Consider the following 72,089-nt stretch of genomic DNA (forward strand, 5'->3'; position numbering starts at 1 on the left):
TAGAAAGGAAAAGTTTACTCATTCACTTCACATGCAAAGAAAATGTCCTGCTTATATTGGCATTTGGTTGTGCTTGTTAGGAATGATTCCTATCGATTTATTAAAGCAGGATCTTGGAATGGGCACCTCAGTTATCACAACGTGGCCTATAGCCGTCTCGAGCTCCTGGGGCTTCTCTGCTCATACTCTGCTCTTGGCTGGCTTTCCCTCCCCCGACCCAGGAACTGTCTTCTCGGCCCTTTCCCCTTCTCATCCTGCATGATGATCCTGCATCCCTCCCTCTGGGAGCTCAAACACCTCACACAACCACCACGGTAGACTGATGATGTTGGTGCTCCTCATTTTCCCGTTTCTCAGTACTAAGCCCATGGAAACAACACTTCACTAGGCTTCTCCCATCTCTCACAAGCATCTCAAAAGTCACACATCCCAAACTCTTATTTTCTCTCCAAACTCTCTCCTCCTTATCCAGAATTACCTCTCCCACAAGATGTGTCATCATTTACGAAGTCTCCAGGGCCAGAAACCTAGGAATGACCCCTACTCCTTCATCGACGCCTTTCTCAACCCAACATCCAATTAGTCTTGTTAATTCTACAACTTAAATGTTACTTTCTCCCCTATACCACTTCTGTAATTCCTGCATACTTCTATCATTACACATATCAAAAGATTTAGCAATTATGTATTTCTATGTCTGTATCCCCTACTCGCCTGTGAGTTCCTTCCAGGAGGATACTGGATCTTATTGTGGAGGTGAATTGACTAATTCCAGATTTCAGCAGAGTGAGACTAATTGACCAGGGTAAAGCTAAAGACATGAGTGACTGCAGCAAGCAGCACTGAGAAGAAAGGGGCTGACATCTGGTAATGATAATAAAGCATTGCAGAGTTGATGTTGGATGGTGCCCCCTAGAGTTGTGCATACACAGCCTGCATAGCCACATGCAGAGGTCCTGATTAAATACACTTGAACCCATGAATGAGAATTTACTGAATGCTTGCTACATAACCAACACCATGATAGGCCCTGGTGGGGAATATAGAAGTATCAGACACAGTCCTCTTTCCTCCAGGAGACTTCCATCCAGCTGGAGAGAAGATGTGGATACACAACACAATGGCGGTACAGAATTAATTGATTTATATGGTGTGGGCTATGTCCTGGAAGAGAAACATCACTGAGACTAGTAATGAAAGGCTTTATGCAGGAGGTGAACTTGAGAAGAGCCTCAGAAACAGGTAAAATCCAGTAGAAAAGGAGACTATGAAAAGGAAATGAACACATAGGGTCTGGAAAGTGTTCACAGGACAGTCAAGAGACAAGCCTGCCTAAAGGAGAGGGGTCCTGCTGTGGGATAGCAGGAGACAAGGTGGGGCAGGGGAAAGACTGAAAGCTAGGCAGAGCACGAATGTGCAAAGCCTGCAAAAGTCATTAATTTGAGCAAATTATCATTAAAATTTGGCCCTATACTCCACTTCAGATCAGTATTTCTTCTGGCTCGATTGAATTTCCTTAGGTTTTCTCACACGAGACACACGATGACAGGGATCCAGCAGTAACGAAGGGGAGAGGGTGTGCCTGATGTCAATCAACGGAAACGCACCAGCTGATTAAGAAGGGGCATTATTTCACTTTAAGGGAGGCTCTTGCTTCCTCCTATGGACTAAAAGGCTGATCACTTCAACAGGAAGGGCAACATCAAAAGGAACAGAGCAGCGGGCAAACCAGAGTTAGAACTCCACAGTAGAACATCAGAGACTCTACAAATATGGGTTTAACTACAGCAAGAGCACTTAGAGCCAGGTCCAAAGACACATCTCTGTGTGTGAGTGTGATGGAAACAGAAGATATCAGTTAAAGAAAGGACAAGAAAGGAAATGAAAGAGAGGTGTGAGGTTTGTCAACCTTTTCCCTAAGCACCCTCTCCAATTCTCAGCGAGTGCAGTATAACTACCCAACATGACAGAAAACTCATCGTGAAACTCGAGCCAGTGGCAAAGCAGAATGAGCAATTTCATAGAACGACAACGGACATGAGGTCTGCAACAGAACTACAAAAGCAAGAAAAGTTAACTGTCAAACCTCCAACAGTTATGTTCTGCCTGGTTTAGGAACAACAAAATTTGGAGGCCATATAGTTTTAACTTTAATCCCCAGATGTAAATGTTTTCCTTTTATAAGCTTGCTTAGAGACTCAACATCCCAGACTCTAGGAGATTTTTTTTCTGTAATTTGTTGGGCATTATCGGCTATTTACATAATTACTCTAATTAAGCTAGTTACAGCAGTTCCTGTAAATATGTGAAAGATCACTGAAACATGTAATTATGTCCTTATATCATTAATTAAACTATATCAGCTGGGAAAATTACCGTAAATATGTCTGGAGGTGTCATTAGTCTGTGTAATGGAGACATAGAATTCTTTATTGAACTACAATAAAGCACTCTGCATTAATAATTCATTTAAAACACCATTTATGATTTTTCAAGTTCAAGATCTCCAGCATAAAAGAAAAATTTCTCTTTTGGGTCCACAATGGTTTGAAAAACTGATACAGGTGTTAGACTTCCTTTATTACCAAGTTGGATAGAATGCAAATTGACAAGTGGGCCCAATTCCCTAGTGGCCATTCCTAGAATTGCAGAGGGAATGGGCGGGGCCAGAGCCCTGAACTCTGCCCCTAGAAGAGGCACAGCCAAGGCCCACCCAGGAGGTCATGTTAGCCTCCCACGCTGGACCTTCCCCTTCCCACACTGTTCCCTCCTGGAGTCTCATACCTATCAACCAACCTCTTTTCTCAGTGTTTATGTGTAAACAGCTGTCCCAATGCCCCTAGCCAAAACATTAGGTCATAATAGTAGGATTCCCAGGTAAGATGGCATTTTAAGGACACAAACGTCAGAAGAGTGAAAATCTCTAAGTACTGTGTTTCTGAAGATAAAATTTCAGACATTGTGAGCATGATCTGGGAGGCTGAGAAGCTAGCCTTTCATCCCTTCAAATCAGACAGCTTCTGCCTCCCCCTGAGGCAGGCCCTGCAGCCAGCATTTGGAGGAACTTCAAGCCATATCCCAGGGAACAGTACCCTAATTCAGTCAAGAAAAACGCAGACGGCTCTGCCAGGGAATGGCAGACCATGGTCACAGAAGCCCTTGTTGGTTCAAAGGGTGCTTGCTACAAACGAAAAGGTAGCTAGGACTAAAAAGATGAGGGGATCCCCAGAGCTTCAGAAAGACACCCAGGAAACCCCCTCCCTCAGAAAATAACAAACAGAGAAAGCTTTCAGTTCTTCAAGTGCAAAAAATAAAAGCTTATGACTAGAATTCTGATTCTCTTCAGTTTAATGTTTATTTCTGGGGAGAGGAAAAGGTTAACTTTGTTCTTATACCAAAATCTTACACAAGTTTTCATCTTTTTTGGAAATCAAGATCTACATTTTAAAAGTTCCAATTCTTTGAAGTAGAAATTTCTAAGTTTAGTAAGAAAGCACATGATTTTATTTTCACTAATTATAAAATTAATACTTCCATTTGTCTTTAATCTTTGCATGTAGCAGATAGTATACTTGACTATGGTCCCATCAAATTCACATTTATGGACTAAATAGATATTTAAAAACTAGATTTAGGTTAAGATTTCTGCCTTCTTTCAACTTCACTGCCTGAGGCGTAATTAAACTCATTCTACAAAATGACACATAATAATACACCTCACTTTTTGGGTCCATCAGTGACTTCATGAGTCTAATGACTACTATGGAAATTCTCCCCTTAAAAAATGAAATGAATATATTCATTAAATTTACATGCAATTTAAAGTGTCCTCTAAAGTCTACTCACGTTCCCGGTTGGGAACCCCTAAGATATACTTTGAATTTTTAGTATTTATTGGATTGTGGGTGTTCTCTGTTACGAGCTCTGGAGTAAAGTGAAAAATCAACCAGAAACCTTTAATGAAAGAAAATCATGGCTAATAAGAATGTGTCATACAGAAGAGTGGTGATATTTAAACACTGGCCAGGAAATTAGATGAGCTTTTAGAACACAAACACTACACATAGTGCTAGTCCGCACCCCTCCTTCCTTCCTTCAATGAATTTTCATATAGGCTCAGAATGTTTTATACGTATAAACTATTTCCAACATATTCCTGAGGTAACATTGTCTCTCTGATCCTGCGGTGTCGTCACTTCTGGTCCCCCAAGGAGGCAGCCTCAGCAGTTCCCTCAGCAGACTCCAGACAGTCAGCTTCTGTCTACCACAGGAGTCCCCCACCTTCAGAGCAGTCTGGTCTTCTCAAGGTGAAGCTTGGCTCTGAAGGCAGATTCCTTTCCAAATCAACCCCAGGAAAGGCTGGGAGGGACTGTGAAGGGAAAACAGAAAATAGGAGAGATCTTACTGGTTTTCTGGATGCCTGGGAGCATCATCCCCAAAGCTGTAACTCGCTAAACAGAGCATCTCAGGAGGAGAGACGCTGCACCAGCTGAGAGAAGGGATCTGGGTCTCCTGGAACCGTCTGCTGCTTCTCTTTCACTTGGTGTCAGCCAAGCCATGATTTCATTGTGAAGCCCTCAGTTAAGCTGTGCAATGCTACCTTCAAAATCAAGGTTCTCTTAGGTCTAGATCAAGATGGAAAAGCAATGTGAAAACTGCATTTTTCATATTGACCTGAAGTTTCATTCCTTCTGGCAAGTAATTGCAGGAGCTAATCTCTTGGTCAGCCAAAGTAAATAAGACTTTAGGATCACATGCCTGGCCACAGAGTTCATCTCAGGATATTGGACTACAAACGGAGTCCCTGATACCATCAATGGATTAACTCACCTCGCCTCGGTAGGCAGTTGCTCTCACACAGTAGTTCAAGTGGTGTCAGTGTGACTGTTTACCTTAAGGAAATCAAGAGTCTACTACATAGTTTTAAAGACTTCAATGATATCCAGAAAAGCATATGTCTTTGAAGAAAGTGTTTTTAAAAACATTTTACAACATGCTGCATATAATGTGCACATTACGGGTACTGCATTATAGGCAGAGTGAGGCCTAGGCAAAACTGAAGAGCCAGGTTAATTCCAGGCTTCTTCCCAAGCCCACTGAATGGGATACACTCACTAGGATCTATCCCCTACTGAATGAGGTTCTTCACTCCAGTGCTAATCTGGGCCTGCTTTCAACTAAACCCCCAACTCAAAAATGAATGCACACTAAGAGGTAATAGTTACAAATGGATCTATGGTCACAATTCAAATCAATAGTCTGAACAGGAGTGTGATGTCCCCATGGGGTTACTAAGTGTCAGGTGGACAGGGAGAGCATCTTGGGACAGGCTGGTCCACTGAACGCACGTGAGATTAGGCAATCCTCACCACCATCTCCTCTGGTTGTTTCACAGTTGTGGGTAATCTAAGCTCTCTCCCGCAAAACTTATGCACCTTGTATGGTAACTACTACATGCTGGTCTCCCCCACTGAGCTCCCTCAGGGCAGGAACTTGTCGCATTCATCTTTGTCGCCAATGCTGAAGGACTTGCTGGTGCCTCTCTGCTGCTCTGCCGCTGACCCTGTTCCTGCTGACCCTGAAGAAGGTACCCAAAGCCTTCCAGCTGTGTTGCCCTGTTGGTTGCCTGGGGAACAAGATGAGGGGGGCCCTGGATGGCCCAGCACCCAGGAGATGGGGCAAGTGGAGAGACTTTTCCGAGGAGATTGAGCGAGTGTCCCCTTCTGTTGTGGCCATCACAGAGTCAGCCCTGATTGACTGCTCGTTGGCCTCCAAAGACATGATAAGATGCTCTATGTATGTGAACATGGCCAACGCGACTCTATGCTCACTGTGAATCTTGAAAATTATTTTCTAAGTCTCAGAAGAGAAAATAAAAGACAAATACAATTCTTTCCTACTATACCAAAGCCACATTGCTGGGGCTGCCTTACACTCTTTTTCTTACAAATGGGCGATCAAGAAGGTATCTAAATATGTAAATATCACGAAAGCCTTGCCTTTTTGATTTTGGAAGTAGCCGACTTTGACCCTGTCACCTCTGATGGTGGAGTATGTGTTGCTGGTCCCCTTTCTTCTCTGAACATCTAGTCATGCATTCCATACAAGAAAAGCTCTTAGATTTACGTGAAACCTGATCGCAATAGGACTGAAGCCCAGTTGTTTTCCTTAATGAATGTATGCCTAACCACTGCCAACTAATTCCTATGGCTCCAGGCATGCCTCAAAGCCAGAAATGCCAATAATCACCAACTCAGAAGGTCACATACTCCTTCTCTGGGAAATTATCTGGAGTAAATCCTTGTTCAAAAATCTCTGTGGAGTTATTCTTCATTCTCTTTGTTGCAATGGGTTACCCCTTATATAGGCCTGGAATTCCACACCCCTTCTTGAAATAAGTTGTATTCTCAGCTCACTTATTATTTCCAAGAATCATAACTGAAAAAGAAATGTAGGAATTTCATCTTTTTTTGGGGGGGGGGGTGATGGGAAGGGTGGTAAAGTTTCAAGAAAGCCCACAGGCTTTGGGATCCAAAAGGCCTGGGTTCAAATTCTGGCTCTGAACTTTAAAGGTCATGTAACATTGCCCACGGACTTAAACTCTCAGCTGTACTGTTTCCTTCTCAGTCAAATGAAGATCGTATCACCTACCTGGCAAGGGTGTTCTGAGAACTAGAGTTAACCCGCAAAGTGCCTGCCATATAGCAAATACTTAATAAATGGTAGCTATCAATCTAGTGTTTCAATTTAATAGTTGTAAACAATATTTGTGTTCTTATAGCAAATCATCCACTGCTTATGAAACACTTGGACATATATTCTCCACTGGATCCTCACTTTGATTCTGTAGGGTCATGCACAGGAGAGGTACTGTCTCTTTCTGTAGATGCAGATACAGGCTTACATATTACGCATTTTACCTGGAGTTCTGCAGGTTGTTTGGGAGTGCTAGGACAGCCTGCAGTCTCTGACCCCGCAGCCCATGTGTATTTCTGCTTTCATGCCGCCCTGTCCCTATCACTGACCCAGCCAGCCTGTTCATTCACTGAAGGTAAAATGTTAACTATTCAAGGAACAACCTAAGGTTGAATAACCTAAATGGAACTTGGGAAAATTTTTCTTATTTTCAGCATTCAGGAATTCTGCAAATATGATCCTGAAGAAAATGATGAGGTGAGGATGAATAGCTTGGAGACGGCTTAATACAGAGTGTCCGACCTTGAACCACTCCATGTTCTATAGCTACACTGTCTAGGATATTAGCATGAGGTACGTAGGGCCATTGAATAATTGAACTGTGGCTCATGTGACTGAGGAGCTGAATTTTAAATTTTATTTATTTTTAATTAATTTAATATTAAATGTAAAACCTGACATTTGCTTCAGTTACAAAAAAATTTTTAAGTATGTTTGAAACAACTTAGGTATGTAAATTTAGTTTTTTAATCGTACATTTTATAAAATCTGATAACAGATCAAGTATTTCTGATGAAAAATTAGCATTTGAGTTGAGATGGGCTGTAAGTGTAACATACACATTAAATTTTGAAGACTTAGCACCAAAAAAAGAAGGCAAAATATCTTCTTAACAATTTTTAATATTGATTGTCCACTAAAATGATAATATTTTGTATATATTACGTTAAATGAAATATATTATTATAATTAGGGTTTTCAGTTTCTTTTTACTATTTTAAAACATGGCCACAAAAAAGTTTTAAAGCAGATATGGGGCTAGCATTAAATTTTATTAGGCAGCACTATTCTACAGGAAACCCAATTATCTGTGTAACTGGAGAAAATCACAGATAACATCACTTTTCATTTTACTGATAAATTTTCATTTTTTGACTGGTCTGAGTCTCAGAGTCTTCCTTTCTAAGATCTTTGAGAGGTGCTACTTTCTCTGAGACAGACAGACAGAAGGCAAGACTGTGTTTTTGCCGAAGCAGGAGTGGAGAGACAGACAAAAGGCCTTAAAAATTCTGACATTGACGTAACTCTTGAATTAAAAGCCATGTTCAGTCTAATTCAGTGCCTCAGACACTTATGGAATGTCCACAGAGTGAAAATGACTTGTCACACGAAGGGTAATAGAACCCAAAATAAAACCCCAAACTCTAAATGCTGGCCTCTGAAAAGCTTCTATTCAAGTGCACTGCTCCTCAAGCTACGGTCCATAAATATCTCATCAGCATCACCTGATTCTGCCTACTAAAAATGCGGATTCCTGGATCCTGGCTGGGTCTATTGGATTAGACTCACTGGACACAGTTACTTAGGAATCTCCAGGTTGAATGGCAATTCTTATGTCACTAAACTGTGAGACCACTGTTCTAGAGGGCGAGAGAGATGTTGGACTCAACATAAGTACTCTGCTAGAGGTCTGGAGGCATCCACAGGCCTTGGAAGACCTCCCTGAGCAGAAGGCCTCTAAACTGAGGCTAGAGTGACAAGCAGCAATCAGTCACCAATGAAGGATGCGAGACGAGCCGCAAGCAGAGGATCGGGATGAACAAGGTTGCTGGGCACAGAGCCTCAGGGCATGTGGAGTGATCTGTGAGCAGTGGACTGTTAGGAGGGCGAAAGCGTGAGATGAGGCTATGAAGAGTCCCAGGTGCAATGCTAAGGATTTTGATCCCTAACCTGTAGGTCAGTTGTTTTTTAGGGTGAAGGGGACATTGGTGGAGACAGCGGGGAGGTATGCATGGTCTGAAAACCGTTTCCAGATGACCCTGATGTTCCTGTCCAGAGCCGCTGCTACAAGCGGGATTTTAAGCAAAGGAGCATTATGGCCAGGTCTGTGTTTACAAATTTTTCTGTCTGACACCTGTGAGGAGAAGGTATTCTAAGGAAGCTAGCTCACCATCAGAGTGATCAGTGTCTAAACTGAGATGGTGGGTAGGGGGATAAAAAGGAGGAAAACTATTGGATAAATGTTAAAGAAGTGAACTTCGCAGGAATCTGTGCTTGGTTGAATGTTGGGGCAGTGAGAGTGTAGGGCAGCACAAATTTCCTGGCTTGACTAACTGGAAGTGTGGCGATGCCATTCACCGAAAGAAGCATCAACAACCCGGCCAATTCTAATTTCAAAACTTTGCTTGGCATGTTCTTTTGAATGAGTCATTCTATGCAAAACCTGTTGACAATCTTCAAAAGGAACCAATAGAGCCATACCATGGCATAGGATTCTACACCACTACACAGGAACTGCCTCAGGTTTTGCATTAATAAAATCTGTTCCCATGTTACATTTTCAAAGAAACTTATTTACTATGAAACACTTTTGAGATTTAAATCAACATTATCATCATGAAAATTCTTGATATTCACATACTGAAAGGTACCTTTAAGTGCATTGCAGCGAGATTTTTTTTCATGGTTTTAAACATTAGTAACACTTACTTCATCTATTCACATATACATCAAATTTTTAATTAAGAAAAAATGTAATAGTCTGAAAATAAAAAGGTATCTTATTTCTAAAAGTATTTTGCATATGTTTAGCTCTTTAAATGTTCCATGAGGAGATCATTAACTCGCAGTTATTTAAAAAAAAGAATAAGGACCAAAAGGGTTTTCAGAAAAGAAACTATACGTAATCTAGACTAAAACATAAATTAGAACTTTTATAGGAGAACTTTGGGGTACCTAACATTTTTCAAACAAAATATTGCCTTTCGGTTGCAAAAGTGCTCTCTGTTGGCTTCTAAACCAAACTAGGATCAGGCGAGCCTCCCCAAGCTCCCAGCAGAGCCAGCACTGTGGAACTTTTTCAAAATTTTAATAAAAAGGATTATAAACACTTTGATATAGTTTCTTAGAGGCTTTTTTCGTTACCAAAAGTAAAATGTTTTGCTTAACACAAATATTTAAACCAAATTAAGATAATTCTGGGAACTGATATTTTTCATAAGCCCATTGGCTATTTTTTTTCTTTATTTTCTTAGAACCATTACTAACACTGAAAAGTAAATCAGAATAAGTAATCTCTACAGATGTCATAACTTTGTAGTAGTGGTTTTACACTTCCACAAACTTTTTACATTTCTAGCAATAAATTTAAATGGAAAGAGTCGAGTTATGATATACTTTATCCTAACAGGGTTGACATTTTAAATCACATCACTCGATGTGAAGGCCCAAGAAACACAATGACTCCATTAAAGCTATTCCCTTCTGCTTGTTCTGCTGGAGTTCAGAATTGTATTGTCCTAGACTTGGGGTTCAGATAAAGAAGAGAAAGAAAGAAAGAGAGAGAGAGAAAGGGAGGGAGGAAGGAAAGGAGGAAGGGAATTAGGGAGGGAAGGAAGAAAGAATTAGGAAAGACATACTAGTGATTAGAAAGGATGGCAGTTCTTACCAAATGGTTTTCACAAAGACTAAGACAGCTTTTCATATTTGCTGGAGTTAAGCACTTGTTCACTCACTGATATTAGGACTAGTTTCAAAATGGATGGCTCCTTGAGGTAAAGGAAGAGAATTCAATATTACATAAAGACATATTAAGGTAAATAAATGGAGATTAATAAGCAATGATAGAGTAGGAGGGGAAGAAATAAGATTCAGAAAAGCAACGTGAAAAAACATGCTTTGAAAGAAAACAGCTCCAGAGTCAAGTTGCTAAAAGGACAGCAATCGAGACAAATACTAGAAGATTAAAATGATGGTGTTGATACAATTTGTGAGGTTATCAGCCTTTATCTTAGGACAGAGTTGAATCTATGAGAGGGATTCACAGTTTGAGAAGAATTACAAGAACACAAACATGTGGGAACTAAAAGTTGGAGGCAACCATAGAGTAGTGGAAAGAACTCAGGATTTGGAATAAGAAACTGGGTTTACACAATCCCAGCTCTTCAGTTTATTATCTGTGTGACTTGGGCAAATCACTTCACCTCTCTCAACCTCAGTTTCTCCCACCCGGAAATGGGGAAAATAATATCTAGGGGGGAAAACCATAGGCCGAAGACAAGAACAGCTTTGAGGATTAAACGAGGTAATATATGATGAAGCCTGCTGTTAACTCTAAACCAAAATGTAAGGCATTGTTGAGTCTATTTAAACACACACACACACACACACACCCCAGCTCCAACTAACTCCTCATCAAGTGCCATCAGCACCAGAAACCTTCATGTGCCTACCTGTGCTCAAGACCCTGCACCAGGAACTGAGTTTGTACAAAGGTAGAAGATATTGTCCCTCTCCTCGAGTTTATAATCAAGACTCAAGATGAGATAAGGTACATTATAAAAAATAAAAAGATAGATAGATAGATAGATAAGTAAATAAATAGCAAAGGAAGGTAATACAGGTCATATGCTCAGTAAAAGCCAGGGAAGCTAGGCATTAACACAACTCAAGACGGGAGTGAGGACTGTGGATCAGGGAAGTCTAAGAGGACTTCAGGAGGAAGGTTGGGCTTCAGGGGGCCCTGAAGGATGGGGACACTTATGTAAGCAGAGAAGAGGAAGGAAGGCATTGCAGGCAGGAGGCATGGTGTAAGCAAAGGCCCTGAGATTGCCAATGGTTTTTTGGGGAGGAAACGGAGTGAACAGAGCGCGGGAGGAGATAAGGTTGGAAGGTAGGTGTGTTGAAAAGCAGATGACTTTTAGCCAGTGCGCCCCGGTCCAGCTGTACAGGTTGTCCACAGCCAGGTCCATTCTGATTGGTGGGTACATGTGCCACCAATCATTAAATACCATCACCCCCGGGGAAAGGTTCTGTGGGCACAGAGACCAGAGCAAGCTCAAGATGCCAAGTTAAGGAGTTCAGATCTTATCTTTTCAACATTAGGGAGCCAGTTATGGATTTTTTTTAACATATTACTAAACTGCCAAAAGTGGTTACAGGGAGACTGATCCAGTGTTGAGGTGGGGTGGATGGGGGAGAAAGAGATCATAGAGTGGAAATTAGTTAGGAGGCTGTTATGGTTGTTCATAGTGAAGTAATGACAATCTAGAAGAAGGTGTGGTGACAATAGAATGAAAAGGGGCCCAGAATGTGCAAGAATTCTCTAGCAGAAGGCCTGGCTCTTCCTTTCTGCAAGCCCAGGCCGAGCACAGCGGCCAGCCCTGAGGAAATACTCTCCATGTATTCATTGATATAATGAACTATGGTAACACCATCAGGGACATAGAGGTAAAATGGGAGACAGAGATATTTTGGAGGAAAACAGAATATGAAAGACTGGAAGCCCCCTTGAAGCTCTCTACTGCACCCTCCACGTTAGAAGGCTTGGAATACAGGCCCAGAGAAGTGATGTTCTGCGTGTACGTTTGATGAACCTGGCTTGGACACCCTGTTGTTACTCCAATAAGCCCTCAGTGATATTGTTGTTGTTGTTTCTGTTAGAATTTCTATTCAGGACCGGCCCAGTGGCGCAAGTGGTTAAGTGCACACACTCTGCTGCGGCGGCCCAGGGTTCGCCAGTTCGGATCCCGGGCGCGCACCGACGCACTGCTTGGCAAGCCATGCTGTGGTGGCGTCCCATATAAAGTGGAGGAAGATGGCCACGGGTGTTAGCACAGAGCCAGTCTTCCTCAGCAAAAAAAAAAGAGGAGCATTGGCAGATGTTAGCACAGGGCTGATCTTCCTCACAAAAAAAAAAAAAAAGAATTTCTATTCATACAGCTTGCTTTTTTTTTTTGACTGACTTTGAAAGCTGCAATTTTACATTTATATCATATGTGGGGGAAGCATAGAGAGGGAGGAGGAATTAGCTAAGAAGAATCGTGAGAAGAGATGGGAGAAAAAAGGAATTCTGTAAAGTGGTTTTCCGGACTTTCTCCCAAACCTTTGAAAAGACAGGACTGTCATTTGAGGAAAAGTTAGCAATTCCAAAAAGCATATTGTCTAAGCAGAACAAGGTAAGGCCTTCAATCCCTCGGCAGTATTTCTCAATCTGTGGTTCACAACCTACAAGTAGGACCCCCAAACAATGTAGGGTTCCTGACCAGGATGTATCTAGAAAAGAATAGAATAGAACAGAAAATATCAGATTGCATGGTTGGTAGTATGGGGTGAGTGCTGTTTTGTGAAACACTGTCTTTAGCTCTGTGTGAATGTGCGTGTGTATGCTGAGATGGGATGTGAAATGGGTTTCTTATTGTGAGTCACAGTCAAAAATGTTTGAAAGCCACTGCCCAATAAATACTTTTTCTCCAAGTAAATGAAAATCGTTCAAACTCAGTTGACAAAATACAGAATTCTATCAAAAGAAGAAAAGACAAAAACATTTATTTATATATATCTCAAAAACTTTCATTACTCCCCAACAGGTCTCTCCACTCTACACTCACTTTCAATCTCATCACTTAACCTCTTAAATAGTCTCCAAAGACTTTTCCTCGGTCGTCTCTCCATACAAATGCACATTAGCAAATCTATGAGAGAGCACAATTATCGACTTCATGCAGATGAGTCTTAAATATAGCATTTATCCAGTGTTGCCCTGGTAAATATTTAACAACTGGTTTTCTGGGATGGGGTGGGGGAGCCCTTATTTGTAGCACTTGTCACATTTTGTGGTGTAAATACTCCAATCACAGCCAATCTCAAGCTACCCACACAACTTCACTGAACACAAAATTGGAAAGGTATGTGTATTAGCCTACATTGCATAGTATTTCCATCAGGCAGATGTAATAGAGATAAATAACCTCAAGAACATATGTAATAGTAAAGTGTAGTAAAATAATTAGAAAATGATGTTTGAATATCTATTACCTTTTAAAATATAATATATTTAATTGTAGGTTTATATAATTTAATTTTTAATGACGTCTGCGTCTAACAATTGGCTTCAGCACAATTGTCCCAGCTCGACCTCTCCAGCAGGCTCAGGTCCCACACTCTCCACCACCTGCTGAACAACTCTACCCGGATCTCTTCCATAAGAAACCACAAACTTAACATACTGAAATCTAAACTCACTTTCCTCTTTGAATCTCCTGAGCTCACACTTCTCTTCCCCTCTTGACTTCCCTATTTCTATTAATGGTGCATCCAACATCCATCCAATCAGTTGCTAAGTCTTGAAGCTTCTGCCTATGCAATGTTCTTCTGATCTGCCCCCTCCTTTTCATCCCAGTTAGGGTTCAGTCCTAGTCTGGACCAATTAGCTGACCTCTTGCCTTCCCCTCCTCCTCACTCCAATCTGACCAAACCGGTAGATTTATCTTCCAAATGCACAGCTCTGATAGCGTAGCTCCTCCATTCAACACACACACACACACGCACACACGCACACACGCACCCACGCCAAGCCGGCCTTGGAAGCCCTCCTTGCTCCAGGCAGCCTGGACAGCTCCTCGTTCCCTGTGCTTGGCACACGCCTTGTGGCTCTGATTGTGTGCTTTTCCTCCCACTTCCTTTCCTCTGAAAGGTCCTTCCACCATAACGGAAAAACTCATTCCTTTTATTCAAGACTCAACATTTTTGTTCATACGGGGATGAAAATATGCAGGTTGGTTGTCACAGGAATATATAGGTTTATGAGAATCTGGAGGGTGGAAACAAACTGGAAATGCCAAACCCAGGAATCATGTAAGATAAAAATGTATTTGGCCACTATTTCACGTGGAGGGGCTCTGAAACATATTGCGATGGGTAGCACTTTCCCCATCGTTTTTACTAAAAGGTTTGCTGTGAGCCAACACGAGGTTTATCTCAAACCTATGGATTTCAATTGTACTTGCACAGCTGTCATTCATTAACCGAAATGATCAAGAATTATCTATAGTTTAACCGTTTGGTGTTTACTATGATTATTTCTCTCTTAATGCTCTGAATCAAACTGGGTTGAGGGGGTGGGGAAAGGTGGGTGGTCAGAGACACAGAGCCCCTGAAGCCTGGTCTGTCACCACCATTGATGATCCCCATTCATCTTTGGGACACTGATCACAGGTGATGAAGATCCACCACATGCCCAGGATTTCTCCGCAATCAGAAGCAAAAAAGCAGAATATGTATCTTTTTTACATCTTTCTTCTGTGAGCCCTTCCCCAGTGTTTAAAGGAAAATAAATGCTTTAAGTACTTGCTTTCTTGAGGAGGAGAATCATAATGATAATCAGCAAGTGATTCAGTGATTCCTTTTCTTTCAAGTTTCGCATATGAGGCTGAAGTTTAGTAGTAAAGGAGGAAGGAATAGGCTGCCACAGCTGTGCAGTCACTGGCACCAACTTTCCCATGGACTTAAATTATTTGGAGTTATTGAGAGCCTGGATCCCCAGCCCGGGAGAGGGGAAAGAGAATGAAGTAGGGGAAAGCAGTGAGAGACAGCTGGCAAATGTGCATGTGTACTCAACCAGCCTGCCCTCTCTCTAATACAGAGATTGTCAATGAGTGGTCTGGAGACCGCTTCCATGAAAACCATTTGGGTCCTCGTTAAAAATGCAGATTCCTGGGACCTACCTAGACCTACTGAAGCAGAGTCTCTAGGGGGGCTGCCTGGGACTGTGCATTTTTTCGTGGTACACCCAGTGATTCTGACACACACTAAAGACTGAGGCACAGGGTTCCAGTGTTGGCCAGCCATGGCCTGCAGGCTGGATATGGCCTTCGAGCTAAAAATGGTTTTTACATTTTTGAAGGGTTGTAAAGAAGAAAAGAAAAAGAAAAAAAGAATACGCAACACAGCCCACAAAGTCTAACACACTGACCACCCTGCCCTTTACAGAAGAGTTTGCTGACCCCTGCCTAGTACACTGCAAATTAAAGGCCATATTTGCATGGAGGCCTATCCCAGCCCTGCCACAGCTAAGGTAACTGAGTGAGGAAATATACAACGCTGTCATCTAAAAATGCATTTGTGATCATTGTAAGTGGAGGGAGGAAATGTATAAATATAGTTACGGTGAACGTTCTGCAACATCCTTGAACATATGTTTTCATCCACACAAGAATCTATGAAAACGCCATGTGATTCCATCCCTCCATGTACTTATCAGATGGCACTATACCCCAAACTAGCCTATTAAGAATCATTGCACGGATACTCTTTACTGGACAATAATTGTCCCCAAACATATTTTTGTCACACACACGAGGAAGAAATGTGAACCTATACCCCAGAATGTCTGGAGAATGAAAATATTATAAATTCTCAAAACAACACATAGGAAATGATGCACAAAGGGAATAAAGGAAATAACATTGAATTTGGTATCTTCCTACTTAAAAGGAGTTTAAGAACATACAGCAGTCCCACCTCCTAAGAATCTTGGGAAGGAGGCTATGAACTCCCTTTGGGAAGGGTTCAGATATTCTTTGTGTGCCAGAGAGGCTCAGGGTGTGGGAACCACACCAGTTAGATTCATAAAGTAATCCAAAAGACAGATGCGATTCCTCTAGGGGTGGTTTCTAGATGTTTGCTCTAGATATTTTTTAAAAATGTGTTTATTTTTGATGTGGAGAAAGAAACTTTATTATAGAATCTAGAAATCAGTATTGGCTTTAAAAATATATTAACTTGCAAGTGACTTGTCTTTCAGAATTGTGAACTGAAATATCTCACAATAATTTTGTTTCCATGTTATTTTTTTCTCACAAAGGAATATTAAACTCTTACTAGTTAACTGACATTTTTTGATAAAGATTTAAACTATATTACAATCTTTAAGAAACAAAGTTTAAAACACCAGATAAAGTCTTGAAACCAAGCATGCTTCACCATTTAATAAAATTATGACTCATTTCAGTAAGAAAATGCTTTTTTAGTAAGAAAAATGCTTTCTGAGCTAAGTTTGAACTGCCGGGGCACATGGGACACCCACAAACCCAGTCAGCAGAAGTCTCAAACTCCTATAAGATTAAAGGAAAAATAAATTAGTGTGTACAGAGAATGAAAAAAAAAAATCCCCAATGGTACAAGGCTACAAACGGAAGTAAAACTAAAACTCCCCTAAAATCCCCCGATCATCGATCCTTATAAATTCAGCACTTATCTTCTCCCTTTATTTCTTCGGGATCCCCTAGTTAAATGAACACGCAAGTCTTCGATGATTTTTATCTCGTAAAGAGAGTCCTCAAAGGACATTAAGCACGGACAGCGACCTCCGTTTCACAAACTGTTTAACTTGTAAAACCGTGCAAGCAAACGCGGGGTTTCCTGAGTCCCGCCGGGGCGGGCTGTTTGGAGCCCAGTGGGTTCTGCGGGCGTGTCCCCCGCGCGCCGCAGAGCCGTGCGGGGCAGGGGCGCGCGGGGGCCCCGCCGGGCCGGGCCGGGAGGGTGGGGCCGGGCGTGTGTCCGGGTGAGAGTGAAGGGCATGTGACAATACGAAGGTGGCGCGTCGGCTCAGGTCTGGGAGGGGAGTGGAAGCTCCGCCGGGTGCCCCATACGTGAGCGCTGATGGCTCCAGCCCCACGCGGGTCTAAGCGTCCTTGGGCGCTAAGTTAAATTAGAGATGGTCTTGATGCTAAGAAGACCTGGCCAGACGTCCTAGGAAGATACACGCTCCCATGCCCTGCGCCCCTCCTAGTTCCCCCAGCCCCGCAGAGCTGAGTTTTGAACCCCGCGCAGCCCCAATCCCGGGTGCGGGAGCTCCCCGCCCCGCGCCGCCCCCGCGACAGTGGGTCGGGTCCCGGGAGCACGCCGAGGAGGGAGGCGGCAGCGGCGGCCGGGAGCGGGCAGCGCGCGGGAGACGGCGCCGCCGGGCCGCGCGCCCCTCCCCGGCCCGCTCCCGCCGCCGCCCGGGGCCGCGGCGCGCCAGGCAGAGCGCGGCGGCGCGAGAGCCCGAGGGAGCGGCGGCCCGGCGGGCGGCGGCCAGGGCGACCGCGGAGGCGGCGGGCAGGGCGCGTGCGCACTGCAGGGGCGCCAGATTTGGCGGGAGGGGGAGTGTCCAAAGCTCTTTGTTTGATGGCATCTCTGTTTACAGAGTTTACACTTTAATATCAACCTGTTTCCTCCTCCTCCTTCTCCTCCTCCTCCGCGACCTCCTCCTCCTCCTCCTCCTCCTCTCTCTCCCGAGAAACTTCGCCCCGGCCGTGCGGAGCGCCGCGGCGCAGCCGGGGAGGGACGCAGGCAGGCGGCGGGCAGCGGGAGGCGGCAGCCCCGTGCGGTTCCCGCGGCCCCCGGCGCAGCCCCGCGCCCGCCGCGCCATGGCCCGGAGACCCCGGCACAGGTAACGCGGGGCCCGGCGGGCGGGGGCGCGCGGGGCGCCGGGCGCCCGGAGAGCAGGTGGGAGTTCGTTCCCGGATCTTCTGCGGGGCTGTCAGATCCTGCGAGGACCTGGAGCCCCCGGCTCGGCGGCAGCAGCCGCTGAGGGACGGATGAATGGAAGTGTGTCTGCGGGAAACGTCTCAGGACGTCGGGAAGCGCGCCCGGCGGCTCGTTTTGCAAGTTGCACGGGGCTGCCTTTCTCCCCAGGGGAGAAGAAGCAGCGCGTTCCCGCCGGGGGCAGAGCGGTGCCCACCAGCCCCGGGGAGCCTGCTGGGTCCCTGGCTCGCTGCCGCGGGTGTCGGCGGGGGAGTCGCCGCGTCGTTGCTGGATGCATTGCGATCTGTTCGGACTTGGAAGTGCAGAGCATATGGCAGATGTGGGGAAAATGCCGGATGGCTTAGTAGCTGCAGGTAGTTCATTTAAATTTCATTCATTCTTGATGGAGGCGAAGAACAGTGTCAGCTGACAGGCGGCTGGAAAGAAGATTTTAGGGGAGGAAAAGGGTCTCTACGTTTGCAAATTGCTTTAAGCCTGGTTTTGAAGGTTCTGATCATTATTCCCTGGGAGGCTTTTATTTCTAACGCAAACATTGCACACGCACCCACGCGCGCCCGCGCCGCACATGTCACCGCGCTGGGGGAGGCTCGCCGGGATGACGGCTGAAGTCCGCTGGCCTGTCGGCCGGACGAGGGGAGGAGGGAGCGGACGAGGAGGGGAATACTCGTCCCAACTGTCAGTTGCCGGCGCTCGGGCTTCCAGCGGTCCCCGGACTTCCCGGGCTGGACCGCTGGAGCTCCCTGCGAGCGCCCGGGCGCGGGCAGCTCGGCGGCCGGCACGGTTGCCACCAACGGAAGGGACGGAGGCGGGCGGCACCCAGGGCCGCTGCCGCGCAACCGGGACGCAGTGCCCGCGGCCCTTCCGCCCGGCGCGAGGTCCCGGGCGGCGCGCACACGTGGACGCGGCCGAGGGCCCCGCGCCCGGCCACAGGAGGGGGACCGGACGGACCGCTCGCAGAGGTTCTGGGAAGAAGTCCCTGGAGGCGAAGCCAGTCCAGCCTCTTTCCTCCGGTTGTTTGATTTTCTGGTACTTATTTGTTTTGGAACCGGCGCTCGCGGGTCCCCGCGCAGCGCTGGGAAGTTGCGGGGCGCGTGGGTGTGGGCCCTGCAGCGGCACCCTCGGGCCCTGGCCGGGCTGGGCGCCCGAGAAAAGGGAGGAGACGGGGGGGGGGCCTGGCTCCCCACGCCTCGCCCAGGGCCCGGCCGCGCGGGCGGGGTGCTGCCCTTAAGTGCTTTCCCCTTCGCCTTTGGGACTTCACAGTAGGGCAGCCGAGGTCCCCTGTTTTTTTTGAGCAGACCCGGGAAGGAGGGAGCCGGGAGGGCTGCGGGGAGGAGGCGCGGCGGAGGCGCGACGCCCGCGATCCCGGCTGTCCGCGCGGGGCGGGGCCGCGCAGGTTCCCGGCGGCTCCAGGTAGCGGAGAGGGAGGCGGCCCGGAGGGGCGGGAGCCTTGAACCTGCCCAGGGGGAAGAGAAACCCGCCTGCGGGCTCGGAGCCGTTTCTTGCAAGGCGAGCGTCAACCAGGCAGGGATTGTTAACCAGGTCAGCGAAATGAGTCTGAGCCCCTTTTCTAGAATCACAGTAGCGGCCACAAGACACTTCCTCCCGTCCCCTCCCTCTTCCCAGCCCCCAACACCCCTCTTCTTTTTCGTTTCTTTGCACGGTTTGTTTCCTTGACAGAAGGTCATATTCATAGTTGTACTCCTGTAACCGCACCAGGTCTGGCAGGTGGGGAGTCGAGTGCATCAGCCTTTGAAAGTCCTCTGACTGTTGGGTCTGAGATCTTGACAGAGCAGATAAAGGAAAAGTTATTTCAGGTCCTTAGTAGAAATTAATCATGCTACTTAGGCGACAGGGACAACTTAGAGCGAGGAAATCGCATGCAAAGCTCAAAGGCGAGTCCCGGTGACTGAGCGAGCCGCCCCAGGCTCGCCCTGCTCCCCCCGGGGCCTCTGCAGGAGCCACACACCACGTTTTCCCCAAGACTGGTTTTGCACATCTCTGCTTCTGTGCTTAATTTTTAAGAGGCGCGGAAGACATGGAATCATCCTTTATTAGCACTGGAAAGTACCTTAGAAATAGAATCCAAGCCCCCATGTATAGGCGAGGAAGCGAGGTCCTGAGAGAGAGGAAGTGATTTGTCCAAGTCACGCAGCTAGGTTCAGGCAGAACAGAACTGGCACCTGGCCTCCAGCCCCGTCCTGCTTGACGCCTGTCCTCTCACCTGCCGGCGGCTGCCCCCTATGGGCGGCTGCGCGTGTTGCTGTTCCTGGGTGCTGAGCTGTTCTGAGGGGTGCCCAGTCACTGGTTTGGAAAATGTAGTCCTCAGTTCTGAAGACGGGACCTCCAGATCCAGCAAGCCTGAAAGTTACATGGAGCTGAATCTCTGACTCCACTTTCAGATTAATCTGGTTTTCTCGGTATCCCTGATATTTCACAGGGAGCCCCTTCAGTGGGGGCTTTCCAAAGAGTTCCCTGTGAACCTGCTGGAAGATGTTGACCTACAGCCCTGGGCTCATAATAACAGTTTTCTTATAATAACAGTTTTTTCGCCTTGTGATGCTTGTGTTTTTTATTAAAGGTACACTATTGTGATGATGATCAGTCAGGAGTTGTCTAGAGCCTCTTGTTTACAGTGTGAAATAGGATTAGGCTCTTGTTTAGGAGGATCGACCCTGAATGAAAGAAATGTTCTAGATTATAAAGACAGTGTAGTGGCCTTTGTCGTTTGTGGGTGGCATTTTAAGTTTGGATCACATCCTACTTGTCAGCATGCAGTCTGGACCTTCAGATTATTGCCCAAAATAATAGTTTTAAATTATAAGAACCTCAAGTTTGGGATTTTTGGTGAGCACTTTTGCCTGACTTCACAGGGTGGGTAATATACACTTGGAAGTTAGTTTGGGAAGACAAAACCTGATATGAGTATAAATTTCCTTTTTTACAATAATAATTTACATCATTATCTTGCTTTATATCATTATTTTTATTCCCAGCTTGATGGATTTCTCAATATTACAATGATAAATTTTAGTGAAATTTCTAAGACAGTGTAATTTTTCCTTACATCTTAAGTTTTATAAGTAAAATTATACCTAAAAGTAATCTGTGGCTGTAAAATTACTCTCATCTACTCAGAATATGATTAATAAACATTAAGGGTAGAGTGCCTTCAAAAGTCATCACAATTCAGGGCCGGCTCCGTGGCTTAGCGGTTAGGTGCGTGCGCTCTGATGCTGGCGGCCCGGGTTCGGATCCCGGGCGCGCCCCGAGGCACCGCTTCTCCGTCCAACGTGAGGCTGGGTCCCACGTACAGCAACTAGAAGGATGTGAACCTATGACATACAACTGTCTACTGGGGCTTTGGGGGGAAAAACTGAATAAATAAAATCTTTAAAAAAAAAAAAAAAGTCATCACAATTCATAGTTTTGGTCAACCAGGTGAAAGGAAAAGCTCTTTTGAAAACACTAATAGCTTCTTTTTAAATCCATCTGGGGGAATCCCTCAGTTTTGAATTAGGTGAATTTTAAGATATTTCAAATACCATTCAGTCAGAGAAAGAAAACACAAAAGAGTCAGTAGGATTCTGACTATCAAGTGGCCTGATTATTCCCTGGGTTACTTAGGAAACTGAGCATTGTGAACATGGTTGCAAGCTGGATCTACCTGGCCTGGAGTTTTGAGCTGTTTGGTGTGAATGTTATTTACAGAGCAGTTTGAACACACTGGTCTATCCTTCCTCAGGTTTTTAAATCCTCTCCTCTTAGATTCTCTTAACCTTCTGATCTTTAAGGAATGACTATAATTATATTGTTGGGTGTATTACTTCTTGAATTTTTTTCTCTTAATAAAACACCAGTCCCATTGGAATAACATAATTGAGTTTTTTATTGTATTTAGAAAATATTATTTGAACGATGTGATGTGTGCCAAAGATTTTGAGTGTGTACTTGTATAAAGGACTATTGCCCTTCACATTAAGTTTTAAACTTAAACCTTCATTGGTTGGGAAGTTGCCAAATGTGTAACTTGTCACTAGTCTAACAGTAATAGCAGGTTTAAACATGCAGAGCCATAAGAAGGTGCCAGGCCCTTTGCCGTCTCTGTGGATACCAATAACAGCAGAACCAGTTGATAATACTGGAGCCACAGAATGCAGAAAACAATCTTGTTGTGCAAGTTTTCAAAGTTCCATCTTAGTAACCTTTGAAAAGGTTGTGGAGGAGTTTTTGTGTAAGTTTTGTAATCCAGTAGTTTAGATCTTCTTGTTTCAGTCCGAGTCTGCCCAACTTCTATTTCTGCAGCATCTACAGTAGTGACGAGGATGATGAAGACATTGACATGTGTGACCACGACTATGACGGGCTGCTCCCCAAGTCTGGAAAGCGTCACTTGGGGAAAACGAGGTGGACCCGGGAAGAGGTAACTAATTACATATCAAAACATGGAGGAAACCTAGAGTGGATCAATTCATGAAAAACGAAATTCCCCCTAAACTGCAGGTGCTCAGACTCATTTGCGGGCTCTTTGAAATCTTATCCCAGTGCAGCACGCTTACCCCTCAGCACTCCCCGTGGACACCCTGCCGTCCGTTTCTGGACTCGCTGTAGTTCTGAATGTCCTCTCCTTCTCGCTTCATGTCTCACCTGTGGTTCCCTCTGCCTATTCTGTTCTGCTCTTTCGCCCCCACAACTTTGTACTACTTCTTTGCCTGTGAAGACATCACCTCTGCTATGAAGCCATCCCTGGCTTCCCCAGACAGGCTGGGTGCATCCTGCAACCACTGGATATGTGTTCTTACTAATTGTTGCTGTAACTTATATGCCTCCTCCAGTAGACTACAAGTCTGCTGAGGGCAGGGCTCCACGGCTGTTCATTTTTGGGTTCCCTGATCCCAGAATTGCTTGACACAAAGTGAGATACTAACAAGTGTTCGCTGAACAAAGGAATGAGTTGCCATTTCCAAAAATAAAACAAACACAAGAATAAAACACTCATAGAACTCGTCTTGTTAGAATAAATTCATTAATATTCTTGATATATAATATATAATATTTCACAGAACTGTATTCATGAATGTCTGTTCTAAAAGCATTCGGTGATGGACGGAGATGTATCTGCTTCTTACCTTTCTTTTTCTGTTAGCTTATTGAAAAGAAAGCTTGATCTTTGTAGGAATGGAAAAATACTTAAAGAGCAAAATTATTAATGTATGGAAAGGTTGCTTTTTCTTTAAAGTTCTCAAAAAATTTTGTAACTGATTTGAGGGGATTTTATGTTAGAATAAATGATATTGACTCTTCTTCAGTTTCATTCCGCCCCCCTTCACTTAAAGCACAGCCCCTGCTGGCGGGCAGGCAGGATTTCCAGTGAGGGCCAGAGAAAATGTGTATTTTACTATGGAAACTGTGCACTTGGATGATCCTTAGAGATACAGAAACTCTGTGGTTAACACTGGTTTCCTAATTCCTGTGGCTGTGTCCTACCTGGGACCCCTGTTGTGTGTGAAATTTACCTTTGCAGAAACATAAGGGTTCCCTTTTGCTTGAGAAAACACCTTTAGAAAGACACTTGTGAACTGAAAGATTTCCCTCTGATGTTTCGTGTCTGCTGTGTTCTAATAAGTTTGGCCTCATTTAAATTGTGAGTATGTTGATACAAAAACTAAATGATTTTCTTACATCATACACACCTTTGAGTTTAATTAAGAAAAGTCATCTTCCGTTTTTTACATGAAAGAGGTTGAACTATTTCTTAGTCGAGATTCTATCTATTGCCATAGTTAATGTCCATTGAATCTAACATTGGAGTTCGTTATTTTTTTCCCCACAAAGTGAAACTTTTAATAGTTTCCATATATAAAACATTCAAGGAGCCAGGCATTATGCTAAATGTTTTGCCTGGTTACTTCACGTAATCCCCAAATAACACCCCTGACATCAGCATCCCCACTGTGTAGATGACAACACTAAGGCCCGGAAAAACCAAACAATACAGCCAAGCTTGTACAACTAATCAATAGCTGAGTCAAGATTCAGACTCTGGTCTGTCTGACTCTAAATAAATCTATGCTTTAAACCAGTCTATTACATTAATATCTGATGTATTTGGATATTTTTGATAGGTTTTTTTCTGGATTGGATTATTGGGGTGGTTCCCTTTTACTCTAACTTGAGTAGAGTTATACAGTACATGACTGATATCCTGGGATTACTTTTAAATGTCTTAGGATGAAAAGCTAAAGAAACTGGTGGAACAGAATGGAACAGATGACTGGAAAGTTATTGCCAATTACCTCCCGGTAAGTTAGTAATTTTTCTTTCTGTAAAAGGAAATCTTCTCCCAAAGATTTGAATAAGATATTCTAGGAGAGGATGTTAAGGCATTATGTATTTGTTCATATATGGGAAGTAGAGGGAGAAATGCCTCATCCATAACTTATAGTTTATATTGTAATGCATATAATTGGGGTTTCTAAATAGATTGTCAAAGGACTTCTACATTTTTTAAACTTTTACTTCTTATTTTGTCTTTTCATTTACTAGGATAATAGAAATTAGCATTCTGATGATTTGTTATGTGGTCGATGACTAAACTCATGATATTTCCCCCAAGTCAGCTTCTTTTAAATTTCCTGTTTTTTTCAATAGCCATACTTCTGTTCCCCTGGTTCAAAATTTTGGAGTCCTTTTAGACTCATGCCCTACACCCAAGCAGTGACTAAGGAATTGGGCATTCTTTTATTTCATTCTCCTTGCTGGTCCACAGATTCGCCCCGTCCCTCTTCTCTGGCTCCTAACTGGCCTCTCCGCCTGTAGCTTCCCACTTTTCCATCCACCCCAAACACCACTGGCAGATGGAGCTTCCTAAAATGCAGCTGTACCTTATCTTTTCAACTGATAGCAGTGACTTAGAGTCTCACACACTAGGGACCTGCTTTGACCTGGTGCCCCAGCACCCTCCCGTAGGGCCCCAGCATCCAGCTCCAGTTCTGTTTCCTACTTCCTCTCTGTAAGCAGGTTTGCTTGAGTTCGTTTCTGGTTTCCCTCCTCTGGGCTTTTGTCCCTGGTGATGCCACCTCCTAGAATGTTCCATCCATCCTTCAAAGTCGGTATCAAGAGCTTTTCCGTACTCCTCCTAAGCAAATACAATTTCTCCTCCCAAGGAGACACTCTTTTTCCCACCCCAATATCATTTTGCTTTGGTTTCCTCTTGCATGTGAATCAAATTCTGCCTTCTATTAGTTAATTATATATTTGTCTTTTCCTGCTTATAAGATTACAAGCCCTTGTAAGGTAGGGCCTATCTTTATTCATCCTTGCTCTGCAAAACTAATACTTGTGGCCCTAAATTGAAGCACATCTCTTACTTTGAGTGGGAAGCAAACTTGAGTCATGTAGAGTGGGTTTCCATAAACGCCCGACCTTAATGTGGGAATCTCAGCAGGTCTTAGCCTTAGTCTACGTAGGTACTTCCACACGCAGCAGACTGAGGTTAAGGTTCAGTTAAATTGACAGCCATATGTGCAACATGATGGTCCTTTAGTTCACGTGGCGGGACTGTTTCCCTCAGGAGGCAGAGCTTCTGCTTGTAGACACGACTTTGATATAGTCTTTGCATGTTCTTTAGCTGTAAGTAATGAGGGATAGATGGGCTCTCCAAACATGCCCTAAAATGTTCTTGAATGTTTCCACAGTATGTCGTCTATATGTGATTAATGTTACAGCAGTCTTCATGTGCCTCGCCCGTCTTGTCTGTATGACAGCGTGTACTTTATCTTACTTGTCTAGAATCGAACAGACGTGCAGTGCCAGCACCGATGGCAGAAAGTGCTAAACCCTGAGCTCATCAAAGGTCCTTGGACCAAAGAAGAAGATCAGAGAGTAAGTTCTTTCTTCACTGGCGTGTGAATCACAATTGAGAATATTCCCCAGACGTCTCTGTTGAATGTTTCCCAACTTGAGGAAACAGGTAACTCGTGCACACAGGAAGCAGAGCGCTCTAGTCCCAGATTTCCAATGAATGAAAGCAGATTTTTAGAAATTTTCTAAGATCTTGTAACACTGAAGAATGCTTACCCTGACTCATTACATAACATTAAAACACAGGTTATTTTTGTGTGTTTATCTGAAGGTGATAGAGCTTGTTCAGAAATACGGTCCGAAACGTTGGTCTGTTATTGCCAAGCACTTAAAGGGGAGAATTGGAAAGCAATGTAGGGAGAGGTGGCATAACCACTTGAATCCAGAAGTTAAGAAAACCTCCTGGACAGAAGAGGAAGACAGAATTATTTACCAGGCACACAAGAGGCTGGGGAACAGATGGGCAGAAATCGCAAAGCTACTGCCTGGACGGTAATAATATGTCAACAAATATATTGATTGGGAAGAAAGAGGGAGCGGGTGTTGAACATTCTGTTTTAAATGTATGGTGAGTGAATTACATTCCGTAGATCGTAAGTGTTTCTTTAGATAAACCAGATCCATAGCTTTTAGAAGTGGAGGAGATCTTAGAGTTTATCTGGTTGAGGACTTCCAGAATCCACCACCAGTGAGTCTTGGCCAAGTCATCAAGCTTTCCTCTGTCTCAGTGGCCCCATTTGCATAGTGAGTAATAACCTGCTTCACAGGGCCAATGTTAGTATCAAGTAGAATTCAAAACTCTAAACACGTAGAAGGAAACTGAGGACAGACAGTTGGTCTCTGGTCTGAGTTCACACAGCTGGTTAAGTGACCAGAAAGAACTCAGCTACCCTTTTCCTAATTCCACATTGGTTTCATTATACCACTTGGCTTATTTTTTTTCTTTTGAATGAAGAAATAGTGTATTCTAGAATTATCCTACTCCTTCCAGGTTTTTAAATAATGTCAGTGTTATCCTTTCTTTTTTAATGAATAAGGCACAAAAACAACCTCATAAGGGATATTTCTGGAAGCTCATTTTTGTCTCACTTTCTCCACTTAAGCAGTTTGTAACATTTTAATTTTGAAAATACTTTTTATTATAAATCTTACATAAAAAATAATGTAAGATATAAACTATTTTTATTCTTGAGCTTCATAGCCCAAGAGTGGAGAAAGGGTGATTTCCAAGAAGGCCATGGCTCTGTTGGCTTATGTGGCGTTTTCTTGTGAAGTTCCAAAGCATTTCCTCCCTCACGATTCGGTGTAAGCTTACAGAATTCAAGACGTTGATAAAAGGAGGCCTTTTCTCCCATATGGTCTGAGAGGATATTCTAAAAATTTAAGGGGCCATTGAACTTCCTCTTTCTTTAGCATACATTCCCCTACCCCCATCGAAATAGTAAAAGAAAGGCTTAAAACGGTTTTTTTGAATTGAGAAACTGTTTTCCTGAGAATTGAAAGGCATTAGTAAAAATGCTTTGCAGTTTGAAAATATATTGGGAGTTAGCATCTCTTCCTTCTGGATCCCATTTTCCATCCTCACCTCTGTCTGGTATAGAACAACTTGAGGTGGTTTTCAAAAGGTGGGAGTTTTTTTGACTCAAAATTTCTGGCTAGTGCTATTCAAGAACAAGAGTGGACAGTAGGGTGGCAGCAACATCGTTATCATTGACCAGACGTCACTGAGTGCCTGTTGTGGTGCACAGGCCAAGCCACACTCAAAGGAGCAGTTTTCTAGGGCGGCTGGAACTTTAAGTTGTCTTAGAGTCTTGTACCACGAACAGTCAGAATAAATATGAAGGGTTGTTGTATTGAAAATACTCTTTTATCAAGGAAACAAAACGTTAAAAGATTTCAAAATTTACAGAAAGCTACATATGTTCTGTATTATGTAATTAAGATCAATCTGTGGATTTTTAATTAGGTAACAGGAGAAGCATGATTTTAGGAGGTAGAGAAGACTGAAACCATTAAAAAGAAAAAACACTGTTAGTGGACCAAATGAAAAGATCTCTGTTAGAAACAGTTTTCTGTCAATTAACCCTAATCTGAATTGAAATTTTTGTTTGTAAAATGTTTATGTGATATATTTCTGTGCAGAACTGATAATGCTATCAAGAACCACTGGAATTCTACAATGCGTCGGAAGGTCGAACAGGAAGGCTATCTGCAGGAGTCTTCTAAAGCCAGCCAGCCAGCAGTGGCCACAAGTTTTCAGAAGAACAGTCATTTGATGGGCTTTGCTCACACCCCACCTTCAGCTCAGCTCACCCCGGCGGGCCAGCCCTCAGTTAACAATGACTATTCCTATTACCACATTTCTGAAGCACAGAATGTAAGCCATCCTGAGACCTTACTGTAATGAGAGAGATGGTTATTTTAGCTCCTGGTACTAGTAATAATACCTGGCAGCTGCATCCTTGTCAGAGAGCTTTCGTAAACGTGATCACAATGGATCAGTTAGGGGCAGATGTTGTTGTCCCTGATCTGTATCCGGAAACAAGGAGGTTCAGTGACTTGTCCGGGATCACACAGCTCAGAGTGCAGACTAGAGTCCCAATCGTTTGATTCTAACTTGCTGCTTCAGGTCTAGTTTGAAGTTAGCTTTTGAATGTAAATTTACTTAACAGGGTACAGCTGGAGAAGAATGGGCACATGGAGATGCCGTTGTATGTAAGCTAATATTTTTCTCTTCCAAAATGAAAAGTGGGAGCACTATTACAGTTAAAGAGGAGATAGTTTGAGACTGATGTTCAACAGATAATTGTCAGTTCCAGTCTGGTAGTAATCTAGCAGAAAGGTCTTAGTTTCTTCGTTCAGTACGTGTCTCCCTTCTCACTCTGAGTCAGGAACAGTTTCGTGACCCCACTGTCTACTGTCTCCCTTTATCCTCCTTTGAATCAGTGTAATTCCTTCTTCATTTCTCGATATTTAGGGAAAGAAATATTCAGAGTGGGTGGTAAAAGAAGAACAAAGAGAAAAAAATCAAGAAACTATCATCTTAAAATTAACAATAGTAAATGATGAAACTCACCCAAGAAGACAGAGCTCATATGCAAATTCTATGCAAAACCTATTCATAAATAGATTTGACTCTTCTCTATCTGTTCCATGTATTTGACTACAAACTTTCCAGAAAGGTCTCAGGTGAATGAACTATCATCAGAGGTTCTGTGCTCTTTACTAAACTTCATAATTATTCCCAGAAAAAGATTTTTATTTATAAGCAGCTAGTGCATCAGTTTTTCCCATCAAAACTTCTTTCATACATTCATGGATGTATTTTAGATTGTATTTTTGATCGTGTTTTTCTCTAAGGAATACTTCCTGCCAGGATCCATGAGCACTTCAGTTTCTTCCTCTATCTTGCTCTAGCTGTTGAGCCATTGTGAAAGGCTTGGCTAAAATTTCAAATTAGAGTTGGGTTTTTTTTTTTTTATTGCTTAGTGAATTTTATCAGTGAAGTCTTTTTTTCCTTAGTCCCAGAGCAGAACCTCAGGAAGCCAAGTCCCCTGAAGCATGTGTAACCATGAATGACTCGGCCTTTGTTTGTTTTGCTTTGTGATCTAGGTCTCCGGTCACGTCCCATATCCTGTAGCGTTACATGTAAATATAGTCAATGTCCCTCAGCCAGCTGCTGCAGCCATTCAGGTAAGATCATTTCATCAAGAAACTCCTCATTAGCTGGTCAAAGCACAGCTCCATTTCTTTCATCTAAACACTTACTTCCACCTGACCCACTGAAGTAACAAGCACAGGGAACAGTGGAGGGGCGGAGTCCCCTCCACTACCTGCTCCAGTCCCCCAGTCTTCACTCTGCGGTGAATTTGCCCCAATTCTCTGACTCTCTGATGTTGTAAGTGAAACAACTCGTCAGTCAGCGTCCACTGTGGCCTCAGATTTCACGTCCCTTGCTCCATCTGGAATAAGATCCGCGAGGATTTCTCGGCGGCCAGATTGGGTTGGCGTTGGTTTCCCGCCAGGCTCTCTGGGCTGTGTGGTCCCTGGTGACGGCAGGCTGCAACCGCTGTGTTTACAGCTTCCAATCAGGCCTTTGTCATTTTTTCTCTCTTAACTTCTAATTTCAGAGACACTATAATGATGAAGACCCTGAGAAAGAAAAGCGAATAAAGGAGTTAGAGTTGCTCCTCATGTCGACCGAGAATGAGCTCAGAGGACAGCAGGTCCCGGTGAGAACGGGCCCTGCGCTCGTATGGGGGGTGGTGGCTTCCCCCCGGGCCCCTCTGTGCCTTCTCCCTTCTCTTGTCAACATGACGTTAATCACGACGCTCTGTATCTGTTAACAATGTCTAAACACGCGAAGTTGCTTGTAATAAAGTGCAGTTGGTGTCCGAACATTGACTAAACTGGAAGTAGTCCTTTTGTGCTGAATTAGAAACTCAGTATCCACTTGTGATTGTCATCATCAGTTTTTTCTTCAGAAGGACTGTAATCAATTCAAAGACTAACACCAATGAAAATTTGCATTTTTTTACAAAGCTGTGTATCGTTTGGTGCCTATTCATTTGATTTTTTCTTGTTCTATTATTTTTCTTAACCTAGATTTTCATACTTTATCATTTCAGACATGATTTGATTCATGTTCAGTATATACATGTGAAAAGATATATATCATCTCTCCCTAAATAACATTAGCTGCTCTCTTTTGTTTGCATGCACGAGAGCTGTGTGGACCTTCACTGAATTCTGACATCTTTTTTGGTGATTGGGCACCAAACTGGGAAAGCAGACTGTACTTTGTAACATTTGTAGTTAGCCAACAAAGGAGTAAAAGAGAGATGATACCTAATAGGTATTCTTAGGAATAAATTTCCTTTTGGTTAAATAGTGAAATGATTATGTGCATCTGTTAGTTGGACCACTTTTTAACTTGAGTTAATGTTTTGCAATTGCTCCTGTTGCATGGTCATGCTGAAAGGAGACTTCTGTTAATTTGCTCTTCTGCTTTCCTAACCACGTTGATTGGGCAGCCCTTCACTGCATCCGTGCAATCCGTAGCATTAGAAAGGGACAGAGGCAGTGAGAACATATGCAGATGAAGGCAACTCTGACTCTCAAATCCTCCGGCCTTTTTCTAGGTTAGGACGAGAATAGGACAATTCTTAATTCGCAGCGAACATTTATGGTCCTATTGGAAATTATGTTAAAGTGGATTTTTGAGACACTCCATTTGAGAGTTGTCCTGTGTAACACAGTCCCTCTATTTGCAGTTTTGACAAAATGATGACAACTCAGGTAATCACGCCAATGACCGACTATGGCACTATTCAAAAGCAGGGTCTTGCATTGATGAAAGGAAACATCTTGACAACTGTTTCATAGGCGCAAGTTCTGGATGATGCAACCACTTTTATCTTTCCTCCAACAGCATCTGATACCTTGTGCAACTTCGTTGCTAAGTTCCTTCTCCCTTTCTTCTCCCCGCGCTTTCTTTATGCCCCTGCCCCCCTCCTCAGACACAGAACCACACGTGCAGCTACCCCGGCTGGCACAGCACCACCATTGCTGACCACACCAGACCCCATGGAGACAGTGCACCTGTTTCCTGTTTGGAAGAACACCACTCCACTGCGTCTCTGCCTGCGGATCCCGGCTCCCTCCCTGAAGAGAGCGCGTCTCCAGCGAGGTGCATGATCGTCCACCAAGGCACCATTCTGGACAATGTTAAGAACCTCTTAGAATTTGCAGAAACACTTCAGTTTATAGATTCTGTAAGTAGAATTGTTAAGGCAAGTGAATGTTTTTGAAGGGGAATTAGGAAACCCATTCCTCAACTCATTGCCATTTTCTATGGCAAATATCATTTTATTAGCATATATTAATGTAAAGGTAAAAATATGATGTTAGTCTTTGTGTATATGTTTTCTCAAAGATTTGATGTCATAGGCTACCCACAGAAAAGGTAGCTTTCACACATTTCCTTCAAAATGCATGTATTTTAAAATAGTGAAGTTAATGACCTATAAGTAGAGCTTGGGTTTGGGGAATGATGTTTGAGTTATTTTTAACTCTTTTTTACTTTGTTTACTCCTTTGTGTTTCTCTAGAATTGTGCTTTGCTTTTGGATAGCACATTAAGAATTATGTTTTTTCAAAGCTCAAAGCAATCTTTCAAGGTATTTGAAGTGGTAATAAGCTCATTGGGGGTGCATGGCTTTCTCCACAAAACATTGATTATTGACTCCCAGTCTCAATTGGTTCACCGAGAGAAACCATCTTTAGTGAAACAGACTTGAGTTCAGTACCTCAAAAGCAGACACGCAATTCCTTTCCTTTGTTTCTTGGTTGGTTGAAAAGCATTTATTGCATACCCATCAGACAGGGGGTGAACACTGCCAAAGTGTGCCAGCTGGAAAATGTTTCCTTTGTGCTTTCGATGGCGTGCAAATAATAGAGTACCGGGAGGTCCCTGCCATGCACATGTAGGACCAGCCTTGAGAAGCATGTAGACCTAGCGTGCAGGGTACCAGAACCATTGTTAGTCCTGAAGCTGTTTCTCAAGAAGTCAAACAGGCGGGCCAAGTGTTTTCTCTGCATTCAGCATCTCTCTCCCAGTGCTGTGTTTCAGGTGACGGCACTTATCAGGCACACACTGTCTCAAAGTCCTGCGCCTCCCACATTGTTTCAGGATTCTTCATCACGGTGTGATCTCAGCAGTTTTGAGTTCTTTGAAGAAGCAGATTTTTCTCCTAGCCAACATCATGCAGGCAAAGCCCTACAGCTTCAGCAAAGAGAGGGCAGTGTGACTAGACCTGCAGGAGAGCCTAGCACGAGGGTGAACAAACGCAAGTTGAGTGAGGGTTCGCCCGACCCGATCACGCCTGCCCCTCCTGCGAGGCACAGCACAATTCCACTGGTCATCCTTCGAACAAAGCGGGGCCAGGCCGGCCCCTTGGCCCCTGGAGACTCTAGCTCCTTCACATCTGCTGACGTCAGCAGTTCAACTCCCCAGCGTTCCCCTGTCAAAAGCCTACCCTTCTCCCCCTCGCAGGTAGAGCACAGTTTCTGCACAGCTGCTACTAATTTTCAACAGACACCTGAGCCTTAATAATCTAGAAACTAATCCTTTGGAACAAATGACTAATTCCTGTCGCCCTCACTGATTTCGTTGCATCTAGCTGTGGCTAAGTCACACAGCCTCCCGAAGTGTAGGCTGTCTGTAGCTGAATGATGATTTTGCCCTCATTCTCTCTTACTCTTGGGTGATTTGGAAGATGGTGAGTTGCATGGAGTCTGCTTTTATTTCCTTCAACACTAGACCTTAATATTTCTGTCCCTTCCTCCTCTCCCATCCCTTCCTACCTTTTACCAACTTTAACAGATTGTCTGCTATTTGCTCACTTATTATCACGTGATTCACTGACCCAGGGGAGGAGGGAAGCAAACATGTTCAGATCACATTTGGGTGGCAGCTAGACATTTTAAAGGTTCCAATTCGTCTTTAAGTGGGAAAGTTTTGGAAGAGGATGAGGAACAAAAGCTTAAGGAAAATAACATGTTTAACTTGAGTTTCTCAACATTGGCTCTTTTGAATTGGGCCATAATATTTTATTAGCACAGTTTTTGCCAATGAATATTGTTGTTTCATATAGTTTTTTATATGGCAATTATAATTCTTTTTAGAGACTTGTGTTCCTTAATTATTAAAATAATTGAAGTTAATAGACAATTTGGCACTTTAATACATTTTTCCAATTATGTCTGTTAAGTTTGTTTTAGGAACAGCTTTAAATATGAACAAATGATACTCCCATTCAGAAAATTATCTTGCTTTTTGCTTGTATTTTCCAAGCTGTGTTCTGAAGAATATTAGTTCTGCAAGACTTTAATGATGGTCCAGAAAAACATCTAAATATCTAGGTATATAAGTTTGGGAGACACTGAATCCAGCAAAGTTATAAATTGGTTTCTTTACTGCAGGAACTCTCAGAACTTTTAATATACTTGTGTGCATTGTGATTTCCGGGAGGAGATAAGATATGTGTTTCCCAAACTTATTTTACCTTGGAGCCATTTGAGGAACACTTATGATTTTCCTAGAACGTTAGGAACACAGCTTATCATTCAAGAATTTTCCCCATAATATAAACCTTCTATAATAATGGGTCATAGATCATTAAAGAGAGAAAACAGAATATGAAAGAAAAACAATAGTTACTTTCCAAAAAATCACTTTAATGATTTTAATGTTAAGGAAGAGTGCATCTCATTCTCTTTAATGGCAAGTGCCATTTACTCAGAGTATTTTCTTAGGATTTTACAAGTTTTTAAGCATTGACCTGAGATATTATTTCTTGGAAATCGTGCTCCAAATCTTGAGTGCTCGACTGAAACAAGATAATACCCTGCCCAACGCCCCGTGCTTGTTAGCATCTTTATTATTTTATAGAGCGGGTCAGTAAAACATGCTTGCTTGTTATCAAGGTGTGATGTTTAAATTGGGCTGAATAAAGAATCGCTGTTTAATCCGAGTAATGTTTTCTTCTTTCTTCCCATATCTAGTTCTTAAACACTTCCAGTAACCATGAAAACTTAGACTTGGAAATGCCTTCTTTAACTTCCACCCCTCTCAATGGTCACAAATTGACTGTTACAACACCATTTCATAGAGACCAGACTGTGAAAACCCAAAAGGAAAATGCTATGTAAGTCCTTGGTTCAAGAATAAAATTATTTATTTACTTACATTTTTTAATGGAATATAGTCCTCAACTGTCTGATCCGTTTGTATGTATATAACATTGCTGATCCACTTGTATGTGCATGATCATCATGTCCCCACACTGCGTACATCTGTCCTGGGCATGTTACGACTACCTAGAGGTGTCCGGTGGGAGGATAAACTAAATTACCTTTTATAGTTCACTTCAGAATTTCCTGTATACACACAGGTAATTTTCATATAACTTTTCCATTCAGTTTTTCTGTTTGTTAATTAGGCCTTTTCTTCTTCACTGAAAACAAGATTTTTCAACCTCCTTTCCTCTCTAATTATAAACTTCAGAATAGGACTGGGTGTGGTTCTTTACTTAGCTCATATTTTTTTAATCTTTTTGAAATTTATCTATAGATAGGATCTATTCCGACATCCTCAGGAATATTACATGATTAGAAGCCAAGGTGTGATTAAGCAATCATTTGTATTCAATAAAGACTTAACTCAAAGAAATGGCAGAGAACATCAACATGAGTTATAAGAAACCTTTAAAAGAAATGTAATCTTAGTATTTCCAAGTACAACAAGTACATTTTAAAAGGTTAACTTATGTTCTCTCTTGAGGGCCCCATTTTAATGAATAAATAAAATTGATTTGTAAGTGACACAGATCTTCACAACGCTCATGGTGATTGCAAAGACCTAGGGGCACTGCATGTGTCTTCAGAACGGTTAAAGAAAGATGAAAAGTATTTTAATGCTCTTAGTCTTAAAGGCATAATATTTTGAAATATTGAAAAATATATGACGTACAATAATACATATATAATTAATCAGCAAATCCAGTTCCATATTGATAACAGAGTTTATTGTATTCAGTAGAAAAGTATCAAATTTAATAGGTAGAACAAAGTAAGGCACATACGTTCTTTCATATTGACCAACACTTGCTTCCTTTTTAAAGTTTTAGAACTCCAGCTATCAAAAGGTCAGTCCTGGAAAGCTCTCCGAGAACTCCTACACCCTTCAAACATGCACTCGCAGCTCAAGAAATTAAATACGGTCCCCTGAAGATGCTAGTAAGTTTTAGCAAAGTTCTTGGGTTTAGTTGGTCTCTTAGTACAGACAGAAATTCTCGTCTAACGCAAACATACCCGCTCTTCCCTTCAGCCTCAGACGCCGTCTCATCTAGTAGAAGACCTGCAGGACGTGATCAAGCAGGAATCCGATGAGTCTGCCGTTGTTGCTGAGTTTCAAGAAAATGGGCCACCTCTACTGAAGAAGATCAAGCAAGAGGTAAACACGAGATCCTTCGAGAGGAACAAGCTGTGGATCCTGCTCTCTTGGTTCCTTGTGGGCAGCTTGGTGTGTCTGGCGTTGGCACTGTGTAGCAACAACACTTTTTATACAAGATGCAGTTAAGAGGGTCTGCCGGACTGTAGGCCTGTAACCTTCCATTTGAGAAGCCAAGCCACTTCTCTCTACTTCCTGTTTGAGCAGAAAACATACTAGAGAGGGTAAAGGAAAGAGAAGGAAGCACCTTTTCACTGTACTTTTTCATCACTGATACATAGATGGACAGATGACTGATACATAGATATTCAATTTTTGGATGTCATGGAGAATTGAAGTTTAAATTAAAATAATAGTATCTTTAATTCATAGTATAAAGGAAAGAGAATCTAACTTGCAAGGATCAAAATTTCAGCTTGGTGTCAAAAGCATTTCTAACAGGTTAGATACACGGCCTCTTGAATTCATTTTCAAAATAAAGATAAGTGTTTAAGAGATTGACCAGAAATTTACTTTTTTTTTTTTTTAGCTTTATTGAGATGTAATTGAGAAATAAAATTGTAAGATATTTAAAGGGTGCAACATGATGGTTGGAACATGTACACATTGTGAAAGTGTTCTCCATCGCCTCATATATGTCCATTTTTTTTGCTGAGAACATTTCAGTTCTACTTTCTTAGCAAATTTCAGTTATACAATCCAGTGTTGTCAATTATAGTCACCACGTTATTCATCTCACAGAAATTGACTCTTGAGTGTACATGTTTCACGGGAGTTCTTGTTCTAGAAACAACAAAGCACTTCCTGTTTGCTTTTAGGTGGAATCTCCAACTGATAAAGCAGGAAACTTCTTCTGCTCAAACCACTGGGAAGGGGAGAGTCTGAACACCCAGCTGTTCACACAGGCTTCGCCTGTGGCAGATGTGCCAGTAAGTACACGCCCCTGCATGAGATGCTGGCGCCTCGCAGAATTCTGTGGGGCCTGTGGGGCTCCTGTGGTTTCAGCACCCTTCGATGCATCATGTTTCTAAATATGCTGTCTCTTGTGATTATTTTCTTATGATTATCAACTTTGAATATAAAGTTGGGATTTTGTTATATATTGGAAATAGATTCTGTTCTATTGTAGATTTTTTCATTATTTATTTTCTTATGATTTGCGAGTCTTGGACACTTAAAAAATCTGCTGCATGAGTATACATAGTCTATGAAAACAGAATGTTAATTTTTACATTTTCTTTTATTTATTTTTCTTTTCAATGTGGTATTTCCTCATTGAGTTGTCTCCTCTTCGTTTTATGTCACATCTAGCATAGTGCCAACCACGGTGTCTACAGTAGATGCCTTTTATTGTACCGGATGTTTGCGTTACCTTGGTGACCACCATTTTTTTTAATGGACTTTTTTTTTAGGGCAGTTTTGGGTTCACAGCAAAGTTGAGCTGAAGGTACAGAGATTTCCCATATACCCTCTGCCCCTGCACATGCACGGCCTTCTCCATTATCAACATCCCCCATCAGATGGTACATTTGTTACAACTGATGAACCAACATTGACACATAGTCACCCAAAGTCCACAGTTTATATTGGGGTTCACTCTTGGTGTTGGGCATTCTATGGGCTTGGACAAATTTATGACATGTATCCGCCATTTTAGTATCATACAGAGTAGTTTCACTGCCCTAAAAATCCTCTGTGCTCCATCTAGTCATCCCTCCTTCCCCCAACCCCTGGCAACCACTGATCTTTTCACTGTCTCTTTAGTTTTGCCTTTTCCAAAATCATTCAGTATGTAGCCTTTTCAGACTTAATAATATGGACTTGTGTTTCCTCCATGCCTTTTCACAGCTTGATAGCTCATTTCTTCTTAGCACTTAGTTGCCACCATTTTTAAAGTTTGTAATTTGTGGATGGTTGTCCTTTATGGAGAATCAGAGCTAATAACAATTGATAATATTTTTTCAGTACATACTAAGTGGTAAGTGCTATTCTAAGAGCTTTAGAGGCATTCACTCATTTAATCCTCACAACAACAAGACAAGGTTGGTCACATTCTCATTTCCACAATACCAACTGGGAAACTGAGGCACAGGAAGGCTTAGTCACTTGCTCAAGATTGTATAGCTAGAAAGCGGTGGTTCTGGGTTAGAACTCAGAAAGTCTAGTCTAAATTCCATACTTTTAACCATTATACTGTACTGCCGTTAATTTGTAGCTCTAAAATATTTCTGTACCAGTATATGAGATAAACAGTTCTCTCACCAGAGCTTAGTAAACCTTTCATTTTTAAAAGCTTGTATTGATTAATTCATTTAACAGATGTTTTTTTGAGTGCCTGTCCCATGCCTGGAACTGTGTGGACCCTGAAGCTTTTTATTTTAGTGATGTAAATCCCTATTTTAGTGATGATGAATCCCAATGGGATTCAGGCTAAGACAGAGCTGAATTCTCATCTTAGCTCATTGAGAAGAGAATTTCTGGCAGATAACCTTTATTTTTTCCTGCTAATATGTATCACCTCACAGTAATCTACTCTCTAAAGTGTCAGAATTATGTCAGCTCTCATATCCAACCTCATTTAAATTTCAAATTATTCTCTTTCCCTTTTAGAATATTCTTACCAGTTCCGTTTTAATGACGCCAGTCTCAGAAGATGAAGACAATGTTCTCAAAGCATTTACAGTACCTAAGAACAGGTCCCTGGCGAGTCCCTTGCAGGTAATTACGGTTCCAACGTTGGTGTCTTAAAAGTCATTCGCTGAGCAACTGTCATCTTGTTTTGTTTTTTTTTTAAACATTTTAGACATAGAAGAGTAATGCTTTTAAACAACTCTTGGTGTCTAAAAAACTCCTAAAATTCCTTGTTGCCACTCGTATGAGACACCTGGAGGGTTTTATTAGACCAGGTCCCAAAGCTTGGTGAAGTGAGACATTTCTCACGGTGACAGAGACTAAGATCATGTATACACATGTCAAGATCTCCTTCTGCTTTTAAATATTTATAACAAGTTTATTGGTATAGTTTACTGTTTGCTCCAAAATTTTTATTTTTTACTCTCCATCCCTAAGCCATCAAAACTCAGACACTGTTTACATTTTAAATGAAGTTTGAAATTAGCTAGCTAGAAAATAATTACAATATATTTGACTATCAGACTGAGAAAGTCACCTGTCAATGTTGCGTGCTGATCTGCAGATGACCATCTGCTGTTGGGTTTTAATATCAAAAGGGATTTATTTCCTTTGGAACTCTGAACGAGGTGTGTGTTGATGAAACGCAACAAATTCCAAATTAATCCTGAGCCAAATGTAAATAAGAATGCAAATTTACTCCCCTAAATTATTTAAAGCGGTTCCCCTCATTGAATAGCCCAGTACCCAGCCACCTGCAGAGTCCTCCCCTCTGTCCCCCTGAGCTACAGTGGGGGGACGCCGTCAGCCCTGGAGCACGTAGAGAACCTGGTTCAGCAGTGGGAAGGCGTGTTTGTGCTGCGAGGTGGAGGCCCTGTAATAGGATGGTGTGCCTTGAGAGCTTGCCCTTCCCTTAAAGGGCTTTCCCGTCATTGTAGTAGGCCTTCTCTCTCCAAATTGTGAGAATCTTAAAACTTTTCTTTTTTAAGTATTTGCGATATTTAGCATCATTTTTTAAGTCATACAAATACAGCTGGAAGGGCTGTAGGCACATGCTGTTTCTTAGTTCAGTCAGATTGCTTCCCTTGTGGCCTCCATCTGATCCACTGCTTTGGTGAAAGATGACTGTGGCCTGCAGTGTGGGGTAGGGACAGATGGTACTTGTGGGGAATTTGGAGTCCTGAGCCAGTCAGGCCCCAGTGGGCCCCATGTGGAGAAGACGCAGAATATCACAGAGAATTGGGAGATGAGGAGGAGCACAAACCCCGAAGAGGCAAAGAGGGACACAGAAAGTGGGTGGGAAGGACGTCGAGGCAGAGGTCAGCCATTTCAGCATCTTACCTAGGCTGCTGCTGGCCCCAGAAGGGAAGCGCTTCCTTTGGTCTTCTTTCTCTCCTCTTTCCTAAATCCCTTGGCCCTTGGTTTCCGGAGAGCATAGAATTTGACAAGTGCTGTTAGGACATTAAGCTAGATTAATTTTTACATATATTTTATAACCTAGCCTAGGACTCAACTTGAATTTATATAGTTTATTTTTGTTTTTATTTTTTTTGTGAAGAAGATCAGCCCTGAGCTAACATCCGTGCTAATCCTCCTCTGGGAAGACCGGCTCTGAGCTAATGTCTATTGCCAATCTTCCTCCTTTTTTTTTTCCCTTTTTCTCCCCAAAGCCCCAGTAGATAGTTGTATGTCATAGCTGCACATCCTTCTAGTTCCTGTATGTGGGACTCGACCTCAGCATGGCCGGAGAAGCAGTGCGTCGGTACGTGCCCAGGATCCGAACCCGGGCCGCCAGTAGCAGAACGTGTGCACTTAACTGCTAAGCCATGGGGCCGGCCCCGAATTTATATAGTTTCGAAAAAGGGCGTTCTTAGGGCCAGACTGGTGGTCTAGTGGTTAAGTTCGTGAGCTCCACTTCAGTGGCCCAGGGTTTGCGGGTTCAGATCCCAGGTGCAGACCTACTGCTCATCAAGCCATGCTGTGGCAGTGTCCTACATACAAAATAGAGGAAGACTGGCACAGATGTTAGCTCAGCGACAATCTTCCTCAAGCAAAAAGAGAAGATTGGCGACAGATGTTAGCTCAGGGCCAATCTTCCTCCCCAAAACAGAAAAGAGGAGGGGCATTCTAAATCTCAAAGAGCAAGCATGTAAATATATTTGGGGACAGTTATCATTACATAAGTTGAAAACCCCTGGTTACTTTCCTAAAATCGAATCCTAAAAGTTTTTGGCCTAACCAAATAGTGTTTAGCCAAAACCATTAAAGTTGAACATGGGACTGATATATATTATATAAAATTGGCAAGTTGTCAGTATTTATTTAAAAAAAAGGTTGTCCAATTTTCACCTTAAAGTTTTTGATGATATTGCATTTAAAAAAATAATCAGTATGGAACTTTATCAACATATTTATACTTTATTTAATGGAAATATTAACTATCTTTGAACTCGAACCTAAGTATTCGCTCTATTTTATTATTTTATATTTTCTAGCATATCAACGAGTCATATGTGGCACTACAGATCCTCATATCTGTATACTGAGATTAAGCCATCTATGTACATCACATAGTGAAGGCGATCTCCTTTTATGTCCTAAGTATATCCATTTGTTGTGTGGGTTGTCACTAAGAAGCAGTGAATTTTAAAAACTCAGAACTCTCCCTATATCCCCTAGTCCATAAACTACAATGCTTAAATAGAGGCTATTATAAGCCATTATGCACAAATAATGTTATATTAGTTTTTAAAATTACTTATGCTTAATCTTTTTCCAAAAGGAATTGTGGCAGCTGCATAATCTTATAATTGTTGGATTTCTTTTTTTTTTTAAGGTGTTTTAGTTTTAAATTGTAAAAGCAAACAGAGACTCATAATAAATATGTTCTGTGACATTTTTGATATTTGTGTCTTTTATGTAGCTCAGAATATGTGAGATTTTCATGTTAGACCATTGGACCATTTTTCCCCCATTCTGTGGGGATAGAGGGTGGAGTCTAGAGGCTTCTAAAATGATCGCGAATGAGGAAATAAACATTCAGCCTAGAAAGCTTGCAGTTTGGGGCAGGGAAGGCAGATTCACTGTAGAATGCTACTGGATTCTGCTGTTCAAAAGTTACCCTGAGAGAGCCTGAGGCAGACACACACACACACACACATACACACGTACACACACACATACAGAAACACACACACATGGCTCCCTCCTCAGCAAGGAGAAAGCTGCCTGTTTTCCTCTGTATGCTTTCACTTTGCTTTACATTTTGAAATAAATACACTATGCTAATAAACATATCTTAAGGTAGACATTTTATTAGTAGATCCGAAACTGTACTTAAGTTATAAGCCTTCTGAACTTCTGTATTTTTCTCTTAAATTATAATTTCCTTTTTATTCCTATTTAAAACCCAAGTGTAAAAGATGTGTTCATATGCTTTTCGCTCACTCACTTTCCTCTTTTCGTAACCACAGAATGACAGCCTTCAATTTTAATTTCCTGACTTGGCTTGTCATGGTCTTAGTTTCTTGAAGCAGTGAGTTTAATTTAAGTAAATTTCTCAAGCCATTATTATTTAAACACATTTGCACAGCACCGAAGAATCTTAAAATATTATTGCAAGCAATTGAAACTCATTTTTTCAGTTCCACATATTTTGGATTGCTCCTATCTTTATATGAATTGTTTACGAATTTTCAAAAAATAGGGCAAACCCTTTTTGCGTGATCAGCGTTGCTGAGAAGTGTAATAAACTAGCAGGCCAGCACCAGGAGCCTGGGTTCTGGTCTAGACACCACCACTTCCTAGTTGCATGTCTTCAATTCATTAACCCTTCAGACCAAAAAGCTCTTGTCTGTAAATTGGGAACCATAGTGTATCCTCTACTCATCATACAAGGTCACTATGAAGATCAAATGGATACAAGATTGCTTTCAAAATGGCAGCACACTTGCCAATGTATGTTGGTGGTATCTTCTATTAGGCAAAGGCTGTGCACAGTCTCTGTCCTTAGAAACACAGGCAAGGAGGCCTCACCAACGGCCATGTCTTCTTGCCCTGTGGGTACTGTTTCCTCTCACACGCTCTGTCTCATTCCCTTTTCCACTCTTGCAGAACTGTGTCAGTGGGTCACCCAAAAGCTGATTCAACTGATTCCTGAAATAAAGGCAGTCAGATCTGTTCGGTGTTATGGAGATGAAACAACTGATTTACTGGTTTTCTCTATTTTTCTGCTGCTTGTGTTGGCTTGTCGACAGACATGGAAATAGTCTGTCTGCATGTGACACGAATCTTTCCGGGCATTTCTTAGTGTCATGTGCTGTTGTTGACCTGCTCCCCTGGATACCTCTGTCCTTACTTGGTCCTCCCTTTGGATCACTTTTCTCCACTTGCCCTGGCAAGAATTCACATGGTTATCAGTACTTTGGCAACCTGCTTTCAACATACATTGTACATCAAGCAAGTTTGCTGGGTACAGCTTTTGGGTTGAACTGAGAAGGGCTAAATGAGTGGGAAGGTCTGTCAAGCTCAGATTCAGAGTGCCCTGTCCCAGACATTACAAGATGTGGACTTTTGGTTTGGTTTGGTTTGGTTTGGTTTGGTTTGGTTTGGTTTGGTTTGGTAAACACTATGATGTTGAATCTTCCTCGGGCCAGCAGAGAGAGAATTGCTTTAGAGCAATTTGGCACTTGTCTTAATCTTAATAGTCCAGAACTAATATGTGACTAAGGAAAGAGCTATTCTTCCAAAAAACTGTGACACCCTAGGCTATGTGATAAAATCTCTTTGTAAAGTCTATATACATGTAAGATGAAGAGACCCCTAGAGACGTCTGGAACAAGCTCCAGATTTGGGAAGAGTCCATCCACATTGGCAGTGGTTAATGTGGGTTTGAGTGGGAAGTGAAGGCACTGGTGGATGGGCAACTTCCAGTTACCATCTGGACCTGGAGCTCCCTAACTTTTAGGGCTCTCTTCTCTATGGAAAGTTAGCAGCCTGAAGTTTTGGGCATTAATTGTTTTGTGCAGGTGTGGGGGAGCATTTATGTGTGGGAAAAGTTTGATAACCATTCATCTTATCTTACCGACATTTCGTCTCAGGTTCATCCCTGACTTTCAAAATACAACGAAATATTTCTACATTATCTCTCCTAACTGATACATTTTTAAAAGATGCCCCTTTGGGAAGGAATTCTGACTTTTAGAATTTTAGTCCAGAGTAAGTATTTTCTTCCAATGGGGTTAAATAGAATAATCAGATAATTCTTATTCTTTTGGACACCATTCGTATCTGCTTATTATTTAAAAACAAAACAAAAGGAAAACATAATACCATCTCACAAGTTGCTTTGGTTTTGCAAAATCATTTTTTGTGATTTATGCAAATTTCTCATTGGATCTGTGAATTGTAAAGCACGTACTTGCTGAAGGCTGCTGGTATCAGCAGCTATTGTGTGAAGTCACTACATGGATGTAATAATAATAATAGTAGTTGTTGTTCTGCATGTGGAAAAAGCCATTCGTCTTCTCAATGGAAATGTGGAGATAATCTGATTCTGACAGACAACCCCCGGTGGACATGGTCTTGTCTCGCTTTATTCCTTCTGTTTTCTACATAGGCTTGGATTATTTATTTAAAGGGCTTTAGCAGGATGTCCCAGGTGAAGCTCTGACAGTCTGTTTACAGTTCACTTCTGCCCAGGGGCAGTCAGAGGCCCCTTGCAGGATAAGCAGGTGACTCAGGCGAGAGGAGGAGGATGTGCAGTCAGACTACGAATGTTGAAATGAAGTAGGGTAGAGTGACATGTCTGCACTAGCACCAGGGGCTCATAATTCAACAAGAATCCACGTGCCGAAATCTGTAATTCTTATGAATTGTTTAGTGTAAATGCAACTAAAATTTCAGGAGAGGGAGTAAGGAGGAAGCATAAAGATCTATGTGACAGTGTTAAAAAATATTCTTCCAGCACAAAGACGTTTAATCCTCCTTTGTCAAAACTCTCTGTCTGCTGGAAAAGTTGGCCTAGGGCCCCAGGGCTGCAGGGTAAGGCACGAGAAAGAGATGGCACACGAGGAGGCAGCTGCCACCTCTGCTGTTGGATGCGAGCGTCCCTCTTCTCACCTGAGTCCTCGCCCTCTGCTCTTCCTTTGCCTTCATGTCCACGCCATCCGAGCGTCTGCTCGGACTAGTTTCTCATTCCTGTTGTAAGCAGGGCTTGCTACGTGCTCTCCCCACACAGAGAAGGAATGCTCACTGCCCTCGCCCACCGGCCTGCTCCTCTGCACACGTGCTTCTTGCACACAGTGGCTGCTATGTCCCGGTGTTGTCTACACTGGGAGAGTCAGGTGTCCAAGTTGCCTCCCTGGACTCTGAGCTTCAGGCCTTGTGTGCCCCTGAAATGCTCTGCTTCATGGAATGCGGGTATTTCAGTCAATTTCATTTGTTTCTTGATAGATTCCATTTTCACTTAGGAGAAGCTGACTGTTTGAAAAGTTTTCTCAAAATACTCATGAAAGATAGAAGGTACCTTCTTTATATTGATCTTGTTTTAAAGATCTGGTCCTGGGGGAATCACCAAACTTGAATAGAGTGATGAGCCATCTGGGAAACCCAACAAGGACACAGTCACATTTTAAGTTGAAAATATATTAAGCTGATAATTGTATTAGATTCTCCTAAACAGACTTTGGGAATCCCGAGTTCCCTGAAGTATTCTATCACCGAGGATCAGAACCTGACTTTTACCAGGTGGCACAGTAAAAGCAAGCATGAGATTCTTTTAACATAGTATTCTAAGATACTTAATTGACACATTTAGAAAATTAATTCTATATTAACTGAAGCACAGCTATGTAGAAAAATTCTTAACCAGAGAAAACAGAAACCTCCTTCCCTGCTCCTCGCTTTGCCTCCATCCTCTCTCATTCCCCTTTCCTTGCCAGTTGTTTGTACGTATTCTTTCAAAGTAGGTATTTTCGGTTTTTGTGTATATCTTTATGTAATTTTAAATTTACGTGTAAGGTGTTGGTATACTAAGATATTTCATTCTGCTGCTGCTTTGTGACTTGTTTTTCAGACGCGTGCACTCTGTTCCAGGAACATCGTCTGTTCTAGGCACTGCCATCCGCCATATGTAACCGTTCACTCTCAGATGGTGGTTATTACATGTCACCTGCTACACTGACTACAAACACAGTCTCAACGATTGACACAATGACATTTATTTTATTTTTTTAGATTGGGTTCCTTGTATCAATTTGGTGTTTCAGTCCTGCGCTGAAAAATTTTAGCAACAACATGTAAGCAATCAACTAAACTGAAACATGGAATTTGTATGGACGGATACACAGCAGAGAAATATGTTTGTTTAATCCACTTTCTTGAACCTAGACAATCATCACTTATTCAGAACTATTTCAAAGAATGCTGTCACGGCCCTGGTGATTTTGTTTAGGAAAACATGAAATGTGACTCAATGGCAGAAGTCAGCCCCAAACTCCCATCACCTGTGTGCTGTCATCTTGGTGATACGCAGTTCCAAGAAACTATCATGCTGATCCATCTTGCTATGTGGTATTTCAGGTTACATGGTGAGCCTCTGAGCCTTCACAGTAAACAGGCGTAAACTTGGACGGTGCCTTGTATGTAGGCAGTGAGATGGCACAGGAGACTGGGCAGAAGCCGGGGAACCCAGCTTTTGTCCCATGAAAGTTTACAAGTTAGAAACATGGTCCTATAAACCTTATGTCCCTGAAACCTTGTTCCAGCCCCTAGGCAGGGAAACCCCATCACATACAAATTCTACGTTCATTCAGAATTATCAGACCACTTTGCTGAAAAGTCTGATGACGTCCACACCCCGTTTACACACTTCTTCCTGAATCCCGAGGCTGTGCTCACCTGAAGGCACCCTTTTCCACGATAAGACCTCTGATGGAAGCAGGGCCTGGACTCACATTCTCGCTTCACGGCTTCTTAGCTGGGTGGCCCTGAGGACGTTGCCTAAATCCTCTCTTCCTCTAAGTGCCTGGTCCGTAGGACAGGCGCAGTGAGTCTCACCTGTGCCGCGGGTGTTCTGTGGGGGGGGAGACGAGACGTGGCAGACCCCTGGGAGCGTGGGTGGCGCGGCGTAAACCCTTGTTAACTGTTGTCGTCTGACCCGCGGTGTGCCCTCCTGTCTCGCCCAGGCCTCCCACAAGCCGTGTACAGATTGCAGCTTCCTGGCTCCCGCGCTTTTCTCCATCCCGGCTGCCCCCTCCTCCTTTTCACTGTCTCTGAATCCTGCCTACTCTTGCCCTTTCCCTAGAGCACTGCCCTGGCAATGCCTCAGTGCCCCATCCCCTCCCCCCGGGCACGGCACCGCGAACCTTCTGCTCGGCCTGCTGCCGGTCCTCCCGTTGCACGTAGGTTCATTTTGTCCCACTTGCGGCTCTAGAGGGGAGAGGCCTTGTTTTTCTTATTCTCTTTTGTCCCATGGGAAAAATCCCTCTGGGGTGTTGATACCAGGGATAGTTGTGCTTTTCCTAGACCACTAGTTTAGTTCTGAGCTTTGAGCACCAAGTCTTATATCTGCCTGTGTTTATTTCCCTCTTTGCATAGACTGCTAGGGAGCTCAGAGCCAAGCCTGAGGTTTATGTCTAGCTGGTGCGTCGTACTTCCTGGCAGGTGTTTTGCATACAAATCTCACCACACCTTCACATTATTTCTTTTTCCCACATTTCTCTGTAATCCTGTCTTGGCCACTTTTTAAACCCCGTTATCTTCTTTTCATTTTGTAAGCATCTTAAATCCTTTTGGGAACTAACTAGGGTGCAAATGGTCCATATTTCAGTGTAAGGCAGCCTGGAGGGAGGCGGCAGACAGACCTGGGTTTGCAGCCACTCCGCTACTTACTTTAAAAAGCAAGCTACCCTGGTAAACAAATATTTCTAAATTAACCAATATGTAATTGATACAAAATATATGCACTCTGGTTAGTAGGTGTTGATCAGTTCCAGCACCTACAGGTGCTTCTTGGCTCGGGGACTCCCACGCTCGCCAGTGGCTTAATGAGTAAGTGCCCAGAGCCCCCCTTGGGTGCCTGGGGAATCGTGCGCAGTCCTGTCTCCAACTTTGTAAAGTCGCTCGTGGACACAGGCACTCAGGTGTGAAGACACGGCGATGTCTTAGGATACTATTTGGAGTGGGTGTTCTCTGAGCAATAAGCAGTGTCTGATAATTACTGTCCCTTGAGCTGCTGGATTCCTGGGTGTCCGAGGGTTCGGACCGTAGCTGACAAGGCTCCCTGGGTCCAACAGCTGCCCTCTGCAGGTCGGAATCCCCCAGCCAGCTCTGCCGCATCTGGAATCCGCCTGTGGGCTGAGGACGGGCTTCCCACTGACCTGGCCTCGTCTTCTTTCCCCTCAGCCCTGCAGCAGCGCCTGGGAAGCCGCATCCTGTGGGAAGACGGAGGAGCAGGTGACGGCCTCGGGGCAGGCCCGGAAGTACGCCAACGCCTTCTCGACCCGGACTCTGGTCATGTGAGGCGTTTCTGACAAGCATTATGGTTTCCAGAACACTGCAAGTTGACTTGGGATTGATCATCCTCTCCATGAGACTTTTCACGAGTGGGAGAAGAGCCTATTTTTGTTGTGGTACAACAGTCGAGAGCGGCACCAAGTGCATTTAGGTGGGTGAAATCTGATCAGATTTCACCCAACTAAAAGGATTTTTAAAAAAAAAATAACTGTCTTACCTAAATTATTAGGTAATGAATTGTAGTCAGTTGTTAATATCTTAATGCAGATTTGTTTAAACATGAAATGATTTATCTGTATTTTAGAGGATCCAACAGACCAGTATTTTTTCCTGTGATGAGGTTTTTGAAATTTTACACAAAAAAAGGTACTCCAATATTTCACTTTTCTCAGTCACTAAACACAATGCATTACTATAAATGTTGGCTTGATACCATGGGATCATTAATCGAGATATGTCGATGCTCATTTATGGTTGCTAATGTTGGAAGTACATTTATTGTACTAAACCATTTTATGAGCTTTTTGTTAGCTTGCTTTAAAGATTATTACTGTATGAAATAGTTTTATAAAAAATTATATTTTTATTCAGTAATTTAATTTTGTAAATGCCAAATGAAAACTGTGTTTTGCTGCTATGGTCTTAGCCTGTAGACGTGCTGCTAGTGTCAGAGGGGCAGTAGAGCTTTGACGGAAAGTAAAGGAACTTGGTGTTAGGTAATTGACTATGCACTAGTATTTCAGACTTTTTTATTTTTTATATATATATACTTTTTTTCCTTTTGTAACACATTGAAAAACTTGTTTGGGAGATTTTGCATTCATCGTTGTTGTTTTCTTTTTTGTTTATTGTTGGTTTATAAGAGCATGCGTTGCACTTCTTTTTTGGGAGATCTGTGTTGTTGATGTTCTGTGTTTTGTTTTGAGTTCAGCCTGTTCTTTAATTCAGGGGTCGTGTGTTTGCTCCCCATCCCAGTGGTTTCTGCGCGTCTGGTCTCAGAACTGCCACACGGAGCCTGTGTCTGTAGCTGGGGTTGGGAGATTGGGATCGATAGCCAGTTGCTGCCTTCAGAACATTTGGTGCACGACGGCCGGCACTGAACTTTTGATATGACAGTGTACTTACTGCCTGGTAGTGAAATAAAGCTGTGCCCTTATTTTACTTACTTCTGACTTCTCTGTTACTTGTGACTGTGGACCATGGTTATACTTTCAAGAAAATGGAGCAAACTCAGAGCACTTTCTTCTGTTAATAATTTGCACACCATCTGAACTTCACATGAAGAAGTTAAGAATCGTTACTGTGGAGAAGGAATAACAAGCAAACCCAGTACAGTATTTCACAGAATAATCAAGGGCAGAATGACAGCTGGGAGGAAACCTCTGGAATGTATCAGTCAGGGTTCCAGCAGCATTTGAATTGGGATCCTGCGACGAGAGTTCATTTACAAGGGGACTGATACCACAGATGTGGGGGGTGGGGGGACCGCAGGGGTAGTGCAGGCACATGGGTGCAGGCCTGCAGGACGCTGCCACGGGAGGGGGAGGGTCGTGGACAGCAGGAGCCTTGAGAGGAGCCGTGAACTTTGGAGACCTCACAGGGAGAGAGGCGAGGGTAATCCCTAACTTTTCCTCCCCTCTCCCTCTCTTCTCTGCCAGGGTCCTCATTGGCAGAACCAACTAGAAGCTAGAGGGCAAGGCAGCACCAGGCTGTAAGGCAGCCAGTCAGCCTCCTAGGGCAGAGCCAGAGGACGTTTCTCTGGGGGCAGGGACAGTGCGTCCCAGCCGAGTCATCCAGTCAGACTTTCTGTTTCACTGATGAACTTCCACTGGCTTCCATCTCTCAGCTCAGTGTCCTTTTCGCTGTGCTGCAATATCCCGTTCACATAGGTTCCTTATAATTCCTTTAGTCACTCTTTCCGGCTCAGACTCTGAATTCTCATATGCTGGTTCCTCGAGCTAAGGATTTGTTACCCCTAATTACTAGTCACTAAGGCTGGTTAGTATTCTTGGGTTGTATTTCTGATAGACAACAACCCGTCATCCCTGTGTCGGGAAGCTCTCCGCGTTCGTGCTCTCAGAGCATGTTCCTCGTGCTGACCCTGCCCCTTACCAGAGGGTTGAATTTGGACGAGTTTTTCTTCATCTGTGAAATGAGTTCATTCCCACGATGAGCTCTTGTTAAATAACATACCATCATACAAACGTTTGTCATCACATACGGTTTCCATGATTAAGTGATGCCTGCTGGGCAGTGTCACACGTTCATCCAGCCAGTGGTGTGCATTGTCGATTAAGCATGAAGCTTAGGGGTCATATTATAACTATTAAAATAAGTTAATGGTGAGAGTGAACTCAACATTATACAGAACTGAAATAAATATTTACTTTTCCAAGTACGTAACCTAATAACTAGAAACTGAAAACTTAAACTAATGAAAAACAGTGTAAATTTAGGTTCTATGTACAAACACTCACACTCATATAACCCCTGTTCACAAGCATCTCTAAAATATTTATTTGTCCTGGTTATTTTTTTCAATCCTCCTGCTTTCTACAGCAGAGATTCAGGTAGTAAAATAAATGTAAATAGTATTACCGACTACTCAAATGTCGTCCTTTTGAGTTCCTGTGTGTGAAGCCTGCCTTCACATGTGCCCATCCAGAGAACAGGAGAGACACTGAGAAGATTCCGAATTGTCCCCCAGTGCTGACAGGACTGAGGATCCAACATGAGAAAGACGTGCAGGGAAGCGCTTCTTTGTGTCTGTAGAAATTCCACGATATTAGAACTGGAAGGGGGCCGGCCCCGTGGCTTAGCGGTTAAGTGCGCGCGCTCAGCTGCTGGCGGCCCGGGTTCGGATCCCGGGCGTGCACCAACACACTGCTTCTCCGGCCATGCTGTGGCTGCGTCCCACATACAGTAACTAGAAGGATGTGCAGCTATGACATACAACTATCTACTGGGGCTTCGGGGGAAAAAATAAATAAATAAATAAAATTATAAAAAAGAAAAAAAAAAAAAAAGGGCCAGCCCCGTGGCTTAGCGGTTAGGTGCACGCGCTCCGCTGCTGGCGGCCAGGGTTCGGATCCCGGGCGTGCACCAACCACCGCTTGTTGGGCCATGCTGAGGCTGCGTCCCACATACAGCAACTAGAAGGATGTGCAACTACGACGTACAACTATCCACTGGGGCTTTGGGGAAAAAAACAAATAAATAAAATTAAAAAAAAAAAAAAAAAAGAACTGGAAGGGACTCTAGACATTAGAAGGGGCTTCCAATAAGGGGCTCGCCACATTGCTTTATTGAAAGAAAATCCATTTCGGAGCCCGTCCAGTCTTGGTTTAAATTCAGACTCTGCCCTTTACCAGCTCTGTGACTTTGTACGAGTTTTACTTAAACTCTGTAAGCTCCACTTTACTTACATTGGAGATAAAATACGTCTCAAGGGTGTTGGGTGTTGTGAAGATTCTGTGAGAAAATAAATGCATTGTTGCATCCTTGTAAAATGTTGTACTGCCTATTGACTAGGTAAGTCACCATCATGACTTATGATCAAAGAAAAAACACGTCTATTACCTAGCAATGGAGAAGTGAATACCCTGATACCCACGTCCCTGATTGTGTGTTCAATCTACTCTATGTACCCACGTCCCTGATTGTGTGTTCAATCTACTCTATGTACCCACGTCCCTGATTGTGTGTTCAATCTACTCTATGTACTAAAACTAACTTTAAATCTAAATGATATCTTCTCAAAATATTCCTAATCATTCCAATATATATTTAAATATATGATTCTCCTTCTTGTACAAATGTGAGAAATATGGGTATCTTCTTCCTTAAACTTGTTGGTTTCTGAAAGAAGACATCTGTGTAGTAGATAAAATGTGATGTGCCGAGTTATTACCCTGCACTTAAAATACTTACAAGTTTGCTGCTTATTTCTCTCCTTTAACCATTCCTATGATAAATAAAGTCTTCCTTAGTCACCATTTTAAGGGGGTATAGTTGAGGGAAGGAAGTCAGCTAAAATGCAAACCTCTTTTTAAAAATGAAGTCGTGCACAATTAGACGTGGTAACTTTGGGAACCACAGCAAGAAGAAGCTGAATTATAAATCTTAGGGAACTTAGTGTTTTGGTAATAAATAGGTAAGAATGCTTTTTAATTAACTTTCACTGCAAATGTTCTTGATGCTGATGTGGAATTGGAGAGACTGATGTTTGTCTTATGGGCCATATTTCTTTGATTCAACTAGTATGAACACCTATTGTGTGTGAAGAGCTGTATTTGAGGTTGGGGTTAGAACTCAGAACAACATGGATCAAAAATCCCTGCCTTCTGTGTACTCATGTTCTCATGGGAGATACACATGAGTAAGTGGATAATCACAGTAGGGTTGTAACATGGGTAACAAAGGCCACAGGAGAGCCCAAGGTCTAGACTTGGAGGACAGACATGTTTCCTGCAGAATTGGCATCTATCAGGACCGACAGAGAAAACCCAGCTAAAGTGGGGGCAGGAGTTGGGGGGGCAGCGGAGTGATGGCAGCATCTGAAATTTGCTGGAGGAAAACACCCAAATATAATGACTTGTCTTACTCCAAATCCATGATGACAAATTGCAAGTGTACACTCAGTTCTGCTGCCTGAGGATATTCTCTGGCAGATTCTTTCTCCCATGCTCCGGACAAAAATTTCACACCTCTTCCTCTCAATCTCTCCATCCCATCTCTACCCAACTCCCAGCTGATAACGTTGACCCACACGTCAATGAGAATATGGAAGTGTTCCCACAGCACAGCCATCCACAGACCTGCACGTGCATCAGGGTCCTTGCCTCCCTCCTGTTGGCATGGATGAACACTCCCAGCTGCAGTCATGGGCCAGCCCTTCCATTTGGCCTCTGCAAGCCATGCCCTCGTATCCTCCAGGACCTAATCCTGCAGATACTATCTTTCTCCTATATCATAGTGTCTTCCTCACTCCTGAGTCATTCTTACCACATTAACACGTTCTACATCTCCCAGCAGTAAAGAATAAACCCCTTTATCCCATATCCCCATCGTACAGCCCCATTGATCTGCGTCTCTTCTCTGCAGAACTGCTTAAGGGAGCTTCTATGGTTGTGGTCACTACTTCCTCACGTCGTCTCCTCCCGCAGCCCACACCACATGAACTTTCATTGCCCTCACTCCACCATGTCATTGTCACTAATGGCCTCCATGTTGCCAAATCCTGTGGTCACTTCTTAGTCCTCATTTTACTTCACCTATTGGCAGCCTTCACAGACTCTACACTCCCACTTTCTGAACCACTTTCCTCTCTTGGCTTCAGGGCTCCATTCTCCTGGTTCTCCTCCTTCCTCACTCGATCCTCCGTTTGCTATCCCTCTTCCCCTTGGCCTCGAAGTGACCCTTCTCTCTCCATCATTCTTCCTAAGGGATTTCATTACTGTTGTGGCTTTAAATACTGCCCCCATTTTCAGCTCTGACACCCTCTGGAATTCCACACTCTTGTATCTTATTCCATGTTAACATCTTCCCCACACAAGCATCTTAAATTTAGTATGAACAAAACAAAACTCGTAATCACTCAATGCTACTATATTTCTCATTAGTGTAGTTAGCAGTAATTTCCTAATTAATTTCTTTGTTTCTCAAGCCAACCTTGGTCTCTCCCTTTACCGCACCACCCCCCTTGCACACAAGTCCTCAGAAAGGCCTGAGCACTCTACCTTGAGAACATCCCTTAAATGTGTCCACTTTGCTCCATTGTCTAATGCTACTGTTAGTAATGACACAGTACTTGTGAAGTCCTCGCCATGTGCTTGGGAAGAATGGAGAGGGAGAGGGGGGAAGTTACCTAGCAGGGAGGAGAATGATGGTGAGATCTAAGAGGTCAGGGTGAGGAGAAACTGAAAGGGAAACCTGGAGGGCGGGAAAGAGATGTGGCTGGAGAGGGAAGTTGTGGAAACGCTCTTCAAGGGTTTGAACTTTGTCCTTAGAGATATGGGGAGTCATTGAATGGTTTTAGACAGGGAAATAAAAAGATTAATTTATGCAAACAATTCTGTTCAAATCTTTTTCTCACGGACAGCATAAAACTAAACCCCAGATTAACAAAGCCAAATGATTGCAGAGTCAGAATTTTACACCCAGTTAACTGGGGTTTTATGTAGTACATTTCCTACCGCTTCTTAATTTCAAAAGAATATTGTAATCCCAGAAAATCTTATGGAAAAATATCTTTTGATCTGAAGTTCATAAAGGCTGTTTTCACATTTTATAGTTTATAAAGTAATTAGTACAGGAAGAATCATTTGCATAAAACACTTTTCTCCTCTAAGAAGAGAATATTTTCAACCAATAACCAACAATTTATGTAAAACCTTCCTTGTCTTTTCAAAAACCAAATTTTCCATTGACTTTTAAAGTACTTTATAATCTTGATTTGCTTGATATTTTGCCCACTAAGGGATCTCACCAATATCCATGCTTATAGGTGTCCTCAGCTTACTTCGGTATTTATTCTATTTTACTCTTTGAGTCCAGTGGTTTTCAGACTTTTGGGCATCAGAAACACACCGGGAACTTGTTTAAATGGAGATTCTTGACCTCACCCTCAGGGATTCTGATTCACGAGTCAAGTGTAGCCCTAGAAATGTTTTAACAAACTTCTGGGTGTTTCTAAAGCAGGTGGTCTGAGGGACCACACTAAAAACCCTGCCTTAGGAAAAACACTTCTAACATAGCTTTCAATTCCTGTAGAGCCCATAATTTTTTCATTAAAATGCCCATTGGTCTATAGAATATCAGAAAGATATTAAGCCCATAACTATAAGTAGAGTTTCTTTAATCCAGAGAGTCACTATGTTACAGATGTTGGCAATTAAGGATAACCATGGCCTTCAGATCCATCTTTTGTTAGATTTGTACAATATATGGGGAGGCATAATTTTACACACAGCATATCTGAATCTCTTTAATAATATGGTTCTATTGCACATAATCTATCAGAAGGGAATTTATATCTCAAGAAGTTTAGCACATAAACAAAACAAAACAAAACACCGCTTTCATCCAGAAGTCCCTTGTTCTAAACCAGTCTCTAATCCACTTGCTGAAAACCCTTGTTCAAGTCATTTTCCACCTCTGTGCTTTGGGATTTCTATTTAAATAGAGGAAGTGTTTAATCCTGTATATAGTTACAAAGCACCGAGGTCCTCAGATCAAAGACAAATATAATTCAAAGCAAGCTTCAGTAGGCCCAAAACATGGGACTACTTAGGACAGAGTTGTGAGGTTTTCCTGCTAGAAAACATCCTCTGAAATGAATTTGTAAGTTAACAAATCACCCTTAGCCTGTGTTTGGGGACAGATGTTAAAGACAGATCTAGAATTTCTTTTCATTCAGTCACTTTTGTAAGGAATGCAAATCCATCCACCTAGTCTTCATGTTCATAAATATCTGACGCTGAACAGACTCTCCCGCCTTCCCTTCCTTGGTCAGCCTCCGAGTCAGTGCCTGCGGTGACCACTGTGCAGCCTGAAGCAGCAGAACGATGGCCATTGGTTGGATAGAAGCCACTTGCTTTACTCAAGTCGTCTCAAACCCATTTCCCTTCCCAATTTCAAATCTGCCAAAATGAAAAGACATTGGAAACATGTATTCTGGTTAAACCTCATGCACTGAAGACTTGAATTAATGCCACTCCATCAGGAAACTCTACTAAAAGACAATGAAGGGAAATAAGGGGCATAAATATACAAGCCAACTCGCTTCACTCAAGTCGTCTCATAAATATACAAGTCAACAGCTAAGGGACTATTCGCCAAGAAGCTAACTCATTCACTTAGTTAACAAATATTTATTGAGTACTTGCTATGCAAGGCAGAATTTAGAACTTTATATAATCTGATATATATAATTTTCAAATGACTTGCAGAGTAACATTGTCTCTGATACCCCCAAAAGTACTAGAAAATGGCCTGTTTCAGACTTGCTATTTTAATAACCACATTTCTTTAAATCTAAAATGTCCTTTTTCATGTTTTAACATTTCTGACATCAGGCTGTGTCTATAACATAGTCTGATTTTCTTTCTTTGAAAATTGTTCTTAAATCCACAGAGCCTTATAGTTGCTGATACCATAAAATAAAGGAAGAGCTTGGAACTTGTCAGCAGAAATTTCAGAAAGGACTCCCTAGCTTTTTATTAGTAATTAAACCAATAGTGTTCAGCCCCCCACAAACTTTGTCCACCTTCCCCAGGCACATCAGAGCCACGTGCTTCACTGTGGCTCATGTGTTGGTGCATGTTTAGATGGCTCCGGGGCAGGAACCCCCTTTTAGATCCAGTGTGTAACCCAAGGCCAACATGTAGTAGGCGCTCAACAAATATTTGGAAAATCTATGAAAGAACGTGAGTTCACATCCATGCATGATCTCACTTCTGCCCTATCTGTGTGACTATGGTCAACCGCTTCATCTTTCTGAGTCTTTGTTTGCTCAGCCATAAAATGAGTTTGGATAAGCTCAGCTATAGACTCTGTCCAGCTCTAACCATCTCTGAGTAAGTGAAATCATTAATACGCTGCATACGGGAAACAACAGTGATTTTAGAGGGTTCATTTGGTGAATGTATTGCTCACGAAGGTAATGCATTTGATAACTGTTATGGGCTGAATTACGTCCTCCCCTAAATTCATATGTTGAAGTCCTAATCTCCAGTTCCTCAGAAGGTGACTGTATTTGGAAACAGGGCCTTTAAAGGGGTAATTAAGATAAAATGACGTCATATGAGTAGGTCTTATTCCAATATGACTGGTGTCCTCATAGGAAGAGATTAGGACATAGACACACATAGAGAGAGATCATGTGAGGCCACAGGGAGGAGACGACCGTCTACGAGTCAAGGAAAGAGGTCTTAGAAGAAACCAACCCACAACACCTGGATCTCAGACTTCCAGCCTCCAGAATTGTGAGAAAATAAATTTCTGTTGTTGAAGACACCCACTCTAGTACTTTGTTCTGGCAGCCCTAGCAAACTAATACAGTAACATTTGCTAAACACCAACTGTATGAGAAGGGAAGAGGAGTTTCCACACTTTGGGCTCCTCCTATCTCTGCCCCCAAGCCTCACTATTACTTGCTTAAATGGAGGCCTTCTATCCCAAGGAACTCAGCAATACTCTGTGTATCAGTTAAAAGCTACTTGACATATGAAAGCTCTCTGTGTATCTTATAGCTGATTTGTGTAACTTGACTGAAGTCGACTAGCCAGCTGTTTCATCGTGCAATGTCTTAGACAACTACTATCTGCTCTCCAGCTCTCTTATGGAAAATTCATACCACAGAACAGGGGTTGGCAAATTACAGCCCCTAGTCAAATCTGGCTCACTGCCTGTTTTAGTAAATACAGTTTTATTGGAACACAGCCGTGTCCTTTCATTCACATATCGTCCATGGCTCGTTTCCCACTACAATGGCAGAGTTGAGTAGTTGCAAGAGAGACTATGTGGCCTGCAAAGTCTAAAGTATTTGTTATCAGGTCCTTTTTGGAAAAAGTTTGTGACCTCAGCCCTTGAGGAAAAATAATCGAAAATCACAATAGTAGTTCTATTGTTGGTGGTGAAGATAATGGATGCTGCTTCAGTTATACAGACTGAGTTTATGATTTCTCCATTTCTTGGGCTCATCTACTGGGAACATGCCATGACTGCTTTTGTCTGGGAGTTGAGAGCAACTCATAGGTTAAACCAAATATAAGTGCCAACACTTGACAGACTTTAACCTGCAAACGTGGCAACATCATGTGACTCAACCTAATACTGTGGCCTCCATCGGCGAGCTCGGTTTCAATTCCTCATTCCCTTTGTGGACTTCCAACTACCTCAGTGGTTCTCAATCTTGGCCACGTTAGAATCACTTGGAGAGCTTCTGAAAAGTTACTGCCCAGGCCACACGCAGGATCAGCCTCTGGAGGGGGGCCAGCACTCCGTAGGTTTGGGAAGCACCCCCAGTGAGTCCACGTGGAGCTGGAGCACCCTCGAGCGGCTCAGGGCTTTTGGCAGCACCCAGTGCTGGGTGTTAGGGGCTCCCTACACCTGGATGCAAGATGGGGGCAGCTGTAATGAACGACTCGGGGGACCACTGCTGCAAACCCAAGCCTGCAGCGGATCCCTTGAGGGTTTGTGGACCACAGACAGCTGGGCACCATCCCAGAGTGTCTGAGTCTGTAGGTCTGGGGTGGTGCCCAAGAATCTGCATTTTTAACAAGGTCCCAGGTAAAGTTGATGCTGCTGGTTCAGGATCGACACTTTGAGAACCACGGTACTATTACTATCTTCCATGGGCTCAGGGCCTAGCTCATAGCAGGTCTTTCATGAATGTTTGTTGGACAGATAAATGGGAGAACTGTGGCAAGGGTAAAGCTGGTGGTTCCTCTATGCTGGATGCTAGGGATGGAGCCATAAACAAGACAAACCGCCTCTGTCCTCACAGAGCTTGTGCTCAGGGGGAAATACTGAGTATGAATCCTGCAAAAGGTACACATGGGTACTAAAGCATGGAATCCCTGCCCAGTGGTTCCCAGCCCCTTGAAGAGCCCCTTTCCAACTCTGCGTTGCCAAGTTCTGTCATTACCAGGTCAGCTGGAATCCAAGAGCAGAACACTCATGGAGAAGGTGGATGGATGATCAATATACATAGGTAGGTAGGTAGGTAGATAGATAGATAGATAGATAGATAGATAGATAGATAGATGATAGACAGATGATAGAGAGATAGATGATGGATAGATAGATGATGGATAAATAGATAGATAGATCATGGATGGATAGATAGATGATGGATGGATGGATAGACAGATAGATAGATAGACAGATACATACATACACACATACATATATATATAGATGATCATTTTCCCTGCCCAATTTACCAAAACTATCAGCATACAGTGTTTGTGGGGCTCCCAAAGCTGTAAGTTTCAAATCCATTTGTAAGACTGGCTGCCTCTGGTTCAACACTTGCATTAAGTGAGTGGAATAAGGCACAAAGGAGCACGTTCCAGGGGCAGAGTCAGTTGTCGGGCTCTGTGTGCATCCCTGCTTCAGAACCCCGTGGAGTATTTCCAGGGCCCCTCTTCCAGGCCCCTGCAGGCAGCACCCCGACTGCTCCTCCTGACCTCCAGCTGGATCACCTGGAGTTACTGAGCCCTTCTCTCCATCACTGCACGTGTTTTGGTTTTCTGTGCTCAGTGGACTTCACCTTAGTCTGGCCCCTTGGCAGCGTCCCCAGGTGGTCTCCTGTCCTTCTACGTCCCAGGATTCCACGATTCCCTTCCATGCCTTTTAGTTCTGTTTGTATCACTATTGGGAGGGAATTCTCAGGAGTAAAAGAAAAAAGACCCCAAATATGACTCAGAATTAGAAGTGCAGTGAAGGAACCTTCTTCTGGCCCGCCAGCAGGAGCTGCATTCTCGCCGGCCCTTCCCATCTGCCGGTGGCCAACGCCTCCATTAAGACTCGGAAGTCATTTTGAAACTGACTGCAGTTTGCTCTTCTGGTGGCCTCCGTCCCCTGAAGGTGACTTTCAGATCGCCAGTGGTTTTGTCTGCAGACCCTCTGCCAATGTGATAGGATGAACCTTTGCTCACAAAGCAATATTCTCAACAGTGTTTTGTCCTGGGCCATTCAACTGTCTGATTAAAGGTGACACAGAAGGACCGACTGGTGGAGGGATGGGAATGGGTAGATGAGCAGATGATACGACAGAGCAATATTGTAGAAGGTGAATGACGGAATCTAGGCAGTGTGTGTATGGATGATTGCTTTAAAATTCTTTCAACTTTTCTGGATGTTTAAGATACAAATAAAATGGGGAGAAAGATGAACACAATGTCTGCAGTGAGGTTAGCAGTAGATTATAAACACTTGAAAGCTGAGCATGCAAGGACTGTAGAGATTTTTTCTTTTTTTTTAATTAAATGACTTATTGTCATAGTTATTTCCCTACTCGATAATTTCCAAATTAAAGACACAGATGTTATGCAAGAAGAGAAGTGATTAACATTTCTAAGATCTTAAATGAAACATACTATCAAATTCCAAACCACTGATCATTTATTCACACATGGAGAAAGCATGGCTATGGTGTCAGATGGTTAACAGGAAAACGCCAAGCCTCTTCCATTAGGCCAAGTCACTTAATCTCTCTGACCCTTGGTTTTCTCATGTGTAAAGTGGGTTGGTGGGGGGAGGGGGTGAGGAATAATACCCACATCTTAAAGTTATTAAATTTAGATGCTCTGTAAAGGATTAAATGCCCTATAAAGGATAAAGTATCTTATAAATGTTACTTATAAAAAGAAATCAACTATAAGAATTGAAAAGAATAAAATGACTTTTATGTTATGCAGATGTTTCAGACAAGCCCCCAAACTGTGGCCAGTGCTATGTGACTAGCATTGCTGGAGCATTTGAAAGGTTGGAGGTCTAGGAAACTCTCGATTCAACTCACCTTTTGTCTTCTGAAACATCTGAAACTCATCACACATTTAATGGGTTTTTTTCACTCTTAGGCAAAAAATATGGAAATAAAATAGTGACTTGTAACTGTACTTCTTAAGTAAATTACACAAAATCTGTGTGTACCGATCACAAAAAGATAATTTGCACATTATTGAAACATATGAAATATGTTATGCTTGCAAAGTTCCTATAAGAAATCTTTGTCCCAGGTCACTCTTTAATGCTGCGACTAAAGAACAGAGTGAGACTTGCCCTTTTAGCCAGCCTCAGAATAGAAATGGGGCTACGACAGTATAACAAAGCAATCCAAAACTTAGTGTCTTAAAATAGCAGCCATTAATTATTTCTTGTGAACCCACTTGTGCTGCTCTCAGCTGGGTCTCCTCGAGCACCTGAAATCCAGCTCTGCTCTGGATTCTGCTGCTTGGAGTGCAGGGCTTGTTCCCATGGTGGCTCACCAGCGTTCCATTAGAGCCGAGGGTGACACAGTCTCTGGAGACAGGGGCTCAGAACAGGCATGGTGTCCCCTCTTTTGCATTCTATTGGTCAAAACAAGTCACAAGGTCAGCTGAGAGTCCAGGGGAGGGGAATAGGCTCCACCCCTTGAGGGGAAGAGGGCCCAAGTCACACTGCAAAGGGAGCCAGATAATTGCAGCCATGTTTGCAAACAGTCTATCACCGGGCAATCACCATGTCCATCACTGTCACTCTGGAGGATGCTACCACACGGGTCAGCACATCTTCCTCTTTAAAGCAGATGTGCACTTGTGGACCAAATCCTCTATTTCAGGATTGCCCACCAACAGGTGAGGGGCCTGAAACAAAGATGTCTTGCGAGCTATGAAAAACCAATGTGATAAATCTGAGTGTTTTATAGTGTTACTTTAGACAGGGGATAAAGCAGCAGTAGATCCTCTGTTGGCTGGTCTCTGAGTCTCTTGATGTCATGAATGGACGTCATGATGTCACAGTTTAGCTTTAAATTATCAAAATTAGATCTAACTCAGAAAACAGAGTTGCCCCTGCACTGGACATGAAAGGATCTTTTATGATTTTCCAGCACATTAACATGCGTGTTACAGAGGGCACACCTGCAGGATCTTGATAAGTGGCTTTTCTCTAGGTGAGACTGTGAAAGGCCTGGGATGCCTGGTCTCCACAGGCCTCACCTCATGAGCTATATTCCCATGGAATCTTCCGGATGCCTTAGCTGGAAATAATCTTTCTCCTTTCTAACCTCACAAAGCATTTTATTTTTATCTCTTTTGACACATAAATTTCTCCATTATCTTTTACATACATAGCTCATCTTCCTCACATGATTTTTTTGTCACATCTTCTTTCTGTATACATCTTTGTGTGTCCCACTGCATCTTATAAAGTGCCTCCCCAGATACTGGAGCATAGCAGAGCTGCTGTTTAGCTGCACTGGACATTCATGGCTGGTGTCCATTCTGATTGCTGTACCACTTGTGGTACATACACACACACGAATTCATTTAATTAATGGAGAATCAGTGGACATTGAATCCACCCTTACAGGGGATTATGTACTCCAAAACGCCTTCCTATTACAACATAACTAGATCCTATATAAACTTCAACAAACATATTTTTAAAGAATTTCTTAGCCTCACAAGCAAGTAGAGGAATCTCTCAGCCCCCACCCAACGCAAAGAAGACAAAGAATAAGGTGATGAAGAAGCACCACAGACAAAATCCACGCAGCAAGCAGCAAGTAACTCCAAAGGCTGAGGTTGCCCTCAGAGAAAATGCTCATCCCAGCTCTGGAACGTTGAGGCCTCCACATTAATCCCAGACTCTCAGCGGGGACTAAAGTGCTCCTCAGCTGGCAGCCGGGGCACACAGAATTCTAAAGACACCTCTCCCCCTAAATGCTTGTGCCCTAGTTATTCAATCCAACACTCATCTGGGTGCTGCTATGAAAGGATTTTGCAGATGTAATTGAAGTCCCAAGTCTGTCAACTTTAAAGATTTTATTTATTTTATTTTTTCCCCCCAAAGCCCCAGTGGATAGTTGTATGTCGTAGCTGCACATCCTTCTAGTTGCTGTACGTGGGACTCGGCCTCAGGATGAACGGAGAAGTGGTGCCTCGATGCGCACCCGGGATCCGAACCCGGGCCACCAGCATCGCAGCGCGCGCACTTAACCACCAAGCCACAGGGCCGGCCCTAAGTCAGTCAACTTTAATGGAGATTCTACTGCACGGCTTGACACAGCCAGGTAAGCCCTTCGAAAGCAGAGAATTTTCTCCAGAAAGCAGCAGAAGAGGAAGTCAGAGAGATTCGAAGTGTGAAGGGGAGTCGCGCCCATTGTTGGCTTTGAAGATGTAGAGAGGCCTCATGTAAGGACCAGAAAGAAGCTTCTAGAAGCTAAGAGTTGCCCTCATCTGATCATCGGCAAGGACAGGAGGACCTCAGTTCTAACCAACCACAAGGAACTGAGTCCTGCCAACAGCCTGGCTGAGCTGGGAAGCAGGCTCCTCCCCAGAACCTCCGCATAAGAGCACAGTCCAGCCGATGCCTTGACTTCAGCCTGTGAGGCCCTAAGCAGAGAACCCAGCCCGGCCCTCCTGGACTGCGGGCCGCACCGCTGTGAGCTCATCAATGGGTGTGCTTTGAAGCTGCTAGGTTTGTGGTCATTTGTTATGCAGCGACATATGACTGTGTCGTTTAAAGGTGTGAAGTTTAAAGAGGGGAAGGGACATGAGCAGTCTGTTCTTGAGAACTGGTTATAAGGAAAACTGCCATCAGGCAAAACCAAGTTTCAGTTCAGGCCCAGAGATGGGGCCACGTTCAGGTTTAACACGTGCCTGACACAGCGAGAAGATGATGCGATTAACAGAAAGATGCTGACACATACCATTATCAAATGTAGGGTCTTGCTTTCTTTTCTTTCTTTCTTTTTTTCATAAAAATCAAGGGGTATGTAAATATAAGACGGCTTTTCATAAAGCAGAAGATAACACAGTCAGAGGGAAGTAAGGCTTCCCAAGTCCCAAAAAGTTCCCCAAAGGGACCTCTAGCTCCAACTGTAGAAGATCCTGCCATCCTCGAGTGAGGACTCTGCCCGGCATGAAGAACTCCTTTGTTCCCTCCTGGCTCCCTCTCCTGCCTGACAACGTGGAAACTCTGCCTTCCTGCCTGCTTGCCAGGGGCAAGGAACTAATGCAGAACAAGCCCAGAACGTTCTTGAGTGTTTGCTATGAGATGAAGTGACGTGAAGGCCAATGTCCCAAGAGCACCCTCAACAGGCCAGCTTCAGACTGGCCTGAGGTCCACGCCCACAGAGGTTCCTTGGTGACAGAGGGGACGTCAGATGGCCCAGAGACAACAGCGTGAGGTGCATCTGAGCACAGGTGCAGGACGGAAAAAGACGTGTGGGTCTTGTACACGGCGCTGCCTCTGTGGGCCCGTGGTGTTAGGCCCCTTAACATTTCTGGTGGGGTGGGGGAGACAGGGTTGCCTCAGGAGCAGGGCAGGGAGAAGACAGGGGCTCACCCAACTATCATCAGGGAAATGGTTCTTTGATTTGGACACACGAGAAAAGTGACAAAAGTACACAAAACCAGGTAGGTGAATTGTGGAGCATAAACCGTGATTCTATCGATCTTGCAACAGTGTAACCACTGTTTTCCTAATGAAAGAAATACTACAATCACTTAGGGATTGCTCAATGAAAGATGATTGTTCAATGATACTGTCTCTCCCTGTCCTGCCCCCTTGTTTTCATGAACTTTCTGTTCATGTGGACGTCTGCACAGCTTCGAATATATACCCTGCTTGGCACGTAAATTTTTTCACTTCTTTATTTATTGACTTGATCAGTTGTGATTTCTACACTGGTAACTGTTTATTTCGGGGGGAAAACATCCAAAACAAAAGTCCTAGGTACTGTTTTCTCGAAACTTTCTAAGTGATTATCCAGCAAGGCAAGCACTGCGGCCAGGCTCCCAAGGGGCGGCGCGGAGAACCAGGAGTGACCGAGACACATGGCTTTTCCAGGATCACGAGCCAAGGTCAGCACCTTGGATTCTGTGTATCTCCAATTGATTGAGGGACTTTCCTCTTGAATAGTCACCGTGGCCAAGCATATGAGTCACATAAATGATAGCTGCTCCATTTAGACCGTGGATAGAGCTGGGGGAAGGAGAAGTCCCCCAAGGAACGTGGTAGAGAAAATACAATTGTCTCCTATAGCTATTCCCCAAAGAGTGAGGACAGCAAAGCATTTTCCACTAGAATTCTGCAGATAACTGGAGCTTCAGAGAATCTTGGTATTGGGATCCAACACTGGAATACAGTGTTACAAAGGGTCTACATTCTGTTCCTTATGATGTGTGTTCCTTTAAATGACGTTTACTCATGGAGATGCCCTTTATAAAGAAGTGTTTCTAATGGAAGAAAAAGGTCTGGAGAGTTTCAGAAAACATTAACAAATAAAATGTATTTGAACTCATAGCAATGTTTGAGTAAAGATAGATTTAAGGGAACCTGATCTGGCATATTATTGTCTTTCATCTTGATCTAGATTTCAGGAAATAGAATATACCCGAAATTTGTTGTCGAAGGTATTTTATTTCCTAGAAAACAGTGTTCATGGTTAAGAGGGTATCACACGTCTTTCTGATTAAAAAAAAAAGGCAACTTTGAAACTGGAAAAGAAAAGTATTATTATGACTTACAATTGATTCCAAAAGAGTATACATTTCAAAACAAAATATTGTAGAATATCACAGAGTAAATGTTTCTTCAACTTATTAAAAAATCTGTAATGAGGCAAATGCGATGAAAGATTCACTGACAATCTGCGTAATTCCTGCAGACCACGTCACACACTGCGGAAATGTGCCGGATGCTTGGATTTCATTGAGACAGCCTTCACGGGGCTATAAAAGCTTATTTCTCGTTTGTGAAACACACGACCAGGCCCAGGCTGACACAAAGGGAAACTCAGGGGGGTTGAAGGAAAATGCCCAGAGGAAGAACCAGGAGTCTGGCTGTGCCCCAGTGATCATGTGAGGTCTGTCTTCTGATTTGTTCTTGCTCCCTGGGTTCCTGGTTTCTCAGTACCCTTTTGACCTCTCAACTCTATCTTCTAACTCACTCGCTTTGGGCCTGATTCTTGACATTCCCCTTGAATATGGATCTGGAATCCTCTCCTCGGCTATAATTTACATTGGCCTCTTAGTTCGTGTCTGCTTCAGGCTGTTCTGAGCAAAAGCTCATGTAACACACTTTGGCTGAGAACATCTGTTGCTAAAGTATCCCAGGCACCGTATGCCACCTTATCCCAAGTAGTACAAGAAAGAGTTTCTTAGGTTGAAGGAAATACCATTAAATCCCAACATGATGTTTTTAAATCTGATAACATGATTTTAAATTTTATTTCAAAGAAGGAAGAGGTAAAAATATCGAAGAATATTCTAGAAAAGAAAAAGACTAAGAAAGAGAGCCAGCACTACCCTATATTAGTAACGATACATACACGTGTAGTGCTGGGCTGGGATAGCTTCACAGTGACAAGAATTTAATATATCATAAGGGAGACCTCATAAAATGACGAGCAAGGAAAGGGACAATGGTTAGTGGTTAGTGATTGGAGCAGAAAATGTATTTATACATATATCACACACTATATAATACAATTAAAAGATTAAATATTTTAATTCATAGAAAAAGAGTTGAATATTTATCAAACATCTAAATTCTGGATTACTTTATTAACCTTAGAAGTAAAAGACTGAATCACAAAACTAGATTTCAATAGATTTAGCTAACGAGACTTTGAAAACACTACATCTCCAAAAAAAAATCTTTCTTAACCAAAGGAAGACATACAAAGGCTATATACAGCAAATATGATAAATACAACAAATTCTTTATTATTTAAAGAATTCATACAAATTGGTAAGAAAAACAAATAAAAATATCCCAGTAGATAAATGAATCATTTGAACAGGAGGAAGCATAAATAGCAAAGAAAAAGACTTAAAATTATAAACCTCACTAAAAATTAAAAATATCCAGAAAAATAACAATAAGGATTTTTTGACAATTCAAACATACCTCCAACTGTTAGAAGAGGCCCATGGAATTTGATACACTCATCTACCACTGCTGGCAGTGTGAACTGCTACAAATATTTTGGAAAACGAGTTAGCACTACATATAAAGAACAATAAAAAGAAATCATCATTTGCCTTGACACAGTAATCCCACTTCTGGAAACTTGGTGTAAAAAAGCCAAAATAAATAAGAAGCAGTAGGACTTATGACAGGAAGAAAGGAGGGAAGAAAGGAGGCTAGGAAGTTAAGTTGGAAGGAAGAAAACAATAGGGCATGAATTACATTATGGTACAGTGTAGCTGTTTGAAATACTATGTAAACTATGAAAACCAAGGAAAATGCTTACTAGGTAACGATCAGTCAAAGGAAGTAGGATAGCTATCCTTTGGCACATGTTAAATTAGTACCATGCAAAAACGGAGCATGCATACACGAGCAGTAGAAGAGAGTTTTCAAAAGTGAAAATAGTTGGGATTTACGCTGTCTATCTTCCCAAAGTTCTTTACTGTTACTGTCTATCCTTAACAACAGGAATAAAGCACAAGAATGCTGAGGAGAAAGCTGATGGAGTCGCCAACTCTTCCAGGCTGGCAGGTAGCTAGCCCCCTTCTTCACTATTCACAGAGAGGCGAGAGAAGATTTTAATTGATCCTGGAAGTTTCTGGAATAGGGATAACAAAGGAAAAACAGGAGGGCCCGGCCTGGTGGCATAGTGGTTAAGTGCACGCGCTCTGCTGCAGCAGCCTGGGGTTCACTGGTTCAGATCCAGGGCGCGCACCATGCGCACCGCTTGTCAAGCCATGCTGTGACGGCGTCCCATATAAAGTGGAGGAAGATGGGCACGGATGTTAGCCCAGGGCCAGTCTTCCTCAGCAAAAAGAGGAGGATTGGCAGATGTTAGCTCAGGGCTAATCTTCCTCACAAAAAAAAAAAAGAAAGAAAAGACAGGAAAAAATAAAAGAAATAGACCTTTTATTTACTTATTTTTTTAAGCCAGGAGATGCCTAAGAGTATCCACTTTCTGTATACACGTGAGAGAAGATTATTCAGGTAAACGACTGCTCATACTTCCATGCAAACTTGAAAAAAACACTTGATAAAATCTTCCGAATAGGGATTGAGTGTTGAGTCACCAATCGGTGCTTTGTTGTATCGCCGTCAAATGATAAACTATTAGTCACCTGGTTGTATATATTGCTGCGCTGGCCTTTATCTGATAAAAACGCACTCCACCCTAGTTCCGAAGATATTTTTCTGAGAAATGGGAAAATCTGGCCTTTGGACAGGCTTTCTCTTCCAGGCTTTTCTTGCACTCTCCTGATTGCTTTGGTTCCTGAGCTTGGTCAGCACGGAGGGAGCAAGGGGACTGACTGCCGTGCTGTAGGTTTTTCCTACTGGTATCAGGGAACAGGTTTTCCTTTTCTTCCAAGGGGAAATTGGTATATAACATTATATTAGTTTCAGATGCACAACCTAATAATTTAGTATTTGTATACAAGTGATCACCACAATAAGTCTAGTTTCCATGCGTCACCACACAATTGACCCCCTTCACCCCTTTCACCCACTCCCAAACCCTTCCCCCTCTGATAACCACCAGTCTATGCTCTGTATCTATGAGTTTTGTTTTGTTTGCTCTTTTGTTGTGTTTTATAGATTCCACATATAAGTGAGATCACACAGTATTTGTGAACTTCAGTTAGCATAATGCCTTCAAGGTTCATCCATGTTGTTGCCAATGGCAAGATTTCCTTCATTTTTTATGGCTGAGTAATATTCCATTGGGTATATATACTCCATCTTCTTTATCCATTCATCTATCAATGGACACTTAGGTCATTTCCATATCTTGGCTGTTGTAAATAATGTTGCAATGAACATGGGGGTGCAGATATGTTTTTGAGTTAGTGTTTTCCTTTTCTTTGGGAAAATATCCAGAAGCAGGATTGCTGGATCATATGGTAGTTCTATTTTAATTTTTTGAGAAATCTCCGTACTGTTTTCCATAATAGCTGCACCAGTTTACATTCCTACCAGCAGCGTATGAGGGTTTCCTTTTCTCCACATCTTCGCCAACACCCGTTATTTTTTGTCTTTTTGGTAACAGCCATTCTGATGGGCGTGAGGTGATATCTCATTGTAGCTTTGATTTGCATTTCCCTAATATTTAGTGATGCTGAGCATCTTTTCGTGTGCCTGTTGGCCATCTGTATATCTTCTTTGAAAAAATGTCTATTTAGATCTTCTGTCCATTTTTTAATCAATTTTTTTGTTTTTTTGCTATTGACTTGTTGGTGTTCTTTACATATTTTGGATATTAATCCACTTGGACTAATAAGGGTATTGGATATATAATTTGCAAATATTTTCTCCCCTTTAGTAGGTTGCCTTTTGATTAGGTTGATGGTTTCCTTTGCTGTGCAGAAGCGTTTTAGTTTGATGTAGTCCCACTTGTTTATTTTTGCTTTTGTTCCCTTTGCTTTTGGAGTCAGATCCAAAAATTCAGTGCCAAGACTGATGTCAAGGAGCTTACTGCCTATGTTTGCTTCTAGGAGTTTTTGAGTTAATTTTTGTGTTTGGTGTAAAATAGTGATCTAGTTTCATTCTTTTGCATGTGGCTGTCCAGTTTTCCCAACACCACATATTGAAGAGACTTTCCTTTCCCCATTGTATATTCTTAGCTTTTGTGTCATAAATTAGTTAACCACATGTGTGTGGGTTTATTTCTAGGCTCTCTATTCTGTTCCATTTATCTATGTGTCTGTTTTTATGCCAATACCATACTGTTTTGATTACTATAGCACTGTAGTATAGTTTAAAATCAGGGAGAGCAATACCTCCTGCTTTGTTCTTCTTTCTCAAGGTTGCTTTGGCTATTTTAGGTCTTTTGTGGTTCAAAAAAACAATAGAAAAGATCAAAGAAACTAAGAGCTGGTTCTTTGAAAGGATAAACAAAATTCACAAAACTTCAGCTAGGTTTACCAAGAAAAAAAGAGAGAAAGCACAAATAAATAAAATCAGAAATGAAAGAGAAGTTACAACTGATACCACAGAGACACAAAGGATCATGAGACTACTATGAACAATTATATGCCAACAAACTGGAGGACATAGAAGAATTGGATAAATTCCTAGAAACATACAGTCTTCAAAGACTGAATCATGAAGAAATAGAAAATCTGAATAGACTGATTACTAGTAAGGAGATTGAATCAATAATTAAACACCGCCCAACAAACAAAAGTCCAGGACCAGAGGGCTTCAGTGGTGAAATACACCAAACATTCAAAGAAGATTTAATACCAATCCTTCTCAAACTCTTCCAAAAAATTGAAGAGGAGGGAACACTTTCACACTCATTTTACAAGGCCAGTATTACCCTGATATCAAAACCAGACAAGGACACCACACAAAAACAAAATTACAGACCAATATCGCTGATGAATATAGATATAAAAATCCTCAACAAAATGGTAGCAAACCAAATTCAACAATACATTAAAAGGATCATACACCATGATCAAGTGGGATTTATTCCTGGGATGCAAGGATATTTCAATATCCACAAATCAATTAACGTGATACACGACATTAACAAAATGAAGAGTAAAAATCACATGATCATCTCAATAGATGCAGAGGAAGCATTTGACAAAATTCAACATCCATTTATGATAAAACAACAAGGCAAGTATAGAAGGAATGTAACTCAACATAATAAAGGTCATATATGACAGACCCACAGCTAACATCATACTCATTGGTGAAAAGCTGGAAGCTTTTCCTCCAAGATCAGAATGCCCACATGGATGCCCTTGACATCAACAAGACAAGGATGCCCACTCTCACCACTTTTATTCAACATAGTGTTGGAAGTCCTAGCCATGGCAATTAGGCACGAAAAAGGAATAAAAGGCATCCAAATAAGAAAGGAAAAAGTAAAAATGTCACTATTTGCAGATGACATGATGTTATATGTAGAAACTCCTAAAGACTCCACCAAAAATCTGTTAGAACTAACAAACTAATTCAGTAAAGTTGCAGGATACAAAATCAATATACAGAAATCTGTTGCATGTCTATACACTAGTAGCAAACTATAAGACACAGAAATTAAGAAAACAATCCCACTTAACAATTGCATCAAAAAGAATAAAACACCTAGGAATAAATTTAACCAAGGAGATGAAAGACCTGTACTCTGAAAACTATGAGACATTGATGAAAGAAATCCAAGATGACACAAATAAATGGAAAGATATTCCATGCTCATGGGTTTGAAGAATTCATATTGTTAAAATGTCCATACCACCCATAGCAATCTACAGATTCAGTGCAATACCTATCAAAATTCCAATGGCATTTTTCACACAACAGGCTTTCCTTTTTAATGATTAATAACCACATGGTGGAATTTTTCTATTGTTCGGTTGTCATTTCTGAGCTTTCCACTGCTGTCAGCCTGGCAGCCAAAAATAACTCCTCGAACAACCCCAGAAACCACTGCTCTGGCTTGGGATCAATGGGCAGCAGTGTTTCTGAGCTGACAACTTAGGTGGAAGAGATTCCAAACTTACAACCAGACCTGCTTTTGCCTCCTCGACTGTGAAAATCTACAAGTGCCTATTTCCTTTCAATACCTGAGCCAAAACTACAACACAAGAAAAGATTTCTATTTCCTGCCTCCTACTCCTGCAGTTTCAAAACTGTCTTTGTGACAGGTTATTAAAATCCCTCAAGTCGAGATGTGGGTTGTTTTGTCAGGCGCTCACATTGATAGTTTTAGAGTATCTTGAAACGTGGGGTACGATTTACTTTCTGAGGACGGCGGTCGGTTGCACAGCTCCGACCCTGGTCTCCCAGAATGCCATTGGGCCCTGAGGTGGAGATTCTGGAAGCAGCCCTGCAAAAAGCAGTGGTTGTTAGTTAGCAAGGTCTTACTGCGATAAGAATGTTATATAAATAACTATGGGCCTTAAAAATTCTTTTAGTACAGTTCTGGCTCAGGACTGACAGATCATTTGCTGTTTTATATTGCATAGCTGATATGATTCGGCTCTCGATAAAGAATTCACTCCCTTATAGAAACTGAGAGGAGCAATAAACGAACAGGGCAGGAATCCTGACTGTAAATACAGTGCTGCGGCCAGGATTGTTTAAAACCCACGCACACGGTCCATCAAAAAGATGCAAAACTGTGTTTTATAAATGGACTATTGGAT

General features: G+C 42.6%; 1 protein-coding gene across 2 annotated transcripts; it reads left to right on the top strand.

The window, feature by feature from the left end:
- Nucleotides 1–17,987: 17,987 nt before the first annotated feature.
- Nucleotides 17,988–49,405, top strand: MYB (MYB proto-oncogene, transcription factor). Of its 2 annotated transcripts, XM_087444137.1 has the most exons (16): nucleotides 17,988–18,127; nucleotides 22,525–22,642; nucleotides 24,450–24,521; nucleotides 26,011–26,103; nucleotides 26,354–26,574; nucleotides 28,225–28,459; nucleotides 29,695–29,775; nucleotides 30,213–30,314; nucleotides 31,602–31,856; nucleotides 32,773–33,135; nucleotides 34,647–34,789; nucleotides 35,765–35,879; nucleotides 35,971–36,096; nucleotides 36,912–37,022; nucleotides 38,704–38,811; nucleotides 48,130–49,405. In XM_087444137.1, the coding sequence occupies exons 1-16, from the start codon at nucleotides 18,105–18,107 to the stop codon at nucleotides 48,244–48,246; spliced, it is 2,283 nt and encodes a 760-aa protein (XP_087300263.1). In that variant the 5' UTR covers nucleotides 17,988–18,104; the 3' UTR covers nucleotides 48,247–49,405. The 2 variants fall into 2 exon arrangements, with proteins under 2 accessions (XP_087300263.1, XP_087300262.1); XM_087444136.1 differs by lacking the exon at nucleotides 32,773–33,135.
- Nucleotides 49,406–72,089: the final 22,684 nt, after the last annotated feature.

The sequence above is a fragment of the Ceratotherium simum genome, chromosome 19 (assembly GCF_057802395.1).
Source record: "Ceratotherium simum simum isolate JZ-2026a chromosome 19, ASM5780239v1, whole genome shotgun sequence".
Taxonomy (NCBI): Eukaryota; Metazoa; Chordata; class Mammalia; order Perissodactyla; family Rhinocerotidae; genus Ceratotherium; species Ceratotherium simum.

Coding starts and splice junctions, on each gene's coding strand:
- MYB (XM_087444137.1), top strand. CDS start 18,105: ATGGCCCGGAGACCCCGGCACAG. Junction 28,460..29,694: donor ACATTTCTGAAGCACAGAAT/GTAAGCCATCCT, acceptor TTTGTGATCTAG/GTCTCCGGTCACGTCCCATA. Junction 33,136..34,646: donor TACCCTTCTCCCCCTCGCAG/GTAGAGCACAGT, acceptor TCCCATATCTAG/TTCTTAAACACTTCCAGTAA.